Consider the following 72,089-nt stretch of genomic DNA (forward strand, 5'->3'; position numbering starts at 1 on the left):
TCCTTGGGCATAACCTAGGATGGCAAAGCTATGTCCCTAATGGATAGAGGACGTATGCTCATGATGTGCTCAAGATTCCAATGGGTGGGGTTTTTTATGAAGTGTGTAGGTGAGTGAGGGTTTCAACAATAGATGTGTGAATGCATTTCAACATGGTGATAGTGTAAAATGGTTGTGATGTAGTAGTCAATGGAGCATTATAAGTTTGCATAAAAGTGGATTAATGGATTGTGAGAGGGAAGGACTTTATTTATAGGCTAAGGGGTAGTGAAATGGAGGGTTAGGATGCAAGGATGGAAGAACGATGAGAGAGGGCTAAGATGCTTTTAAAGGGAAGCACACGGATTGTGATTGTTTAGAGCCAATAGGGGAGTGACACTTATCACAAGGATGATGAGTGTGAGGGGATGGGATAATGGTTGATCAAAGAGAGAAATGAGGGAGGATGAGTGTGTAAGAGGGATGTAAGAGACATTAAGAGGGATGTAAGAGGCATTAATGGCATGTAAGAGCCATTAATGCTCTTGGATAGGAATTGAAGAGGATAAAGGAGACTTGTTGACTTTGGCTTGGGTTAGCAAGTCTTAACCCTTTCTTAAAGTTTTTCACATGTTTAGGATGGGGATTAGACTTAGTTTAGAAAGGGGTTTAGGGGGAAAGTGGCTTAGTTTTGATGGGATGGGTTAGTTAGGTGGCTAAGTGAGGTTAATATGGGTGAATGGGTTGAATTAGGGGTAAAGGTAATTTATTAAATGATTTATTTAATAAATAAGGGATGTGATAATAAATTAAATAGATTTGAAGATTTATTTCATTTAATAGAAGAATAGGGATTTAATTGATAAATTGATTTTGGGTTATCCTTTGATTTTATCAATTGGACTATAGTTATTTAAATTAATTAATTAACTAGGGGATGATGATTAATTAATTAAATAATAAATATTTAATCAATAATGCCCCAGGACATGACTAAATATGATTACCTATTTGTGTAATTAAATTTAGGTGTCTACAAAGAAGGGTGTAAGAGTGATTGTTGTTGAGTGGATGCTCTAGACTACTTGGAAGATAGGGTGAGTTGAGGGTGTGAAGTTGGTGAGTGGGATCAGTGGACCATTTCACATTTACCCTAAGCTTGAGTAGGTCTTAGGAAGGCTATTTGGTTATTCTTGGGTTTTTGTACTACTCTTACTTGCATCACCTTGCCAAATACATTATGTGATAAGAAAAGTTGTATATTTCCACCAGTTAGCGATGAAAACTTGGAACCTTTCAATCATCTACAATGGCAACTCAAAACCTATCAAACATCTGTAATGGAAACTAAAACTTGTCAAACATCTACAATGAAAACATAAGCAATAGGATTTAAAAAGAAAAAAATTAATGAAGTTTCAATTTTTAAGGGCCATTGTATAATACCCTTTCCTTTATTAAACTTGTCACAAATTTATTTAAAATCATAATCGCTTGCAATATAAGATGACTCTTCAGTCCATTTTCATTTGCTCTTCCTATTCTCATGAATTTTTATGAAAGCACACACTTTAACACTTACATTAAGGCACACTAACAACATTTGTTGACAATGTTGGTATTTTCAATATTATTAATCTCTTGGCTACACATATTTCAAGATAGATGCTCTCAGATTTCGTTCCTTTTAAAATCAAAGTTGATATTTCTCTTTAGGGATATACTCTTTGTTTTTCCTAATGGACAACTTTCCAACTTGTTTTCTTCATGATTTGCCTCATTTTTTATTAAATAGACATAGCCTAATATAGAGCTCTTTAGTCTTTTTTTTGAAAAACAAAAGCAAGTAATTTAAGTAAGGTATAAGGAGAAAAGGTATGTTGCCTACTAGTAGTTTTTGCATTCAAAAAAATTGCTAAGTTTCCAAGACACAAAGATTTATAAAGGCTTTAGAATATGTTAAGTTGTTAATGTCATATAGATACATGTGTATTTAGGAAAAAAATATCTCCATACAATTGTGTCTATCTAGGTAATCTACATCTTGTATTATGAATACAATCTATCTAACTGAACACAACATAGTCCCATCCATTATTTGTACATATAAAAAATTGTGGAATTATTGATATACATGGTTCGAATCTAGATCAATATAGATTAGGGTGAAATTATTATCCTAATAACAAACTAATGACATATTATCTGACCACGAAGGATCTGGATAGTAACTTCTCTGGCAAAGGAATAGCGGAGGTTAGTTTTATGTTAAATTACCAACTTTTGTCTAGTGCATTTTTATATTGGTTTAGTTTACAGTGGGATTTGAGGTACTTTAGATCTAGCCTTACAAAGCCCAAGAGTTGGGTAACCTCTAGCATTCATTGCTAAGGAAATTTTTTAGCAATTATCAATCCTGTCATAGTGATTATTGGCCATTTATGAAACATAAATAATACACATAGGGTGATATGTGTCATAAGTAGATTTTTTAACTTTAGTTGCCAGTGATTCTAGCACTTAGGAAACTTTCAGCTTTTTTTTAAGAATCTAATTCCATTCTTAGATTCATGGGACTTAATTTCCCTAGTTTATTATGTTAGGGATAAGACTATAAGCTATAAAAAAAAAAATTAGCTATGAAAATGGTGCCATGTTTTAAGTTTATTATCAATTTTAGAAGTATTTTCTACTTGTCCAATAGGGAGAGTCCAGTGATTCACATTAGTGTATATGATGTGACCTAATGTTTCATTTCAATCTTTCTCACAACTATATAAATTTCAGACTGATTATGATCAACATTTCTAGTAGGAAACTATTTTATGTTTATTTTGTCCATCAAGATGAGAGTAAGATTTTTCATCTTTCCAATCATGCATATCATGAAATCATCATATCTAATTTAACAATTATAATGCCGACATATCATGGAATCATTGCATTGCAGTTTGGCATTTCTAGGCATTCTGTCAAACACTTTACGATAACCCAAATTCTCTTTCTATGCTTCAACATTTGTAGGCTACTATACTAGTGCTTAAACTCTATATGTTTGATGAATTTCTATTTTATGTGTATCTTTCTTATTCGCATCATTAGTGTTTGTATTAAACATTTTTTATATTTCATCTTGTTCTATGCATTAACATTTGCAGGCCGCTATATTAGTGCTTAAACTCCTTATGTTTGATGAATGTCCATTTTATGTGTATCTTGCTTATTTGCATGATTAGGCATTCTATCAAACAATTTTTGTAATCCATTCTCTTCTATGCATTAACATTTTTCATGCAAGTTCTTTAATATTTTCATTATAAGGCATTCAGCCAAATAGTATTCATACTATCTATCTTTGGTTGCTTCTCTATGTGGAAGTCTTTTCTTCACAGGGGAGATATTTTGAAATCATCAAAGGTGTTATATGATTTTCAGTATTTTTGGAAGTTATATAGATTGTTCCACGTCAATAACAAACTATTCTACTTGGGAATCTCTACAATAGGTTGTGAAGATCTCTGAGGGGGTCGTATAGAGTTTTGGTTTGAAGGGACATGAGACCCATCATCAACCAAAACAAAGTCTTATCAGAGTCCATCTCTACAACAAGAATGACCAGACTTAGATTTATGAACCAAGTATGAAGCTATTTAAAGTTGGCACCATGAGTTTATGGAGTGGCTCGACCAAGTGAGTGTGTATATAAATATGTGTGTCTCTGAGAAAGATTTCTATTGAAATTTTTAAGAGTTGAAAATAGCTCTATTGCATTGGGCTTGCTTCTCATGCTAGTTTTACATTTTCACATGTATGGTAATAACAATATATAACCACTTAAAGTAATACAAGATGCTGAAAATATACCATTAAATGCATACCTTGTTCCAAGAATGTTCAGATTTTCTTTGAAGAGTGATGAAGGAAACCAATCAAGGAGCTAATCTGCACTAGTTGGGATGAGAGACAGTGGTTCTAGAGATCAGCTCAGTGAATAAACATGCATGAACATGGTGCCAAAACATAGAATTGATTTTTTTTTTTACCCATCCTATATTATTAAACCTAATTTGGTAGATATTTTTACCAAATTGGGAAACCCTAATTTGGTCAAAATTTTGACCAAATCAGGCAAAAAAATAATTAAAAAGGCATTCATAAGCCAATATTTACATTGGCTAAAAATTTAGGTAGAAAAACAAGTGCAAATGTACTAGTGATGATTTTGAGGAATAAGAGGTTTGGAAGTATACAAAATAAGATTCCTGAAGACCTATACAATAGGTTGGTTAATAGGAAGAAAAGAGCATTAGAAAAAGATCTAAACATGAGGATCACATCAATAAATAAGTTATGTGATGTTGGATCAAAAGAAGAGTCAAAGTTTTGAAGGGTATTGAGCCCTTGATAAGGAACAAAAGAAGAGAAATTCTTCTAATGGGAGGAAATTATGAGGAAGCTAAGCAAGAGACAGAGGTGGCTATAGTAAAATATATGTCCTTGGTACCTTAGGTGAGTGTGTAATCTAAGAATGATATTCCAATGTATGCGCAAGCAAATGCACCTTCCAGTGATGAGGAAGAAGTAGAGAGGATACAGTAGGCACTTTCACCACCTCACATTGTTATGGGTACTGAATCCATGCAAGTGGATAGTACGCACATAAATATGGATGCAACGGAGAATCCTTTTATAAGATATGGAGAAAATATTGTTGGCAATATCAACAATATCACTTCTTATACTAGCTCATATGATGAGGAAGAAGATAAGAAGAAGAAGGAAGAACAAAAAAAGAGGAAACATGAAGCATAATAAAATAACATAAAATAAATGGAGGAAAATAAAAATAAAAGAAGATAAAAAAAGTAAAAGACAAAAGAAGATAAGAAGAAGAAAAAAGAAGAAGAGGAGAAGAAGAGGAAAAGAAGAGGAAAGAAGAAGAAGAGGAGGAAAAGAGAGTGGAAGAGAAGAAGAAGAAAGAAGAAGAAAAGAAGATAAACGATATTGTACCTTTAGTAGTATCAGCATCTAGAACATCAACAACAATACCTACTCCATTTAATGATGAAGATCAGAAGGAGCTAATGGGCACCTTGAGCAAATTGATTGAGAAAAAATAAATCTATAAAGTCTTTAGAGAAGACTCTTGATGAAGTCTAGGAGTGAATGCAGAAGAAATTTTCCACAACTATAGAAAATCTAGACTTGTAGGTTAAGGAAAAAGAGTTGGTGAAGACCTTTGATGAGGAGTTCACAACTTTAGCTAAAGTAGCAGTAGCACAAGCATAGACAAAGCATGATGCATCACGGTTTGACACAATATGCACAAATATTAGGAATGATATAAAAACCTTAGATGTATGTATAAAGAAGCTAAGGAAAATATTAGATAAAGGTAAGAAGTTGTATGGATAGTTCGCAGTGTCTTACAATTACTTATCAAACATTGATGCAAAGGTCAGAGGCCATATGAGTGAGCTTCAAATACTCACTAGTAGTTTGTAACAACCAAAGGCCAAAATTGAAGATTCTGAAACTGAAATTGAGAAGATTCATAATGCTATCAAATACATTGAGTTTGATAAGGAGAAAGTATCAAGGAGATTCTCTATTCTCAAAGAATATTTGACACCCAAAGTTGTCATTTTGTAGAGGCAGTTGGAGGAATGTCTTGTAGCAAAGACATCCTATGAAAAAATTTCCTATACTGACTAAAGTATAGTTGAAGTGGCATCTTATGCACTTTTCATACTCATTAGTATATCAAATATAGTCAAAGGCAACTAGAAGAAGGACATCAATAGGCTAAAGATTGATTTTGTAGATTGTATATGTAGAATGATGAGGTGATCATCAGCAAGTAGCAAGTTTTGTGATACGATTCTTGACATCTTTGTCATTGATGTCAAAGGGGGAGTATTATGTAGAGAAAATTGTATAGATGTAAATGTATATTTAAGGTAAAGCTTATGTATGTATCAATGTAAAGGAGTGATAAGGAATGTAATGGTCTGTCAAAACATGAATAAAATTGTAATGTTTTGAAGGCAATTTTTGTGTAGTTATTTTTATGTGTTTTTGTTATGTATGACATCATTTTGGGACTTAGCCAATTTTTCCAAATGTTTCCATCAATGTCATAGGGGGAGATTATTGGAAATATGGTTAGATAGATGTCTTGATGGTTTTCATTTATGGTAATATGTATTTAACATTTCATTTATACATTTAGAGATAGAAATTGTCTAAGTGTTAGACAGCTTGTAGCAGTACAGAGAACAAATCTTAAGAGTACGGATGACTCATTGAGAGTTAGCTTATGTGTAGTTGAGGAAGCTTCATGATACTATCATGATGATGTGGTTAAGTGCACAGATGTGTATGGATAGTATGACATAAGTTATGATTAGAATACTAGTGTGGGTATTTAATAGAGCAAAATAGAGCATATCAGTAAATAGAGTTGTACGACTTGAGGAATTATTTTGGTTATAAAATAATTAATAATTCATGATGAGATGACTATGTGGATAATAATCCATAAGTTATTTTATATTATGTTAAGCATGTGAAGACATGGAATTCGACTGTGTAATAATTTGTGAATGTGCAACGTATAAGTAAAGATCTTATATTGCGCAGTTATTATGAAGTTGTGAGATGTTGTAGACATGATGTGAACTATTATGTGAACCTTATTTGATGTGAGATCTGATGTATGATTACAGCAAGTGTGATTTATAGTAGTAAAGTAAGTATTGTATGTATATCTATCTTGTGAAGAACTGAGTTGTATAATTACATGTTAGGGCAATGGGCTCTTCTTGCATACACTGTAATTGTTGAAACAACTCCTAATAGGGTTGAGGCTTCTAACAAGCCCTACTCCTCTACCAATGACTCGAGACACTATATTTATTTCATAGACTCCTAATAGGGTCAATATCCTTAATAGGATCCTATTGTTTAGTGAATCATCTTGTGGGTATCATCCCCACTAGGGTTTTCCCTTGGCCAAGGTTTCCATAGTTAAAAAATAATTATGTTATGAGTTCTCTATGTGTATGGTTATATTTATTGTTTAGCATCATTGGTTAACTTTCATATGCATGTTATAAAGTAAGTAACAATATTGAGTTGTGGGAAAAAAATTGTAGAATACATAATCACCCTCCCCCCCACCCTGCCCCCTTAGTATTATTTGTTTCTAATACCCATAACCCTATTTACTCCTAAGCCCTAGTTTCTAGCCTTTATTTTAGGCCTCTAGTCTAGTTAGCAATTAAAAATCTCTCAATCTCTTAAATCCTCAAATAAGCCTTCCATTACACTTGCACAATCAAGGTGAGATCCTAAGGCTTCTAGGAACTCCATGGGATTGACCCAACATGATCATGGGTGTTCTCTGAAACAACTTTCCCAAAACTGTCCTCGCTCACATACTCCTAGCAATTAGCCTAGGGCATTAGTTCACGGCTTGGAAACCAATCATAAAAATTCAAAAAAAAACTAGAATACTTTAGCCTATCACCCCTCCAAGTTTCATGCATTTTCCACTATGGGTGATTAGGTTAGAGTCATTTTTGTTCAAGCAACCTTGTGAAGATAGTTCTCAGGCCAGTCAGCAAGAAAATGCTATAACTTGCAAACCTGATGACTTTAGCATAAATTTGAATATGAAAAAGAACTAGGAAATACTAATCTACAAAAATCATAAATTTTATCTCTTGTGTCAATCTGTACACAACCATACTACTCCATTAAACCAATGAAAAATTCAGGATGGTGTCTGTACAGTAGTCTCACACGTACATAAACTGATGGTAAAAATTCCTATCTTCAAAATATGATCCTCCATGCTCATATACCCAAGAATGGGTAGTTACAACCCCCAAAACCACTATTTGCAATTTCTTGCAAAAGTTGCTCAAGCAACATTTTGAGCAACTTTGCAACTTTTGAGCATTTTTTGCTCCTTAGCCCTTTTGGTCAAATGGGTTCACCTAGAACCTTTCTAGGACCCTAGATAAAATACCTAGGACCTATTATACAATCAAACACCTTGTTTTCCCACTCCTAATCATATTTAACCTATTGAGAAACTTTTGAGCAACCTAGGACCTAATGAGCAATTTGGCACTTACATTTGGACTAGTTGCACTCCGAGGAATCTTGGAACTTATTTATCACACACACACACACACACACACACCTAACTAGCCTCTAATCACTCCAAAAGAAAAAATTAGGTAGGTGGCTTGCACCATTACTCATCTTGACAAAACGCATTTTGAGGGTTTTTGATAGTCACATTCATGTAGTCCAAGATGAAAGTTATATTGTCCTTCCTAGGAGGTGGAACAATCACACTTCACAATTCTTGTTGTAATACTTCATGATATTTAGGTGATGTTTGAAGAATCTCCCAAAGAAATATCTTGATAAGGGTAGCATAAAGTTATTCTACTATATCATACTCCTTTTTAAGGTTCTTAGGAAGGTTTGGTAGGGGATGAAACATTGGTTGAGGAGGAGAAAGAGGAGGAACAATTGAACTTGTATGTTGTCTTTTGTTTCTCATGATATGAGTGTGAGAAATCACATGATAATCAATTATTTTTGCATGTCTCCATATCTATAGTTATGTTTTCCATAAGAGGTGAATATGTAGTAAATTGTGTTATATCATAGAGTTAAATTCTCTTTTAAGTAAATAAAAATGTAACCTTCGTTATGATACACAAAATATTTGACATGGATTAGTTTAGCAGATAGACCTAGGGAATCTTGCAAGTGTTGCAAGGGAGTTAAAGACAAGCCCACCAACATCTTTAAAAAGGGAGAACAAGAAAATTTATTGTTGTATTAGGTGTGTAGATGGACCACATATGGTGCAGGAAGTGTATGTAAATATTTAGAAATTACACATCAAATGGGTTGATGGTACCTTTTAATCCCCTAGATTAACTTCCTATCAAACTATGCTTGAAGAAAAGGCACAATAATTTTGAAGGGTGGAAAGTATAGCTATGTGGATGCCCTCCCTCTATATAGAAACTCATTTGATAGAGTCATTTCTACTTAAAATTGTGTATTTAAGAAATATAATTATTTTAATTTATTGTGAGTTAAAAGCATATTAGGAAGGCATGCATGGGTCATGTGTTGGATTTAAATTTTAACTAGCATTTGCATTGAAAGGAGGTGTAATGGTTATGAAAATAGTATAATGTACTTTAAATATTATTTTGGAGGGTTAAAAATCTACATGAGATGTTAATGTATTGAATTATTAAAAATTAACATCATTAAGAGGCTACTACTTTATAAATAGATACAACTATCAAATTTGATATTATTTAACCATCTCAAGTGTTGGAAGAATTTGGGCTTAGTTGAAACCCTCTCCTGAGAAAGCCCAACCATAGGGTACCTTTTATTTTGTGGGGACTTCTCAAAATTGTCATTATCCTCAGTATGGTCACCTTCCTCAACAAAATCAACCTCGGCTTTCATAGAGGGTATATTCTCATAAGGAAGAGAAGTCACCCCAATGTCCTTTGTGTGGTTACACTCTTCTCCAAAAAGTATCATTTTTGGGGGTGACTTAGTCTTCTTGGAAACAAAGGACTTCTTTTTTTAATTTTTGGACCCTCCCTCCTTAATCACAAGCTCAGAATTTGCATCACTATCATACAGATTATCTAAAGAAGTAGGAACCTTGGTCTTTTCTTGAAAAAAATATTTGGGATTCTCTATGTTCTTCACCCTCAAATATTTCTATAGAATTAATATTAGACCTTGGTGGAGCGCCACTTTGGAGGGATTTTTCTTGTGATCCTAAATGCTACCATTAAACGATGATAAAAAGTAGAAAGGAAAGGACACACCATCTTTGTATCTTAAATGATTAAAAAAATTAATGGAACACTTCAAAAAAAAAAAAAAAAAACTCTCTAGTGATCATATATACCTTTTCATCCAAACATTTTATATATTTATTTTTTTAAATAATTAAATAAAATACAATGTATTTTAATTTATGTGGAAAACATACAAGCTAGATAACCACTAGTTTGGAATGATCCAAGGATTTTTAAAGGTTTCAATTGAAGAGTCTAAGATTATCTAAATTTGTTTGAGCACTGTGAACTTTTGATCTCTTAATTGGTGTTTGTGGCCTTATAAAGCATAAGGACCTTGTAAACAGAAACTTGAGAGTTTATAGAGAATGGTAAGAAAGTATTGTTTGGAAACCATTATTTGGTCAATCCTTGTTCATTTGGAGTTTTCATATTTCAAATATTCTAATTTAAGAGAAAACTTTTTATTATGATTATTTATGTTGAGTTTGTGAGAAAGGTATGAGCCCATCGTTGTTGTTAATACTAGAGAGACAAAATTAACAATTACATACAAATATAATGAATAGATCACAAAGAAATAAAGTACACATCAATGGACACAAAAGATTTAATGTGGTCCACCAAACAATGAGTCCAATATTATTATCCAGTGATTTCAACTTGATTACAATCTATAATCCCATGTAACTCAATACCACCGCAAAAAGATACTAAATCAACATACATCATAAAAATCCTAACCCAGATCCATTTTATACAAGACCTATGGGGGTTACAAAATTAGGGCTATAATAAGTCATCTAATAGAAAAAATAACTCTCAATGCTTTTTATAATAATAAAATCATCTTTGGCCTTAGGGGTGTTCCCCCTCAACACCACCCTTAATATTTTGACAAGGAGGAAACTTGGGTCGCTACCCCTGAACCCCACAAGGGGCACTGCCCCTTGAACCCACAAGGAGTGTTTCCCCTTGACCACTCATGGGGAAACAACCCTTGAACCCCCATAGAAAAATCTAGGGAGAAACTGCACCGAAGAAAGTGGGAAAAATAAACCTCCAAGTTTTATTAGGCTCCACATAACAACATTTATGGAATAAAATTACAAGTTTGGGAAATTGAACCCAAGCCTCTACATCAAGTTCCAATACACTAAAGTAAAATCAAAACATTCCCAAAATGATAAAAATTAAGTGCTGACTATTTAGGATGATACAACTTTAAATACCACAATAATTATAATGAATATCTATGTTTATGTCACATATTTATCTTCTCCTATCACTTGTTATTCTACTCTTGTCATGTATTGTTTTATTCCAATCAACTTGATGATAGGATCAAAAACTTACATTTTTAGAAGCTCTTGATTAAAACTTCAATCATACTGCATGCACTATGACTTCAGGAAAATATAATGTTGAAGTAAGTAGTGTATCTTGGCAAGTGTCCATTATAGACACATTTCTCAACATTAATAAATATGGGATGCCTTATGCACTCAATCACCAAACACTTCACACACTCACACCCAAATCTTTTCCATAAATTAAATGCAAGAATAAATAAATAGAATAATTATCTAACAACATCAATTAATAAGTTATACTAACAACTGTCACAAAACTTACAACTAGACCTATATTTGACAATTGTTTCGAAATGACCATGTATATGAGCATATCTTTTGATATCTATTATGCAAGAGTGATTCATTAAACTTTTTTTAGTAAAATATTAACTAATCCAATAATCTAATTCTAATTTTGACATCAGTGCATCTGTGTGTGTGTGTGTGTGTGTGTGTGTGTGTGTGTGTGTGTGTGTGTGTGTGTGTGTTGATTCTATTGCAAAAATAAGTTGTCTAAATTATTTCTCTATCTATGCATGCACAAGAGAATTTTCCATTAGGAATAAGATAGAGCATGTTTTTCATAAGAGGTGAATAGGTATTAATTGTAATATATGATAGAGTTCAATTTCTCTTGTAAATAAATGATGTGGTCAAATAATATCAAAATGTAGTACTCTCTTAAGGATTTTAATTTCTAATAATTCAATACATAAACATTTCATGTAAGGTTTGTACTTTCCAATATATTATTTAAAGAACATTTTACTATTGTCATAAAAATGCAAATACTAGTTAAAATTTAAATCCAACACATACCACATGTCTTCCTAATATGTTTTTAACTTGCAAGAAATCTAAATAACTCTATTTCTTAATACAAAAGTTCAAGTAGAAATGACTCTACCAAATGAGTTTTATATTGAAGTATCCACACAACCCTAATTTCCATCCTGCAAAAGTCTTGTGTCTTTTCATCGAGCATAGTTTCATAGGAAAACAATCTAAGGAATTAAAAGGTACCATCAACCCATTTGACGTGCAATTCTAGTTGACCAGACTCTACTTTTTGGAGATTTAAGCACTCTTCCTGCACCATATGTGGTCCATCTACACACCTAATACACCAAGAACTTTTCTTATTCTCCCTTTTTAAAGATGGTGGTGGGATTGTCTTTAACTTCCTTGCAGCTTTAGCATCCTTGCAGCACTTGCAAGATTAGCAAGATCCACTTCACCATTTCCTATTGGGTCATCTCTACTAAACCAATCCTTGTCAAACATTGCCTGTATCATAACCAAAACTATATAAGCACTAACGGGTAGAAATTAACCAAGTGTAATTAATTATCACAGAATTAAGAGAGAGAAAATTGCAATTGCCACTTCAAGTACAAGAGGTTGGGATTTAGGTACAAACAAGGTCAAATCCTCGTTCCAAACTGGATTTAGGTTCTTTCTTATAACACCAGTCTTCACTTTCTGCAAAGAATAGATTTCATATTATGAATGTGTGTTTATATTATATAAAATTAAGTTCAATTCTTGGTGAAAAAGGATAATGTACAAAAGCAACTCAATTCCATCATGAACCAAAAAGTGATAGCTTTAGAAGATAGCAAATTCTAAGAGATCACAAATACACTTTTTACTTTTTTTATATTTAGTAATTAAAATAAAATAAGAATAAAATTGTTTGGTTTTTCATCAATCCTTCATCAATTTGGTTTTTCTTCTAGGTGGTGTAAATGGATTAAAGCTTGCATTTCGGGTGCACATTTTTCTATTCTCATTACTGGTGCACAAGTAGGTTTCTTTGCCTCTTCCCAAGGAGTTCGTCAAGGTGACACTATTTCTCCATTCTTTTTTATCATTATGACAGAGGCCTTCAGTAGACTTATTAACTCTTTTAATCAAAAGGGTTGTGGAAAGCTATCAATATTATAAGCACATCTTTGTCCATAACCCATTCTCTTTTTGTTGACGATACTTTTCTCTTTGGATCATCTACATATCAAGAAGCACAAAGTATGAAGAAAGCCATTGACCTATATACACAAGTTTTTGGTCAATGTATCAATGCAACTAAATCTAAAATTTATGTTTTTAATACATCCCAGTTGGTTACCCAAAGAATAATTCGTCTTCTTGGTTTTCTCCATGATCATTTACCTTCTACTTATCTTGGTGTTCCCTTTTTTATGGGATTAAACAAGACTTCTTATTGGAAATATTTGATTGATCATATCAATAGTAGAATTAGTGCCTGGAAGGTTCGCTAGTTATCCCTCTTGGGTAGAATTTTGCTTATCAAAACTGTTCTTTCTGCCATTCCTAATTATTACTTCTCCATTCTACAAGTCCCCAAAGGTATCATCTCTCAAATTGAAACTTTATTTTGCACCTTTCTATAGTCAAATAATATGAATGGTCAGGGGAAAATACTGCTAATTTCTCTTCATGCCATGTCAACCTCTTATAGAACAGGAGGTGTCATACTTCCCAACATTACCAATAGGAATAGGGCTTTTGGTGCGAAACTTGTTTGGCAAATGTATGAAAAATTCTCTACCAAATGGTATCATCTTTTACAAGATAAATATTTAGATAACTTGGAACCTTCCAGATGTCTTACTGTGCTAGACCCACCAAAGGGGTCTATCATTTGGGATTTCATGATTGCTTCTCAAGAAGTTATTACTTCATTCATATCTTGGCAAGTGAACAACAGGGATAGTGTCAATCTTTGGTTTGATTCATGGAATGGGTCGCCTCCCCCCCCCACCTTGCCATTATTGATTTTTTAAAGGATTTCTCAAACATAGTGATTCAAGCTTCAGGGACATCTTTTTATACTTATATCTCAGCTATTCATAGATTCATAGGGCTAGTCATTTGGCAAGACCCCTCAGTTCTTCCTATATCCCACAATCAGGTTGCTTCTTTCAAACAAGTACTAGTTGAAAAGAATTTTTTTAATGTCTAATCAACCAGATTGCCTCTTTTGGATTCTAGCTATAGATGATAAATAATCTATTAAACTAGGATACTTAGCTATCCAATTCAACCAATTTAATTAGACCACATATTGTGCTTTTGAATTGTGTTAGAATAACTTAGTTCTACCAAAAGTGGGATGGTTAGCATGGCTTGCATTAAAGAGCCAAATTTTAACTAGCGATCATCTTCATAGATTAAAAAATTTTGATCCCTTTAACTATGTGTTCTTCCTACAAGTTATAGAAACAATAGATCACCTTCTCTTAAATTTCCCTTTTGCCCAAGATTGTTGACATTTTGTCCTTAATAAGCTTAATTTCCATATGCCATTACCTAATACTCTATGGGATTTATTCCAATCATGGCCAATCTTATACTTTGAATCAATATTTTCATGTCTTTGGAAGTGCATCCCTGCATTTGTAGTATGGGCAATTTGGTGGGAAAAAAACAAGAGAATTTTTAGATAGACATCATCTCTAATCCCTCAATTTTTGGAAGGATTAGAGAGATCAATTGTTGAGCTTGTTAATGCTTCAGTAAGTAAATATAAGGGTAATCACATTTTTTCTCCTCGAGATGGCTATGTTATTCATCGGTGGAAAGGTTTACTTTTTCCTCATCTTCATGTTCCATTGTGTCCATCCAAGATTCCTCTTATCCAAGCACAAACCAAGTGGATTCCTCCAAGTGAGGGTTATTTCAAACTCAATCTTGATGGGGCCTCTAGAGGAAATCCAAGCAAATATGGCTATGGTATAGTCATTAGAGATTTTATAGGTCATGTGATTGCAACAAAATCATCTTCTCTCCTCAATATACTAATAACAAAGTTGAGGCCTTGGCCTTACTTTTTGGTTTGAAACTTGCAAAATCACTTTCTATATCTAAGTTACATGTTGAAGGGGATTGATCCATTGTTATTAATGTGTGTATTAAACAACATGTATATAATTGGTTCATTCAGTAAATATTACATCAAGTATGGCCTCTTCTTGATTCAATCTTTGAATGTTACATCATGCATACTTATAAAGAAGACAATCTTTTAGTTGATTGTCTAGTTAATTTGGGTACTGACGTGGTTTATATTAACTCTTTACTTTCCCAACTTAACCTCCTTGATCTCCCCAACTTAGCGAATATTATGATGCAGAATATATTTAGAATAAGGTTGAGTCCTTCTCATAATTTATTTGATAGTAAATGACGGCTTCTCTATGATTTCACATGTTTTTTCTTTTATGGATCTGACTTGTTCTTTTGAGATATTGCATGCAAGTCAGGGTCTTGGATTGCACTTGCATCAGATGGCTTTCTAATATCATGGTCTCAATTGGAGTTTTGGATGAAGATCAGTGATGGTAATTTTTATGACAGTTTTTGGTTGGGCTCTTGGTTTTGTCTCTGGCACCAAATAATGAATTCTATTCATATGAGTTTTGGGCTCTTTGTAATCATTATATTCTTGATTTGGGAATCTCTAAGACAAAATTTATTAGTGTTGATAGTTACTCTCTCTTGATGCAGTATTTCTTCTTCTGCATCTTTTTTATATCAGAGAATGACCGGAGTTTTTCTTGTCTGATTCTTTTCTCAAAGAAATATTTTGATCTAACTATTATTAATATAAATATAATATTTTGCCAAGAAAAAAAAATGCAATTTTTTTCTATTTTTTATTTAATCGATACATTCCATAGATAGATAATGATTCATAAATAAAACAATCTTACGTTCCTTCCATAGATAGACAATGGTTCATAAATAAAACAGTCGTACCTTCCATAATAGTTTTCTTTAAATACTCTTTTAACTCTCTTCTCATATATATATATAAAACAAGGGAATGAGAATAATACCTGATGGCCGAGTCGGACAACAACGTAAGGATCACTGGTACCTCGCCAATCACGAACTGCCAAATTAGTTCCTTTTATAATACGCAGCTTTAGAATAGCATCTTCCTCCATTTTTGAATTTGACTGCTTCTTGCGTAGATTCATGAAAACAATTAAAGATGCATAGAAAATATAACAGATAAATATTAGAAAAAGATTTAAAACAGTAAAAGTTGTAATTTGAAATTAGACTAATTATTATTTATATAGAAATAAAAATAATAGTAATATAAAATTTTAATTTTTTGAATGTTGATTATATTATAATTATATAGATCAATTTTGAAGTATAAAATATTAAAAATTAGAGTGAAGAAAATATATTTGTATAATTCATAAATAATTTACTTTTGTTTCTGGATTCAACTTTGTAGAAATATTTATATCTCTGTTTTTAATCATTCTATGTTTCATCTTCAATTTTATTCTTTAGCGTGCTCATCATTGTGATAGATTAAGGATTGAGTTGAAACATTGACCGAAAAAATCCTATATAGTTGAATTCATAAATAAAAGTACAAAAATTAGAATAAGCAAAAAAAACTTGTACTAATATTAAAAATCTAATGCTAAAGGACAAACAAGATCAATCATAAGATTTTATAATATCCAAATCTTCCTTACTATTGTTTTTCCCTTTTCATATTTATTGTTTACATTCATTCACAATATAAATCATATTAATATAAAATATTTAAATTTAAAGAATGAAAAAGAAGTTTAAAATCAAATAAGAAACAGAAAAATTTTCTTAGACAAATAAGAATAAGAATTTTGCACGCACTTTACTCATAATTTTATGAACCAGAACTTAATTTAACTTTGATCCCAAAATAATTAATTTAAAAAAGAACAAGTTCAAAAATTGTGAAAAAAATAAATCTAAAATCGATCTCACAAATTCAGTATCTAGCTCAGTTTAACAGTAAAATTCATATTAACAAATATATTAAATTGAGAGAAATTTACTAAACAAAAGAGAGAAGAATTCATCTAAACCTGAAATATAAATGTTGAATAAAAAGCTCTGAAAATCTGTTATTCAGAATTCTCTCAAACCCTTGTCGACGATCTCCTGTTCATGCGAATGCGAACCAAAACACAGACCAACGTTTTAATATGCGAAAAATTGCCGAATCAACGTAAAAATTGCAAATGTATGTGAAACCGCAGGCAAAAGATTCAACTCGAATGGAAAAACTGTGATCTTGCAAGGCCAAAAATGGCCCTAGCAAAAAATTCTCATTTATGTTGGTGAGAAAGAAAACACTTTTATTTGTTCATTCCTTGCTACTGAAGTGTGTTCAGTCCTTTCCACTTTCTAGATTCGTGTCCCTCCTCGTCTTCCTCTAACAAAGCCATTTTATTTCATTGATTTTTGTTTCAACATTATAATATTCAATTTTAATTTTTGACTATTTGCTTGGAATGATTATAAGTTTGGATCAGAAAATGAATTAATCAAGAAAGGAAAAAATTGGAAAAAAAAATCATATATGTTTATACCAAAGTGTTTTTTATATTTATAATGACAAGAAACTTTATTCTTTGACTTACTCTACACTAGCTTATATATACTTATATATATATATATATAAAATGCCGAGAGTCATCCTTCTCGAGGCACCTATTTTAATTTAAATCGTAATGGTTTTTTTGTGTTAGATACGATTTGAATTAAAATAGGTGCCTCGAGAAGGATGACTCTCGGCATTTTATATATATATATATATAAGTATATATAAGCTAGTAGCAGTCGCCGCGAATATGAAACATATAATAATAATTTTAATATTATATATATATATATATATATACACATACATATATATATATTCTATTTTTTTATTTTTGATAAAATTAGTATCGATTTATTTGTTTATATATATATATATATATATATACACACACACACACACACACACACTTGTATATATAAGTATATATATATCTAAGTTTAACCCTAACCCTAACTCTAACTCTAACTCTATCTCTAACTTTAATTCTCCCCCTAACCCTAACCTTAACCCTTTATAATCCTAAATCTAATGCTAATTCTAACCGTAACCCTAATTCTATCCCTAACCCTAAGCCTTACTATAACTCTAATCCTAACTCTAATTCTAACTCTAATGCTAATTCTAACCCTAAATCTAACCCTAAAGCTAACGCTAACTCCAGCCCTAAACCTAAATCTAACCCTAACCCCAACTCTATATCCAACTTTAACTCTAACTTGATCCCTAACTCTAACTCTAATTCTAACCCTAAACCTAACCCTAACCCTAACCCTAGCCTTAATTCTAGCCCCAATTATAACCCTAACACTAACATTAATTATAACCCTAACCCTAATGCTAACCCTAACTTTATTTGTAACCCTAATTATTACCCTTACCCTAACTCTAGCTCTAACTCAATCTATAACCCTAATTATATTTGTAACCCTAAGTCTAACCCTAACCCTAATTCTAACTCTAACTCTAATTGTAACTCTAATTATACCCCTAATCTTAACCCGAACCTATATAACCCTAACTCTAACCCTAATTCTAACCCTAACCCCAATTCTAGCTCTAACCCTAACCTAATTCTAACCCTAACTATAACTCTATTCCTAACTCTAACCCTAACTATGAATCTAACTCTAATTCTTACCCTAACCCTAACCCTAACCCTAATTCTAACCATAACGCTAACTCTAATGCTAATTCTAATCGTAACCCTGATTCTTACCCTAAATCTAACTCTAACTCTAACTCTAAACCTAACCCTACCCCTACCCCTAATTCTAACCCTAACTCTAACTCTAACTCTAACCCTCACTATAATTATAACTCTAACTCTAATTGCATCCCTAACACTAACCCTAACTGGAACCCTAATCCTACTCATAATCCTAATCCTAACACTATATATAATGCTAATACTAACCCTAACACTATATGTAACTCTGACTCTAATCGTAAACCCAATCCTAATTACAACCCTAACTCTAACTCTAAACCTAAATCTAACCGTAAATCTAACCCTAACTCCAGCCCTAACCCTAACCCTAACACTATATATAACTCTAAGTCTAACACTAACCCTAATTCTAATCCTAATCTGAGCCCTAACTCTTACCCTAACCCTAATCTAACCCTGATCACAATTCTATCTCTAATTTTAACTCTTACTGTAATTGTAACCCTAATCCTAATGCTAACCCTAACCCTAACCCTAATGCAAACCCTAACCATAACCCTAACACTAACCATAACCCTATCTCTAACACTAATTGTAATCCTAACCTTAATTTAAATCTTAATGGTTTTTTTTGTGTTGGATATGATTTGAATTAAAATAGGTGCCTCGAGAAGGATGACTCTCGGCATGTTATATATATATATATAAGTATATATAAGCTAGTAGCAGTCGTCGCACATATGGAGGATATGATAATATTTTTTATTTAAGAAATATATATATATATTCTAATTTTTGATTTTTGATAAAATTAGTATCGATTTATTTGTTTAGTTTTATGGTCAGGGTTAGGATTAGGGTTAGAGTAAGAGTTAGGGTTAGGGTTAGGGTTACGATTATAGTTGCAATCAGGATCAATGTTAAGGTTATGGTTAGAAGTAGAGATACAATTAGGATTAGGGTCATGATTATGATTAGAGTTAGAGTTAAGATATTAATTTATTAAATTAAAAAATTAATTTACATATATATATATATATAAGTATTTTTCTAAATATATATGTATATTTTTAAGTTAGTATCGATGTATTTGTTTATTTTATGGTTAGGGTTAGGATTAGGTTTAGAGTAGAGTTGGAGTTAGTGTGAATGTTATGGTTAGGGTTAGAATTAGAGATAGAGTTAGGATTATGATTAGCATTAGATTTAAAAACAGGGTTAGATTTGGGGTTATTATCAAGGTTAGGGTTATTAATAGGGTTAGAGTTGGGGTTAGAGTTAGAGTTAGAGTTAGAATTAGTGCTAGAGTTAGGGTTAAAATTAGGGTTAGGGTTAGAGTTAGAATTAGAGTTAGGGTCAGAGTTAGAATTACAATCAAGGTTAGGGTTAGAGGCATTATTCTCATTGTACAAATATATAGATAAAGTAAAATGACAAAATTATATCTCATAGTAAAATTATATAGATTAAATAAAATGAGAGTTATATCTCAAGGTACAATTATTTAGATAAAGTAAAATGACAAAATTGGAAGATCTGAATTCACTACATGGAGAACATTTCTCCATAATGATGTAAGTACATGACATATTCTTCAGAGATATAATTTTTATTGCGGCCTTCATTTGTTAATTTATCATAGTACACTTCTTTCATCATGGATGGAAACGCATCTACTTTTGCAGATGCATTACGAACAAATCTCACAATATCTTCCATGCCAATAATGTCAACTTCTTGTACATCATCAATTGCCAGAGCTGCATTCTCAAGAGCTATGAGCATAGTTATACAGGACTCTTTAATTATCTGCTTGCAGCTATCAAACTCTGTCTCAATAAAATGGTTCGAGCCTGTGGAAGCTGTTGGGCTCATGTCAGCTATCCTTGACTCTCTGTTAGAAGGTGTCATTGCTAAAAGAAAATATGATATATATTTAAAATTAGAATCATGTGAATAATAGTTAATTTGAGGGATATAAATTTGAAATCAAAATATTTTGCATAACATAATAAGTTAAGTAACATTATGAAGTGTAGAGTATATCAATGTAAAAATCATATTGCATTGAAAAATGCAATGAATTTTAGTGTATGAAAACATAACATTATAATGACCATTCGTATACATTAAAGAATAAGAAAACATAATTTTGTAGCATCTAGTACCAATGTATTGTTTGAAAGTAATAAAGCAAAAATTTGACATTAAAAAGAAGAACAATTAATTACAAACTATTACATCATTGATGTTCAAGGTTTCTCAATCTGATTTCCTCTGCCTTCCTAATTGAAAGTTGCTTCCCGCTTTTCATTTTTTCATAGCGGTCATATGTAAATGGTGGCATTATTCTCAATCCTTCAATAAATTTTACACGAGAAATAGCCACAAATGTTAATCCAGCTCTTTCCTTTGGACCTATATCAATTATTGCTTTTTGAAGAGTTAGTCCCTGTGATTTGTGAATTGTCAATGCCCATGCCAATCTTAATGGTAGTTGGAAGGAACTTCCCCTCTATAATGGAGATATAGGAACTACTTTTGGATGGTGGTCATCAAATGGTATTCCAGAGTAATTATCAAATTCAACAGTGACATAGGCTGGTGGTTCAGTAGGACTGGTTCCAGGTCTATACACAATTTCTTGAATATATCCTAAAGCTCCATTGACAAGGCAAGCTTCTATCCAAAGATTTGCAGTCAACATGACCCTAGAATCTTTACTAATTAATAACTCTAGATCAAGTTCATCAGTTGAACCATCTTGAACTATGTTACCATTCCGTGTCTTAGTTGCAAGACTACATGCAATAGGATACCCCAAAGAGTGAAACATTCTCCTATTGTGATTGTGGACATTACCATTGGTTGAGAACAAATGTACTTCTTTGTTAAAGTCATCATTTGTTGGAGCATCAAGCTGTAGAGGGATCCTCATCATAAGAAGATTCCAATCATCTATCTTAGGATTGGCATCTCTCAAATTTGTTAGGAGCTCACGAAATCTTTCTTGATCTTTGTCCTGACCTTCTTGCCTAAATATTTTATCTAATGTAACTATTGTTTTGAATTCTTGCCACAATAATTTAGCTCTCCTTTCACTAGCATATGCTGGTTTATCACTGACTGGAGGTAATTGACCAAGATCACCAACCAAAATAATAGATAGACCTGAAAGAAAGAAAATAAAGGTTGAAAAATGTATTAGGAATACTTCATATGGGTTGTAATATGTACAAATATTAGTTCACAAAAATAGAGTTAACTACAACAAAAGCTTTACCTGCATAACTTCTGTCAGCATTTTCCGGGAATGCTTGTCTAAGACGGGTATCAATATTTTCCAGCAAGTTTTGCCCAATGAAACTCATTTCATCAATCAAAATATATCTAATGTGAGCCATTTCTTCTTGAAAACTTGTAAGTCGTGTCCCCTCCAATTGAGTAAAATCTTTTATTGGTATTCGCAAGTTTGAATGAATTGTTGAAGCTCCTATATTGAAAGCTGCTACTCCAGTCGGTGCAAGTAATAGAAGTGGAGAAGGATTTGGCATTGCAGCCATATGAAGAGATTGACTGATGGCACCGATTAGATAAGATTTTCCTGTTCCTGCAGTTCCTTGAATTATCATACATAGAGGGTTCCCCGCCTGATTGCTATGGTAATGTGTCATAATAATGTCAATGGCCTTTTGTTGCTTTCCACTAAGAGTTGAAAAGTTGATGCATTGTGGAATGTCATCATACATGAGACATCCATGCTTCTTCATTTCATCAATGAAGTTGATAGCTGCAACAGTATTGTCTTCACATTGATATCCAATAGACCAGTTTGTATTCCTATCAATATCCCTTCTTCCCAACATGTCTATTTCAAAAACTTGCATATGTTGACCATGATGCAACCTGGATATGATTTCCCATTCATGCTCTGTAGTATTCTCTTGAGCACGTACAATATCTTCTACATCTGAGTCGCTTGCAACTTCATTATTTTCTGTTGGTTCTACTCGGTGAATATGCCAAGGAGTATAATGGAGTGACTCCCAATTGGCCACTATAGTAGCATCACTATCACCAATGTCCCTTTCAATGTCACGAAAAGGTTTGTAGAGCAACAATTCCGATGAACAAAATTCAACCTATTTGTTGGAGTCTCGCAGAGGAATCGATATAAACCTTGGGAAAACTCTAACTATAGCTGCTATTTCTCTTGGCCCCCATTTGTTATCTCCTCTTTTTTTAGGATTGTAAATCCAAGATCTTTCTGCATCAATTAATGTTATACCTTCCATACAAAGGGGTCTTGATTTATAACCTTGTATGAAAGATTTTGTATGATCTTCCTCATTATTCTCTATATTAATTGTTACAGGCTTGAAAACTTCACGTGAAACATTTAGATTAACAAACTTTCTGCTACACTCAACCAATGGAAGCTCTAACAACATATGACATGTTTCCTGAGCGCCAATGTCTCTTTCTATAACTGTTTCTGTGAGAAGCTTTCTATATGCCCTTGTTGCAAGATCATCTGGATTTTCCAAGTTTGATAAAAACATCAACATTTGATGATATGTTTCAGAACTTCTTTCAGCTTTTGAAGTATACTTTGCAATATAGTTGATAACTGCATGTCTAGAAAGTACGGGTTGCCAATCAACATTAGCTCTCCAGAGCTGCAAGATGTGTCGATTATGTGTGTTAACTCTGTCATCATTTCTTGCTGGCTCAAATTTTTTTTCACCAGTTTCTACATCCTCATATAATCTAGACCCATCCAAATTGACTGGCCAAGGAGCATTATACCTGGGAGGGATAAAGTTATAAGTTTGTAATGATGCACCTAAATAGTTTATGTATTATATGGAAAAAAAAAATTAAATTCACACAACAATTACCTACAAACCATTCTTCCTCTCTTTTTACGTAAGCATGCACCCTCCTTGCAGACAGTGTGTCTTTCGGCACAATTCAATATCTCTTCATAGTCTTGATCAATATCCATCTGTGCTAGTTGTGAAGTATCTTTGAGAGATGGATGTAGACCAAAATGTTGAAAAGCCTAAAAATAGTTGTAGACATTATCGTTAGTTATTAATAAAATTTGTGCTTAAATAAAGTTTTAAGAATCATAACATAGTGAGATATGGCATCATATAATTGAAAATATACCTGTATATTTCTTTGGTGCACATCATGTCTAGGATTCCATGCATGAATAATAGAATGAAAATATCTTTCAGCACTTTTTCTCTCTTCCTCATTTGCCCAATCAATAGTGTCCATGTTCGGTGCTCCTTCCAACCATAGGAATCCATGCACATGAGGTGAACCTCGATGTTGCCACTCATATCTACACCAAAATTCTTTTACTTTCATACCCTTTTGAAGAATTTCTTTTCTAAACATTGTATGTCTGAGATGCATGTAATGTGCAACAATGTGAGGATAGTCAATGATATTTTGTCTTCTCCATTTTTGAGCCTCCCATGGATCACTCGATGGTGTCCCAGGCATTAATGCATGTAAGTCAGGCCACTGCATGTCTGCTGCACTTAATGTGAAAAAAATTGTTGGAGTTCCTACTTGGTCAAGCAAGTCTATTAATTCACCTTTGCATTTAGCCCAATACGACCTTGTGCCTCGTAGACTTTTTCCAAACCTCATCACCCTATCAGCCAAATTACTACGTGGCATAGTCTCCATATGTTCACGTAACTCATTGATTGTAATTGGCAAATCTTGTAAATTCCTTTTTACAAATACACGTGATGAACTTTGCGCACGATGTCGCATTATCATGTTTGTCATAAAATACCTGAAACATGGATGTTTACCAAAACGATGATCCCTATACCGAATCAAATGCTTAGCAAATTCATGAAGATAAACTCACTTTATTCTTGGTTCTAACCAATCACATCTTCCATCAGGAAACAATGTTGGAAAAGCCATATCTAGCAATCCCGACGTAACATATTCATTGATAGGAGATGCACCTATAGCTGGCCATTCAATTAATTGAGATGGAATTGAATCAGGATTGTTCACCCATGCATGAATTAATTCCATTTCTCTTTGAGCATTGGGTGGTCGAGAGGCCATAGATGTAGTATGCTGAAGTATATTACCTTCATCTACCTCCATGAGTGGACCAACAAAAATTACCTCATTTGCATCAGAATCAAACTCCATCTGCACTGTCTTCAACCTATTAAAAATATTATCATCAGAATTTTGGGTCAACTCATTGAGAGAACCTTCATCGATTGTAACATCTACATAAAAGGGGTCATTTTCTATTTTGTACATTAATGCTCTATACACACGGTCCTTATTTACAGTAAAGTTATAACTGGTGCCACGTTGATCCTGTCTACGAACAATAATTATGGGCAACTTGTCAATTGAATGTGGTAAAATTTTGGATACTTCTTCTACATGTTGGGGAAACCATATAGTGTGTCCCTTGTACTTGTATTGACCACCAGTTGCATGTGTAACTTGAAGTATAGGACTAACACGTGCAATCAACATCTCTTCAACTTGGGTCAAATTTGCAAACACTTGTGGCTGAGACCCAGGATCCATATGATTTAGAGAAGAAAATCTATGAATACCTATCTCTTGTCGACACCTGTTACATATAGGACCTTCAGAAGTACGATAAACTTTCATAAAAAGATATGATTCTTGACAAACATGACACATATTCGGAGTCTTCAAACTATCTAGTTGATGTCTAAACTGCATCTGAAATCTTCTAAATTCACTATCAAGAAGACCATTTGGGTTTGCAACATTTTCCATAGTTCCTTCAACACCATCATTCATTCTCAAACAATTTCCATGCTGTGGGGTTGCAGGAACTCTTTCTACTGAGCTAGAATTTCCATGTTCAACGTCTAACTGAATATTTCCATGACATTTTTGGTTGTAACTTTTAGTTCCTTGGGCATCATTTACTTGATGGTCATGTTCTGGTTCATTTTGAAGGAGGATTTGTGGACTATTTCGACGCCGTCTATTTTTTTCTACATTTCTTCCATCTCTATGTTGGATTTCCAATTCTTCCATTGTTTCTTGAGCCCTTCTCCTAGCATGTCTCTCTCTATCAACTTGGTTACGCATTGTCCTTTGTTCGTCTATCTGAGCTTCTGTCATTTGTTCTCTTTGACGTCTACGATAGTCTCTTTGGTATCGTCTATTATATTCTCTTTGGTATTCTATTCTCTCTTCCTCTGATTGAAAGTTCAACCTCGGTCTCACCATAGCTAATTATATTTAAAAAATGAGTTAAGTTAGAAAAATAAATGAAAAATACAATAAAAAATCTATCATTATATTAAGAAAGAATTTATTAACATTAATATAATATAAATATGGCGGCATTGCCATCCATATGTAAAATTCGAAAATGTAAGCTAACATTTTAATTAAAAATAATAATATATTAACATTAAAATATTATGTTTGATATGGCGGCATTTCCTTCCATATATAAAAATTTAAAAACTTAAACTAACTTTAATTTATACACATTATATTCTAAGCAAGTTGGAAAGTTGTGAACTTTTAAAACTTCGTCACCAAAGTAGTCATATTGTGGAATCTAAATTTTAAGTCACCTTAGATAATGGAACAAATATTAAATATTAAATATTTTAGATACAGAAGAAACATTAATATAATATAAATATGGTGGCATTGTGATCCATATTTAAAATTAGAAAATGTAAACTAACATTTTAATAAAAATAACAAAAGTTAGTATAACATTAATATGGCGGCATTGCCATCCATATGAAAAATTAGAAAATGTAAGCTAACATTTTAATTAAAATATAATAATATATCAACATTAATATATTATATTTGATATGGCGGCATTGCCTTCCATATATAAAATTTAAAAAATGGTAAACTTATTATTAACACCTACATAAAAACAAACATGGAAATATAACAACTCCATTAAAATATCACTAACAAAGTATTTGAATACCTCTCTAAATATATTATTAAAAATATTTGTATAATTTAATTTTTTTAAACAATAAATTAAAGCTTTATAAACAATTATTCTCGCTAGACAAATATTTACACCTTCTTCAAAAACAAAGAGAAGTCAAAATTTAAAATAAATTTAAATTAAAAACAAGTACAATACCAACAGAAAGGAAACTTTTATAAATAGGAATTTTCATCATAAATAAACCCGTTATAGCAACTATGAGTCCCTATTATATATTGAATATGGACATGCAAGATCATTCTCTGGGCAGGCAAAATGGCATAAATCGGCAGATTATTATTCTCTGTGCAGGCAAAATGGCATAAATCGGCAGATTTAAAATGAAGCATGTGCCGATTTATACGGGAAATGCAACAATATTTTGTAGTTTTATTTTTGTTTTCAATCATTTTAGCAACAAAAAATTCAGTACAAAGAACACCTGGTAAATAGCGGCCATTGAAATTTTAAGATCCGAGTATCAATTGCATGCTAATTGACAAAACCTTCCAAGCAGCTAATTAGATACTCATTGAGTATAAATTCTTAAATTTGATTTAGGCTAACAACTTCAGGCAAACAACATATACTCATCAACTATATATCCTCCAATTTGTTTCACCTAATCCCAAGAACGATAAAAATTTAGACGAGAAATCCAAGGAAATTTTATTATTTTATTTTGTTTTCAATGGTTTTAGCAGTACAAAATTTAGTAGAAAGAACACCTGTTAAGGACGGATTTCCTGCACTTACGTACATACCTTGATCGAATCCACTCCACACAAATTCAAGTGCTTCTAACAGCAAATACTCTACTCGCCCAGAAAATACTCTACAAATACTCTGCTCACCTAGCAAATACTCCGCTCCGCTCGATCACATGTTCAGTAAAAAGGAGGTCTGGGCACGTATAAATAAAAGAATTTGCTATCGTTCCACTTCCGAAAACTGAAACGTATGACAGCCTGGTCTTTAACTTTTGCATGGCATGATATTTGAAACGATTCTAATACCATTTTGATTGCCAGTTACAAATTTCAAACGATTTTGACAGGTGGTGATGAATATTTAATTTAAATCATCTGTAACTCCCGTGAAATCTTTTTTCCTTACACAGGAATATTTGTCGGCATATTATTGTGCTGGGAGGTGTTGTTGCCATTGTATATGCCTCTCGGCATAACAAAATGATGTAATTTTAAATTTAACAAGGTTTTATAATATAAACACTTATGAGCACTTAAAGAGATTCTTCAAGCACGAGAATGCTGTTTCGAAATGAACTAATGATAAATGTTTATTAATTCATTAATATTGTCTAGAATCTTAAATAATGTTTGATTCAATTTCCCTTTTTAAATCTTTATCTTAAATCTAATTTAATTGTCAATATGTGTTAACATCCATCTAACATCACATTCACTAGGCATGCTCATTTAATTCTTATTATCCAAACCATCATAAAAAAGAAATTAACACAATCACAACCAGAAATAACAACTACTCATTTCATAAATTTAGAAATGTGTTGGACTTAGTCCCAACCATGATCAAGTTATACTTATAAATAATTCTTAAATCAATCAAGTGGCAATATCTCATTGGAAAAATAATTGTATCATAATCTACAAATATAGGAAAAATAATTGCATCAATATCTAGTGCCACATAGTGGCATGTACTTATAATAAAAAAATGTAATTTAATATTGAATATTTCAAGTATAATCAATCATTTTATTTTTGAAATATGAAGTTGTGATAGTACTACTATATAGTATATAATAATATTTTTTAAGTATTTTAAAATTGTGATAGTTTATTATTTTTATATAGAAAGAGTTAATATAATATTATATATAATATATATTAATATTTTAAAGTATTATTGTAAAGTATTTTAAATTGTCACTTTTTATTATTTTGTATATTATAAGTTTAGTATAAGAAATAGCTTAGAATGTATAATAGTTGTATATTATATTATTGTTCAATAGTAATATATTATTTAATTATAACCATTTATTATAAATTTATAGAATTAATTATTATATGTAAATTGTTAATAAAGATATATATAATTATATAGTTTTATGAAATATAGGTATATATTGTAATTAACAAAATTATCATATAAATTGTGCGCCAAAATTTTAATTATATATTATTGTTCAAATATAACTATAGTACATTATTGAACTCTTAACATATATCACAAATCACAGATTGTGTATCAAAATTTTAGTTGGAAAATATGAAATATGGAGAGCCTTTCAAAACAAGGGCTCCTATAACACAAAATGAATTCAACAAATCAAATTTAAGATATTTAATTATCTTTTCACCCTTTAATCTATATTTATTTTCGTCTTTTTCATTAAGATAGCATGTACAGGTCATAAACATCAAGAGACATACATATTCACTGACTTCATCAAGCAAGTGTTAATTTATACTAAATTTCAACTCATATATATTAGAACTTAAACATAGTTGTCTTATTGATAGTTTCATTAGTTTGCATTGTATACATGCGGTGGATCCATTGATGGTTGAAATCTATTATGGCTGACTTTTACTTGATGATTGGTTAAATTTTTTGAATCTAATTGATTGTAGATTCACCCCCCTCTAAATAATCTTAGACCTTAAGTATATTAACAATTAGTATCTTTCTAGTGGCTAAAGGCTTTTTCATAGTAAAGTTCAGTTATGTTAAAGATAGGAAAACTATTTTGTGCAATCACAGTTTTTCATGGGAGGACAGATTTCCTCTTATGGCCAAACTGTGGCATATGGATTTTGATTCGCTTACTGAATCCTTTAACAAGGTTCCTATCTAGGTCTGGTTACTAAATCTCCTTATGCATCTCTAGCTAGATTCAATTTATGAAGCTATTGGAGCTGCCATTGGTGATTTTTTATATGTGGACCCAGACACTTCGAATATCCTTCATTCAACATATGCTAGATTTCTTATAGAGATGGATATTTCTAAGGGCCTTCTTGAGTTGGTTTTTTTGGATTCTTCGAGGGCTCTTGGACCCAAACATTGGATTATGAAGGTATCCCTTTTCACTGTAGAAAATGTCATATGACTAGTCACATTGCTACTCGTTGTGTTGTTGTCAAGACTAAATCTAGGCGACCACCCTCCTGGTGGTCAGGGGCCTCTTTTGAACACTATTCGGTGGTTAAGTCTTGTGATGTGCCTCTAGATTTAGTGGTTGTATCTGCGGATGTATCTTTAGTTGTTGATCTTTCGGTGCTAGTGTTAGAGGAGGTTCCTATTCCTTCTCCTGCCCCAGTACTAGATGTTCCTCCTAGTCCTGTTGGGTGCTAGGACACTTTACCCACTCCTACTCCTGCCCTTGTCCTTCCTCCTGGTTCTGGGGGGGGCCAATTGGCTTTGGCCTATTGTAGGAAGAATGTTGGTTTTTCATATTCCCCTGTGCTTCATTGTTCAGTTTCTTTTGGGGATTAGATTGCTAAGGCAGCTAACGTGGAGGATGGTTGGACTGTGGTAAAAAGAAACATCACTAGACCATCTACTCCTTTAGAAATGAACCTCCAATTGTGCAAGGGTGGCTCTAAATCAAAGGGTAAATCGTGATTTATCTGGCTCTGCCCCCTTGCTGGATCTTTACTTTTGGTTGGTGATAGGCTTTTTGTCACCTTGGTTACCTTATGTTCAAGGGGTGACCAGTTCTGCTTTTGCTAGTAGTATCTTTGTTTTTGAACTTATTGAAAATTTTAAGACTTGTACAGGGTTTCAGGATCCCTTCAAAATCTATTTATCTTATCAAAAATAATTTGTTTATAGGTAAACCCTGGAAGTTTGATTGCCATGGAGTACATAGTGGGCATACATAAAATATATATTGTTTGAAAAAGGGTAGAGTCTAACACAAGTAGAATCCATTAAAGGAAGCATAAGAATATGTTTAGTTGATGGATGCAAGTTTCCAAAAGGTATGAAGCATGATTGTATGTGCCTTTTATTTTACAAGTTGAATAAAGGAAGTAGAAGATGTACCTACAGAAGTCACAAATTTGTTGGATGAGTTTTAGAATATTGTAATTGATGGATTGCCACCTGTAAGAAAGATTAGTCATCAAATAGACTTGATTCCTAGAGTTAATTTGTCAAATATGGGAGCTCATAGAATGAATCTAGTAGAAAGTGAGGAGTTGAATAAACAAGTGCAAGAGTTGTTGCAAAAGGGGTTGATTCAAGAAAGTTTGACCCCATGTGTTGTACCAAAAGTATTAGTGACAAATGGAAATGGAAAATGGAGGATGTACATAGATTCTCAATCTATCAATGAAATTACTATCAAGTATACATTTCCCTTGTCAAAGATGGATGGCATCATGAATTGTTTCAATGGAGCTTTGTACTTTATACAGATATATCTGAAGAGTAGATATCACAAAATATATATAAGAGAAGAAGATGAATGGAAAACAACTTTCAAGAAAAGGTAGGGTTTGTATGAGTGGTTAGTCATGCCCTTTGGTCTAACCAATACACGGAGCACATTCTTGTAACTCGTGAATGAGGTACTAGAAGAATTTATGAGTAAGTTAGTCATTTTTATTTGGATATATTTTGATTTTGAGATACATATTAGAGGAGAAATAATACATATCCATAAGGTATTTGAGAAGTTAAGGGAAGAGAAGTTATTGATTAATCTAAAGAAGTGTAATTTTGTGAAGAAGGAACTAGTGTACATAGGATTTTTTCTCTCAATGGATGGTCTTAAAATGGACCAAGCAAAAGTGAAGGCTATTCTTGAATGGCCTACTGTAAGGAGTACTTCTAAAGTAAGATATTTTCATGATTTGGTTAGCTTTTACATAACTTGTTTATCAAAATATTAAACAGTACCAATGGACCCTTGATTGAAACAATGAGTAGGGATGATAAAGAATTTAAAACAGAGTACATGTGTGGCAAAAACCTTTGAATTTTTGAAAATAAAATTTATAAACTAACATGCTTTGGTGTTGGGTAAAAGTACAAATCTATATCACAATAGAGGACATCTAAACATATTTTGGCCAAAGCTCATTTCTCCATCAAAATTCAATTTTCTTCAAAAAAATAAAAACATAACCTATAATAGAACTTGGAATCAAGGTCACCATCATATAATTTCCTACTATTTTGATTAGTTATAATATGTTATAATTTCAAAATACTGCAATTAGGTATTTTTAATTTTTTGATGAATAGACTTTTTCCATTAATTTAAAACTTTAAAGATACATATTCACAAAAAAGGGGCCAAGGTATATAGGATCACCCCACGAGTTCAAATGGCCCAAGGCTGAAGATCAACTATTCATCGAGAAAAGAAATATAAACAAAAATTAAAAAAATTAGGCTACAAGAGTAGTGCCAATTGAAGGAGGGTCTTTGTCATCAAAACCCCAAAAATATTTGGGGTTATTGGTTGGCTCAGGGGGAGCCCAACCATCAACAAAAGCAACATCTTTATCCTTGTCTTTATCTTCCTCGACCCTGGGAGGAGAAATGGCTAAATCAAGCTGAGGGAAAGCCCACTTGGGGTTATGATGAGTAGGTAGTCAACTTGCATTAGCGACAGCAAGGAGAGCCACCGGAAACCAACTTGAGCCTAACCTCTGAGGAGGTGTAGCCGAGCGGAGAATAGAACTGCTCTGACCTCTCTTGCAACTGTGAGGAGTACGATCATCGAAAAAAGAATCTGAAGGCACTCGGGCAACCATTCAAGGGGCATTTCTCTAGTGAGAAAGTAGCTCCTATAGGTGAGCCACTTCCAGCATAACTTTGTTAATTTGTACTTGAATCTACATAATGACATTATTACATATACGAGATATAGAGTACATTGCAATATAAATATCAAGAAAGTTGTGAGAGAATAAAATAGCATTATGATCTTTCCATATCGCAAACAATATCTCCATTCTGAAAGCATGCCAAATCTAGGCATATCTAAAGGGTAGTCTAGGAGCATCACCCAGAACCACAACATGTCAAGTGAAGGCCTCTAGATGAAAAGGCCCAAAGAAATCAAAAATCTAGAGCTAGTGATTTTGAGCTCTTCTACAAAACCAAAAAATATACAGAAAGCTTTCAAGTTGGCCACAAAAAGGGCATCTAAGATCATGAACTCCTAGATGTTGGAGTCAAGGACCCAAAGGCAATCTCTAGAAGAGGAGACACCAACCGAAGTGAGCTATCTTTTTCTTAGTGGTAGTATGCCAGACAATGGAAAATCTAAGACTCCAAGTCTTATGCAAAGAATGAAAATGTTAACACTAATTGAGGGTATCAATCATTGAAAGAGGGGGTACTAGTGACTGATACCCCAGTTTGGGATTATAACTAGCCATTGGAGTGGTAGGGTACCACTTCCAATCTTTCCACCAAAGGCAAGATGAGTGAATTCCAAGATTGTCTAACAAATTGGGAGGAACCACAGAAATTAGAAGATCAATTGTCTATCGATCTGGACAAATAAGCCTAAACTGCACCTGCAAATTCTCCCATGAGTGAAGACTCATTGTAACCCTGGAGTATAAATCTTTGGGTGTTTTGATACCCTTGCAAAATAAACACAAAGCACTGGCTCCTTGAAGCTTCGCTAAAGGCACCCCTTGAGTGGCAAACAAGGGCAACCACCAAAGGTTTTAATGATTCATAGAGAGCCTATCTCTAAATCCATTACCGACCCAATGAAGCCAAGGTTTAATGGCTTCCTAGGATTTCCAAATGCTCTTAGCAACAAAAGTGCCCTGAATCTAAATAGGTTAAGAAGTCACAATAAGGGTTTGAAAACCAATCCCCTTTTAGGCTAGGTGGTTGATCGAAAAGCCTGAAGAAATGCAATGACATAATAAAAAAAATTAGGCCTCATCTCTAGTGAGATCTCGTATGATCCATTTGGCATAGAGGATTATCCCCTACTTGTGGGTGGAAAGCAAGCCAAGACCACCTTAATCCTTGGGTAAGGAATAGAAGTCTTGGGCCACTCTTTGAAAGCCATGATGCACAACATCAGAGGCCCAGAGGAAGTCTCTGAGAAGATGTTCAAGCTTGAGGTATGAGGCTTCGGAAGGAGCCCAACAAGATGAATAATAAACATGAGTAAAAGCAAGCACTTTAGAGTATATTTAAAACTTTCCTGCAAGAAAAAGGGCCTTAGTGATCCAATATTCCAGCTTCTTCTCAATTCAAGCAAGCATAGCATTCCACAACTCTACAAGAGATGCTTGAAAAGCAAAGGGAATGCCCAAAAATTTAAAAATTTACCCATGTTGGACCCATTACCATCCATATTGCTGCAAACAGTGAGGGCATGGCAAAAAATATTGTCGATAGCAAAGGGTTTTGTGCCATTGGATAGCCGACCCTGAAGCAAGACAAAAGGTATCTAAACACTACAAAGCAATTCTAATTATTTTCCTCATCCTCAATCGATGTGAGGAAGGAATCATCTGCAAAATGGCCATTAACCATCTAAGTGGTCAATTTTGGTAAAGAATTACTATGCACCAAACCATATGAGATAGCATTGGCCAGCAAATAGCCAAAACCCTTGGCTACCAAAACATAGAGAGAAGGTGCTAGAGGACAACCTTGATGGATAGATCTGAAGAGCCCAAAAGCTTCAAGCTGACGACCATTAATGGTGATGCAAGTAGAAGCATGCCCAAATAGCATCTACACTAATCAACAAAAAACTAGGCCAAAGCCTAGAGCTTTAAGCATAGCAAGAATAAAGGGCCATTCAATACGGTCATATGCTTTGGAAAAATCAATCTTTAGGAAAAGGGCATGTCGTTTGGATTGCCTAGCCCATTCCATTCCTTCTCATACAACAATGATGTTGTCCAAGATATAGTAGGACTTAATGAATCCAATTTTTTCAAGTCAAACAATCTGAGGGAGCAAATGCTAAATTTTAAGACAGAGGGCTTTGGCAATGATTTTGTAGGAGACATTCAACAAAGTGATGGGCCTCTAATTGTAGATTTCTTTAGGATCTCCAGCTTTAAGTATGAATTTAATATTCCCTTTTTTGATGAAGCTGCCCAATGAATTAGAATTGTAAGCTTCAAAATAAACTTGAAGCAAATCGAGGCCAATGTTATCCCAAAGCATCTTGTAAAATTCAAAAGGGAAGCCATCACATCTAGGGACTTTGTCATCAACCATGGATAATATAGCTTCCTTTAAGTCTAAAAGAGTAAGCTTTTGTTCAGAAAAGGCATATTGCTCAAGCACAAGCCTATTGGGAGTAACATCAAGGAAAGCTTGCAATCCATGATCACACACAATAGAGGTCCCTTAAGCCGTAAAAACCTACTTATGATGATGCACAAAAGCCTAGATAATATTTGGCATGTCAGTGAGAACCTGTTGATCCTTTTGGATGTGTTTGATACCCACAAGAATATGATGAGCCCTCAAAGCATCAAAAAAATCCTTGGAAGCCCAATCGTCAACCTCCAACCAATGGAGATGGGCTTTGATCTGAGCTCCCCTACCAGTATAACTATCTGCAACTTATCTCTGGTGCTAAAGGTTGGCAAGCCAAACCTAGAGATCTATATCAAACAAATTCATGGCAAGAGCTCATACACAGATTGAGAGCAGTGGATTCATAAGATTTCCTATTGTACATAGCTAGTTGTCTATCATAAATGCAAAGAAACCTCATAGTACAAAGGATAGTGGCATTCCACCATTTAATCCAGCCATGGTGATAGAAGGGTCAAGGCTCAAGATTGCAGACATGTAGGATGTGAGCAACAATTAGTGGATGGGACAACAAAGAGGTGTTGAGGTAAAATTGGGTTTTATTCGAGTGAGGCTGAGATGATTGCCAAGTGATGGAAAAGAGGATGAGGGAGTTATCTAACAAAATCACATCAAGTAGAGGAATGACAAGCAAGGTATGCTTTTAAGAAAAGGAAAACAAAGACTATGCAAAAATCATAGCATTGTCAAGTCTTTTAAAAACTTTATCAAGTCTAGCTCAAAAATTGGACCAAGTGTGCCAAATCCCGTGAGGGTGGTAGCGAGTAACATTAGGATCAAAAAGCCCTAATTTGTTTCACATGTAAAACCAGACCTCTCATTCACTAGCTGCCCATCTAAAGGGTAGAAGGCCTTCCTTGTTAGAGATCATCTCAACCATATTGAAGTCCCCACAAAAAACCCATGTCGTAGGTGGAAAATGATCGGCCAACCAATGCCACAAGTTTGAATGTTCAACAGCATCATTGGGATCATAAATGTTAACAATAGCAAAAGAATTATCCTAAAAAGATAGAAAAATCCAAACCACCCTATGCAAAGAGTTAGAACCATGTGAAACAATAAAGGAAACTAACTGAGGGGAGAGAAGAGTAACATCACCACCTCAACTAGCTTCATGCTGAGAAGCAAAAATGGAACTATGTGGCCAAATAACATGATAGGCTAAGGTAAGAAGAAACCGAGCAACTTTAACTTCCTAGAGACAAAGCATATCAGGATCAAACTGACACTTGGTATCATGCACAAAATATTTTCTAGGGAGGTCTATCAGCCCTCAAACATTCCATGACATGCAATTCATGGTAACCCAGCTTGCATGTCATCCCCATCCCTAAGAGAGGAGAAGTTGTTTTACAAAAAAGAAGGAGGCCCAAAAGAGGGGTCATCAATAGCAATGACCCTTCAAAACTTCTCCCCATTATCAGAAAAACTCATCACAGCCATCTAGGCTGTGAGACTGATGTAGCTTTCACTGGGCAATCATTGACATTGCTTGCGGCACTTAAGTGCACAAAGGGCATGGATCCGAGGTGTGAACACCCATTGTCCCCTGGCCTCTAGGGTTTGGAACAAGAGGCAAAGAGAGCAATGGAATGGGGGATTCTATAGGTATCTAGCTTGAGCCAAATGTACCATTATCCATAGGCATAGAGCTCACCTTAGCTACAACTGAACCTTTTCCCTTTTTTCACCATCATAGTCCATTCATCTTTCTTGGTGGCCAGAGTGGGCTTGGTTCCCAAGGTAGAAGGATGGTTATGATCCAACAAGGGATAATCCCTAATCTTGTGCTTAGCTAACTAGCACCGGTAGCAAATATTCAGAAGGTTAAAGTAAAGAACCTTCTGAGTAAAGGTGGTACCACCTATCTGTATATTCACTATATCTTAGAGGTCCCTAGAGAGGTCAACCTCAACACAAACCCTATGTTGGGGATGAGCGTTGAAAAACTTTTCTAGTTCAAGGAAAACAACCTTGCCAATAGTTTGCACAAAAGCAGGTAAAAATGACCAACAAGGAATGGGAAGCCCTGGGAACTCCACCCAAATGGGTACCTTAAGTTTTTGATCATCAAAGATAGCAAAATATCATGACCAGTGCTAAAAAAATAGGAGGGAGGACCTTACAGTCTAGTGGCCTCACACAAAAGCATGTTCAGCTTGGCCTGCATTGCCAAAGTTAAAAAAGAAAAAAGTCTTTGGTAAGGCTTTCAATGCCTTCAAGGTGAATACCCTGAGGTTTCTCAATCTCAAACTTTTTTTTTTGAATGATTATAAGTTTGGATTAGATCTAAAAATTGGAAGGAAAAAAAAATCATATACATTTATATCAAAGTTTTGTTTACATTTATAATGAAAAGAAACTTTATTCTTTTACTTACTGTACATAAAATGATGTAATTTTAAATTTATCAAGGTTTTATAATATAAACATTTATGAGTACTTACCAAATGCTTAAACAACTTGGTAAGTTAGCTCTGTAGCTTTGCTGCCCATTTTCTTTTTGAATTTTGAATTTTGAATGATGGAGGGGCCTAAACCTCTGGATCTGCCATCATGCTCGGACCTAAAACTGGTGCTTGTAGTGTGTAGAGATGTAAACTAGTTGATTGGCAATGGTTCCATTGATGTAGATGGGTCGGGTAATTCCAAGTCAGCTTTGGAGGAAGGACGGTTGAGAGTGGACATCCCTGAGCTGGGGGGAGGAAGTTCTGCTTGCTGTTAGTAGGGAGGTGCCCAAATGTTGGATGTGGGTTCTCTATCAGCATGGAAGAATGCACTCATAGGTACCAAGATGTCCAGCCCCAACATAGAGAATCTCATGGTAACTCATGGACAAGATGGTCTTGTGATTGCACTCCCTGATAGTATGATGGATAATGTGACTTATGGCCTCAAACTTTGTGTTGTAGGCAGATTTTTTGCTTTTCGCCCTTCTATCAAGACGATAAGGAAATGGGTGGACCATAAGTAGAAGGTAAAAGGAACTGTAAGTATTTATGCCATGCCAAGTGGTCTTTTTTGTTTCAAATTTACCATGGAAGAAGATCTCATTACGGTTCTTTCTGGGACTTCGTATTTTGGGGAACACTGTCTGGCCCTAACTAGATGGCATCAAGGCTTTGATGCTAGTTTAGAGTTAAAAAAAACTTGCCCTAGTATGGGTAGGATTACCTGGCCTCCCTCTGGAATTTTGGGATGAAAGGATATTAAGATGGGTGGGGAACTTTATTGGTCATTTTGTTACTACTGACAAAGTGACAATGCAAAAATCGAGACTTGTCTATGCTAGATTCTGTGTGAATGTAGTGCTAAATAGAATACTACCTACTATGATTACTTTTAAAACTAAATGGGGTGAGAGAGTTCAGCCCATAGAATATGAGAATGTAGGCTTGTTTTGCCAAAGATGTGGGCAATTTGGTCACCTTATCGTGGATTGCAAAGCTAAAATGCAAAAAGATAAATAGAAGGAGAGCTCTCCAAGGATAGTTATGGAGACCATTTGAGAACCTTTAGTACAAACTAAGAAGACAATAATAAAACCTTCTATGATCTTGCCCAACTCCACGCAAGATAACTGTTTGATTCCAAGGGGAAAGGATACTAAGGAAGATGAGAAGGCACTGGAGGAATACCCTTTCAAAAGAGATTTGGAGGATCTTTTGGGCTCATCTTTTGCAAGGACTTTGCCAAAGGAGTGTCTAGAAGATGGAGAAATAGAAGGAACCAACACTATACAAGATTTGACAACAATCCAGATTGGGGGAAGCAGGCTTGAAATCCCTTCTAAGGAGAAAGGGGTAACCCCCTCTATTATGGGCTCCTCAACAACACAGGGGGGTAGACCATAAGCATAAGGAAGGAGATTTAAGGGAGTTATTTTGTACCCCTATGAGGATGGTCAAGGCCTCACAAGCTGAGATAGCGGCAAGAGTAATGGCAAGCATTGATAATATGGATAAGGAGATGAGCCCCTCTTCGCCTCAGGAGGAGGATAATGGTGAATGGTAAGTGCAAAAGCAGAAGAGAAAGGGGGGGGGGGAGAAAACTAGATCTTGGAGTATCATGAACAGCAAGAAGACCATCAAGTAGAGTTACCAGGACAAAGCAAACTGCTAGAGATGTAGCCAGTGGTAAACAACTTACACTGGAGACAGTAACAAAAGGTAAGAAATGAAACTCCTTTCATGGAATATAAAGGGATTGAATAATCCCCAAAAGCAATATGCTCTTAAGAAATTAATATCTCAGGAAAAAATAGACTGTGTGTTAATTCAAGAGACAAAAATGTCTAGTTCAAATTTTGATAAAATTGCTAGCTATATCTAGCCAGGGGCGGGGTATTTACATAGGGATTCAGATGGAGCTTCAAGGGGAATTTTTACCATGTGGAGCCTAAACTCATTGAAGGGCTATGAGATTTGGAGGGAAGAAAAATTTTTAATTGCTCATTTCCAATCAAATAGCCACAATTGGAAATTGATTAATATCTATTCACCTAATAGCATATTAGGGAGGAAGGAAATGTATGACAATTTGATAAGGATATTTGAAACCATGTTGGAGGAGCAATGGATGTGTATGGGTGATTTCAATACTCCTCTTTACCATTCGGAGAAGAGGGGAGGCAACAGAGAATGTCAGGAGAGCTTGCAAGACCTAAGTGAATTTACGAGGAAGTTGGACTTCATGGATGTGGAGCTGAGGGATAACCCATACACTTTGACTAATAATAGGAAAGGAGAGGATCTCGTTTAGGTTAGGCTAGATAGATTATTATTGTTAGGGAATTGGAATAGTATAAGTAACTCCTACTTGGAGAATCTCAATAGAATGGTGTCTGACCACTCACTCATTTTATTCCATTGAGAGGATGGCTTCAAAGGGGGAAAGAAACCTTTTAGATATGAAATAATGTGGGAATCACATTTTGAATTCAAAGATAAGATTTAGGAGTGGTGGAATATAAGAATAGAAGGTACTGGAATGTATAGACTTACCCAAAAACTTGATAACATTCGAAGAAATATCAGAGCATGGGCTAAAAGTTCATTTGGAGACCTTTTTAAAAGTAAAAGAGAAGTAGAGGAAAAGCTTAAGAAACTCCAAGGGGTTATTGCATAAGGCAATAACTCAGAGGAGAATATTCAGGAAGATGAGAAACTTAGAAGGAGGTAGAAATAGAGCCTCCAAAAGGAGGAAATTTTCTAGAAACAAAGATCTAGAATTCAATGGCTGAAGGAAGGGGACAAAAATAATACTTTCTTTAACAGATCTGCTTCTAACCACAAAAGAAGAAACACTATCTCAAAACTAAATGAATAAGGGGGAAGGGTGTTGAAAGAGTAGGAGGAAATGGGGAAACTTGTGGTAGACCACTTCAATAAGGCGCTTAAGAAAGATAACTTTGCTAAGAACCAGGTGGTCAGGAGAAGTCTGATTAATTCAATACCAAGGAGTATAAGAGAAGAGGAAAATGATTTGATCCTTGGTAAGATCATAGAAGAGGAAGTGAAAAAGGTAGTGTTCTTAATGAAAGCTTTCAAGGCCCCAAGCCCTGATGTGTTCCCACCTGCTTTCTTTTAGCATTTTTGGGAGGTGATCAAATCAGAGGTAATTTGGGCGGAGGGGAATTTTTCAGAACTGGTAAACTTCTATGGAGCATAAATAAGACCTTTATTGCCCTAGTTCCAAAAAATTCTAATCCTCTGAATTTGAATGATTTTAGACCTATAAGTCTATGTAATACTATCTACAAGGTCTTTGCCAAGGTTTTAGAGAACAGATTAAAGCCTTTCTTGGAAAAAATGGTTGGTAGTCCTCAGAAGGGGTTTGTGCCAAGAAGGTAGATCCTTGATGCGGCTATTACAACCCATGAGGTTATCCATTCAATGGAAAAGAATAGGCAACCAATAATGGCATTCAAGTTGGACATTTCCAAAGCTTATGATAAGGTCAATTAGGACTTCCTTCAAGATGTACTAGAAAGAATTGGATTTAACAATAGGATTATAAACCTGATCATGTTGATGATGCACTCAGTGCAGTTCTCTGTCCTACTAAATGGGTCCCCATGGGGTAACATAATGGTAGGAAAAGGCTTAAGATAGGGTGACCCACTCTCACCTTACCTTTTTATCATGGTAGAAGAAGTCTTGGGAAGGTCATTCTGTAAATTAGTAGATTCGGGCTACATTAAAGGTGTTAAACCAGCCACTAATGCTGAAGCTGAGGTTATACAGCAATTTTTGGATGATAGCTTCCTATTTGGGGAATCTTCAATCATGGAGGTTGAAGCCTGGAAAATGATTTTACATAATTATGAAGAAATTTTAGGGCAACGGGTGAACCACCATAAAAGAAAAATTTATTTCTTTAACACTTATTCTTCACTTCAAAGAAGGATTAGGAGAATCTTGGATTGCCAATCTGTGTGCCTCCTAGATACTTATTTAGGCCTCCCCCTCACTACTAAGGAGGTTTCTAATGAATTTCAAAATACAATAGTGGAGAGAACTGAAAAGAAGCTTGCAGGGTGGAAAGGGAAGATATTAAGAAATGTTGAAAAACTACAATTGATTGTTGTTGCTCTTCAGGGAATCCCTATTTATTTCTTGTCCATATTCAAGATTAATCTAAATATGGCTGAGAAAATTGAAAGAATTCAAAGGAACTTCCTGTGATCAGGGATTGAAGAGAAAAATAAATTGAATCTGGTCAATTGGGAGGAGGTGTGTAAACCAAAAGCTAAGGGGGAGCTTGGGATTAGAAGAATGAAAGACCTTAATAAAGCTCTTCTCACAAAAATTGGATGGAGACTGGTAGAAGGAAACATGGGATAGGGAAATATAATGAAAGCTAAATATCTTTCTAATACCTCCTTTTGGTGGAACCTATATAATAATGACCTCCTGGGAGGTTCAAAGATCTGGTAGAACATTGTTAGAAATAGAGGGCTGCAAAGAGAAGGATTGAGGTGGATTGTGGGTAATGGCTTCAATATAAGGTTTTGGGAAGATAGGTGGATGGATGGGAAACTGTTGGCCTTAAGTAAATATAGTGGCATAGTGGAACTCCTTAAGGAGGACATAGGGGTTAAAATGCGAGACTACATTGATCAGGGGAGGAGATGGAAGAAGCTATATAAGGAGGACTATCCATGAGAGATAGTTATTCTCATAGAGAAACTGGAAGAACTAATAAAGGAATAGAGACTCCCATTATTGCCACAGGAGGATATCATGGCTTGGGATTTAACTCCGAATGGGAACTTCGCTATCAAATCTACTTATACCTTAATGTTCAATAAGGAACTATGCCCAACTGCGTGGTGCAAGGTATGGATCAGTAACCTTATACCTAAGATTAATTTCTTCTAGTGGATGCTTCAACATGGAAAAAATTTAACAATTGATAATTTGAAAAAAAGGGGATTCTACATAACAAACCATTTCTACCTTTGTGAACAAAAGGAAGAAAGTATTTACCACCTTTTCATTGAATGTTAGTTTGTGGTTGACATCTGGACTAAGTTTTGGGAAAGATTGGGGGTGGCTTGGGTCATGAAAGATAACTTGGGACAGTTTGTGGATAATTGGGATTGCCCATTCCATCATCCAAGACTAATCCTTTTATGGAAGATTATCCCACCATATGTATGCTGGCACATATGGAAAGAAAGGAATAACAAGATATTTAGGGAGGAAAAAAGGATGGTTGAAGTGGTTTTTGGAGTGTTGAACAAACTATTAAAGGAAAATCTAAGGGTAGCTAAATACAAGATGCCAAAGGAGGAACCTAGAAGACTTGAAGGCATTGTGGCTGAGAATTGGGGTTGTCAAGAGAATTTCTTCCTATTTGATAACTTCGCTAGGAGGAGGAGACAACAGACAATATGGAGACCACCCACCATCACAAAGTATAAATTGAATTTTGATGGAGCTGCCAAAGGAGGATAGGGAGAGGCTGGAGGTGTGCTGAGAGATAGGAATGGTGATGTGCTATTGGTTTATGCAGGCTAGGTGGGGATTGGTAGCAATAATATGGCAAAAGCTATGGCATTATTATGGGGTCTTCAACTCACTAGGGAAAGAAACATTTTAGAGTTAATGATAGAAGGGGACTCTATACTAGTGATCAATTAGGTTAAGGGGGAGGCAAAATTGGGATGGAAGATTACAAATATCATCCTGGATATTAAAAATATACTGGAAGAAATGAGAACGGTCCACCTAAAGCATATCTACTAGGAGGGTAATCAAGTGGCAGATATTGTGACTGCCATGGGGTTTAATGTTAGGACAATCATGTGCTGGGAAAATTTAGTGGATATCAATGAAAATCTAAGGATGTTGATATCCAAGAAAAAAAGTGGCAAAATTCAAAATGGTGATCACTAAATTTAAAAGTAAGGCCAAATTTGGCAAGATGGAAAACTTTGTTGCTAAATTAAACTTTATCATTTTGAAAATAAGAGACAGACGTGGCCGTACTAATGACAAGTGGAGTAATTACGAATTAAGGAAATTGTCTTTTTGTAATTATGGAAACTTGTTGCAAGCTTCGTATCACTCTCCAAAAGGAAGTAAGATAGATATTATGAATTGCGATGTTAGAAATCGACAAGGAGAGAAAAGTAGGTTGTTTAATACCCATGAATCTCAGAATAAGATGTTATGGGATTCTAGAGCACATCATACACAGATCTGTAATTTCGATCCTTATTCTCTCAAAGGATTTAAGCAAGAGAGTAGCCACAGAGAATTTGAAAGTGATAAAGTTTTGATGCATATTTTGGAGGAAGAGAGGCCAGATAGTGGAGAAATTGAAATGGGGGGTGATCTGAATCGGTTGGAACCAACGAGATTAGATAACTTCAAGGACAGGATGGCAACCTGGTATATTCTAAAAGAAGGGCATTTTTTTCCCTATATGATGTCTATGGCTGGTTACGATGAAAATTGTGTGTTACAATTTGTGAATAATTGGAACTATAGAAAGGTTACAATCAATGGCATTACATTTCAGGTCACAGAGAAGGTAATTTCCATGGCAAATAGACTCACAGTGAAGGGCAAAAAATGGAAGAAAGTCACTAAAGTCTCGGATGAGGCTAGCATGAATAACTTCTTTGTGGAGAATGAGGAGCTGATTCGCTATAGAGGAGGGTTTAAAAGGGATAAGTTACCTGAGCCCTGGGATGATGTGTGTCTGGTCCTAATGAAGTATCTCACACTGGAAGGAAGGTTTGGAGTGTGCTATTATTATCATTTTCCATTGTTGAATCACTTTAGAAATTGGGATTTCATTTCAATTCCATTTTTCCTTCTGCATTTGCTCGATGATATGGTTAATGATATTAGGGGAAAAAAGAATAAAGGTTTAAACTTCACCATTATTCATCAGGGGTTAATTTTCTATCTATACCAATTCCACTTAGCTTTGTGTCCCCCCAAAGAGGTTGTAGTGGAAAACCCCCGCCATAGTTTGGGTTCCCCCCGAGCTCCAATATGGGGACAAAAATCCATACTCCTAGGCCATCTCCTAGCAAGGATACTAAGAAACAGAAAAAAACTTGGCATAGCCCTAGAACAAAAGGGAAACAAGAAATTAAAGTAGAAAAGGTGGTTGAGGTTGTTGGAGAGGATTCTGGTGAGGATATTGGGGAAAAAGAAAGAAGAAGGTCTGGTAGGTTAGCTTAGTCCCAGGCTAGGGTTAAGTAGAAGTCCATCAGATACCAAGTTGAGGAAGTTGAAGAAGATAGCTCAGGCAATAATAGTGACAGAAGGGAGGAGGAAAATATTTCCAACTCCAAAAAGGATGAAGGCAATGAGGACGGAGAAAAAAGTTTCAATTCTGGGAACATTTTAATAGATGATACTCAATCTCAAGTGTCGAACGTTAAAGAAAGGAATACTGAGACAACCCATGTTTCTGCCAGCTTCTCACTTAAACCTATTACTTTTTGTGATGAGATGAACAAAAAGGATAATTCCCCAATCACCATTTCTTCTCCTGTTAAGGAAAATTTGAAGATTTCCTCTAACCCACGAGTGCTACAGGATAAACCATAGGGATAGAAAATGAAGGAGGTTTCTGCAAAGAAGGGCGAGGAGCATAAAGAGGAGACTAAGGTGGTGGAGGAGCATTACATGAACCTGGAGGAAAGGGTCAAAGCTTTGGAGGAGGGGTTTTTCACCTTCTCTAAGTTTGGACTTAAAGTTACTCATGCTGCTGCAACTACCCTCCAATTGCTGGAACAAGAGGAGGAAGCTGGTTTGGACATGGAGGACAACAAATTACTCTTCAAGTTTCTTACCGATGGCTGAGCCTAGATTCTTCTTCATGCAAGGGGAAAAGGGAAAAAATAAATCTAAGTCTTTTTTAGTTATGTTCAGTTATGGGGATCTAAGGATCTAAAGACTTTACATACTTTTTTGGTAGTTATGGTTTTGCTGGTTTTCAGCTATATGTAAGTTTTTACTAGGCTTGGGTGCCTTTATGGACTATGTGGTTAGTAGCTAGGTTTTTTCCTTTTTGGTTCTAGCTTTCTAGTCTATGGTTTAAGTCCCTACCTACTGGTACTCCTGTTCTTTTTGTTTGGTTTTGTAACTGGCTGGTAATGTGCTGGTTATCAGCCTTTTGACTGTTAAGGGCCGACCCCCTTTTTTTTGGTCATTTTTAATTTCAAAAATATTTATGAGTACTTAAAGAGATTCTTCAAGCACAAGAATGTTGTTTTGAAATGAACTAATGATAAATGACTATTAATTTACTAATATTGTCTAGAATCTTAAATAATGTTTGATTCAATTTTCCTTTTTAAATCTTTATCTAAAATTTAATTCGATTGTCAATATGTGTTAACGTTCATCTAACATCACATTCACTAGGCATCTTCATTTAATTCTTATTATCCAAACCATCATAAAAAAATTTAACACAATGACAATCAGAAATAACAAGTAGACATTTCATAAATTTAGAAATTTGTTTGATTTAATCCAAACCATGATCAAGTTATAAATAATTAAGCCGAAAGGCTTTCTACAGTGGAAGCATTCATCAATGTAAACTTTTGTTACTTTTAAAAAAAATTGACGTTCATTTAAGTGTCATATATTTTATAATTATTTTTACATATGTTCATTGCAAATGTAACTAATAATAATGCATGAAATCAAAATGTAATAGCAAAGATTAAAGAGTCACTTGCTTCAAACAATAACCCACGTGCTTTAAGAAATTTTATTAATATTTAATGAGAATGGAGGAGAAAGGATGGAGTAGTAGATTAAGTTTATTTATAACCAGTGCAGAGTATTATTCAACTCAGCAATAGATTTCATTTCATATTTTGGGCAAAGATATCCTTCTCAAGGCACCTAAGGATATCTCTCAACTTTATATATATATATATATATATATATATATAAGCTAGTTCTTAAATCAATCATGTGTCAATATCTAATAATATCTCATTGAAAAATAATTGCATCAAAATCTATAAATATAGGAAAATAAATTACATCAGTAATAAGTGCCATAGTGGCATGTATTTGTAATAAAAAAATGTAATTAAATATTAAATATTTCAAGTATAACCAATCATTTTATTTTAGAAATATAAAGTTGTGATAGTACTAATATATAGTATATAATAATATTTTCTAAGTATTTTAAATTGTGATAGTTTGCTATTTTTATATATAGAAAGAGTTAATATAATATTATATATAGTATATATTAATATTTTAAAGTATTTTAAATTGTCACTTTTTCTCATTTTGTATATTATAAGTTTTGTATAAGAAATAGTTTAGAATGTATAATAGTTGCAATATATCAACTTCAGGAGTCATAACTTTTGACTCAGATATGGGTTTTGGATGGAATTTTACTGGCAGTCATGTGAGGAGGGGTTATTTGGATTGTTGATGGAGCTCAGCTCAATAGGTAGTCGTTTCAACATTTTTTCGAGAGCCTAAAATTTCATCTTGACCTTCGAAATTTAGTTCTTGTGTTTTTTTTTTCTAGTTTTTTAGAAAGTTGTTTTTTTAATAAATCTAAAATCATACTCTTGATTTCATAGACCAGTTTGCAATTCATCTTGACTTAGTTGGGGACTTTTCTTGGAAAAAATCAAGATTCGTAGGATGGATTTTGGAAATTACCAAAAATGAAAAAATTTGTTGTTTCTAAAAATCTACCAAATATGGTAATTTTCATAATTATAATAAGTAGGCATTTTCTTTCATTGTAAGATAGAATAGAGTTGGAGAAGTTGAATGAAGAATCTAGTGTTTTGAAAATCGGTGTTGTATTATTATTTTCTAAGTATTATTTTGAAAGGGTTTTGGGCTACATCAAGTTGTATATTATATTAGTGTTTAATAGTAATATATTATTGAATTATAATCATATATTATAAATTCATAGAATTAATTATTATATGTAAATTGTTAATAAAGATATATAGTTATATAGTTTTATGAAATATAGTTATATATTTTAATTTTAAAAATTATCATATAAATTGTGTACCAAAATTTTAATTATATATTATTGTTTGAATATAACTATAGTACATTATTTAACTCTTAACATATGTTGTAGTTCACAAATTGTGTATCAAAATTTTAGTGGGAAAATATGAAATATGGAGAACCTTCCAAAACAAGGGCAACTATAACACAAAATGAATTGAGCCAATCAAATTTGAGATATTTAATTATCTTTTTTCCCTTATATATATATATATATATATATATATATATATATATATATATATATATATATATATATATATATATATATATATATATATATATATATATATATATATATATATATATATATATATATATATATTTGTCTTTTCATAAAGATAGCATGTACAGGTCATAAACATCAAGAGACATGCATATTTGACTTCATCAAGCAAGTGTTAATTTATACTAAATTTCAACTCATATTTATTAGAACTTAGCATAGGGTGTGTGCACCAACTTGTGGTGCCAAAAACATGACACCCCTTTTTCTAGTTTTTAAAAGCATGTGCCCAAGCCATAGCACATGTGTGCTATAGCACATATGGGCTTTTGAAAACTAAAAAAAATTATAAATGGGCTGCAAACCCATAACCCATTTCATTTTGCAAGGATTTCTTGCTCACTACATGTATTTGAGTTGAAAGAATTGAAGACTTTCGCCACCCACCTCCTTGTCATCAAAGTTTGAGATCGAGATCACATCATATGTTTTCTACTCTTGTTTTTACATTTTTTTTTAATGTTTTTGCATTGTTTTGTAGGTTTGTTTTATTTTGCTTTAAATTTGTTTATTTATTTAGATTGCAATTAGTTTCTTATCAAGAAATGTAGATAATGAATTGCCAAATCCCCAACAAGATCAAAACCAAAACCCTCCACAAGATGAGAATCAAAACCCTCCAAAACAAGAGCAAGAAATTCTGCAACCTACACCGATTGAAAGACCTCCTCCTGGCACACAAGAAAACATAATAAATGAAATAAAAAGAGGGAAAAATGAATTAGAAGCACTCATTGGTAGGTTGAAAGCTTGAGGACAAACCATCCAATGAGAGCATAATTGGCATCCTCCCTCGAGTCCCAAGTGGATATTCGATGTGTTAAGAGGGATGAACAAAGAAGATATTATGCAAACAAATTATCATATCAAGATGTAAAAATAATAATAATAATAGCAAAAGGTAGCATTTGTGCATTGTTTCAAAACCCTGGTGAACAAAATATTGTTAGAGGGACAACTAAAAGGTTTTCCATCCATTCGTGCATACATGATGGTATTAGAAATAATTTTTGGGATAGATGGTGGATGGTCTTTGATGCCCCTCCCTACAATAATCATGAGGTTCCAATGTATTTCTTAAAGAAATTGTATTGTGAATTTGTCCTTGGGGAGATCCCCAATTATTTTGATATATTAGAATCTCAGGGTAGAGGTGGGGGGTCATCATTTGAGAGGTTGGGGGCATGTCGTAACCCTAATGTAGTTAAGGAACCTATTGTCAAGCCATAGGATAAGCATGTGATTATTCCTTCAGTTGTGAAGGAACATGTAGAGGCCACCACTATAGGTACTATTAATTCTTTGACATAAACCCTCATTCATTGTACGAGTCCAGTTGAGGAGGACCCTTCTATGCATCATGGTCACATGTGCACATCATGTGGATCCTTATGCACATTTGGCAGTCATGCTAGAGGTAGTATGGATGATGAGCTAGTCACTGATCAATTCTTGAATGAGACATTTGGCATTGACACACAAGTAAATTACAATTATAATAAATTAATTTTATCACATTTCATATGTATAGTGCATGACTAATTAATTAGCATGTATTGACATTGTTCAAAATTTAGGGTAAGAGTGTTGGCGGCCCTAGTAGAGATCCCCTAGCCTAATTTTTTGTCATGTCAATGAATCCAAAGGTATGTATCAATTTAATCATTTAAATTAATACATATATTTATTAAGTAATCATATGGAGTATTGAAAAAAAAAAGAATGCATGTGCATCAGTTCTCTACTAGACCATCAACATTCACTAGGGACTCTAAGCCTAGGCATGATACGACCTTCATAGAGGTACATTTGTTTCATGTTAATTTAATTCATTTGATTATATTTGTTTCATGTTTCATGTTTCATGTTTCATGTTACTTGTAACTTGTATTGTATGGCATGCAGCTCTTGACATCTGAGACTCCTCCTCATCTTTGGTAGTCTATCGATCGTGGAGTTGCTCCAACGATGACTAGTTCAGAGCCATTGACTGAGGTATGAAAGAATTCTCTTGGTTTTAGTATTTTTTAATAATAGTTAGTATCAAAATTTCTAATTTTATTTATAAGTGATTATATTAATTGAATTTTTGTAGGGCCTTGTTACACCCAATCATCTATGAGCCTTTGAGGTGGACATACAGAGTCACTATTTTAGTGGCGGTAAGAAAATGATTAATTTTGTGTGCATATATATTTGATTTTAATGTATAATAATTATTGATTCATATCTACTTTTTTTGTATCAGCTTGAGTTAGAGAAGAGCATAAACAAGAGGATGAGTGAGTGTGTGAGGAAGACCCCATCTTCTCCCTCCACATGACGACCAAAGACCTCTAGGGATTTGTTTCCTTCCCGTCATGGGAAGGAGAAGATATACTTGATAGACACACATGTATAGGCATCAATGGACATATATGTTGGATTTTATGTTAGTGGACATATTCAATATACATTTGATGTATATATGACATTTTATATTTGATGTATGAGATATATTTGATGCATGACATTATTAGACTTATGACATTATTGGTTAATATATGATATGTTTCTTCATGTATGACATTATTGGTTATCATAATATATTATGTGTTTGTTAATGTATGACATTATTGGTTATCATTTTATATTATATGTGTGTTCATGTATGACATTATTGGTTATCATAATATATTATATGTTCATTCATGTATGACATTATTGGTTATCATAACATATTATCAAGGTTGCATGGGTACTTGTACCCACACCCTTGGTACTCATACCCATGTACCCAAGTACCAAGTACTCGATGGAGAGCATCATAGCTAAGGACCTTGATTTAGATTTTTGATTTTTTTTTTTTTTTGGTTTTTAATTTCTGTATCATCTTGTTGTTTATCAAGCTTAATTCAATACCTAATTAGTTCGAAAGTTTGATAGAATATTGATTAACAATAAACTTTATCACTATTAAAGCATAAGTTTATCATTTCCAATGTGTCATCATCATATGATTTCTAATCTTGTTCATGTTTAAAGTTTTCCTTCTCTGTTATTTGTTTATCAAGCTTAATTCAATGCCTAATCAGTTTGAAACTTTGATACAATATTGATCAACAATAAACTTTATCATTGTTAAAGTCAAAAATTTATCATTTGCAATATGTCATTGTCATATGGTTTATGATCTTCTTGTTCATGTTTAAATTCTACCTTCTATGTTATGCATATAAAAATTTATCATAAATTATTATTACAAACATATAACAAATCTGAAACTGAAAACAATACATTACATTTGCAAACTTTATCACTGTTCTTGATTTGAAAAATCATTTTCATGACTCATAAATTCAAGTTTTCTATAAATATAAAATTATAATTAAAAATAAATTTTGACATACCCAAGTACCCCCATCCCCTATTATAAAAAATAGTTGTACCTATACCTGTACCCCAAGTACCCACATCTCCATGCAACCTTGTATATTATATGTTTGTTCATGTATGAAATTATTGGTTATCATAATATATATCTTGTTTTTATTGTTTATGTTTTAAGTAAATTTCATGTATTTCATTTTAATGTAAATTGCATCCAAAATGATGCAGAGTGCTCACACCAAAAGCTAGTGGATTCCTAGCAAGAACACTTTTAAGGAAAACTAAATTTCCCACCTTTGTAAGTGTCTTCAAAGAAGCTTTCCAACCTGGTTACAATATTGAACAAACTTCTACCCAACATCGTGAAACTACTTGATCACTTTCCCTACTCAAGACTTGGGAAGCAATAAGGGAAGAATGAGAAAATTTGAGAAATGGATCATAATCAACTTTTTGCTTCAAACTAACATCTTAGCCACTTCAAAGAACACCTAGTAACTATCTCACAAACTTCATTCTATCATCTATTCCATCCATCCAAGAGATTCTTCAACATCCTATGTATGTATTTTTTTTGCAACAACATGTAATTTGTTGATTTTTAGACAACTCTTCACAAAGGGAAGTGGTTATGTTTCAAACCCATGAAATGACTATTAAGACAAACAAGAAGGTCATTAACATCTTCCACTAACTTCATTTAGTGATAACATGTAGTTATATAAGGTGTAATGACTCTCAAAACACTTATTGAGTCAACTTATTAACAAAAATAACAAAAAAAGGAAAACTGTTAGGACTAAGGCAATTTGGGTTTATAGGTGACCTCAAGTTCCTTGACCTTACAAACAAGGATTACCTTATTACCATAAAAAAGTAAAATGTTCAAAATAATGTGTATGATCACCCCTTTACCTTCTATCACGAGTCTCCATCATTGGATGAGATGACATATCCAATTGCCACAGTCAAAGATCACTGCCCTATGGCATTTAGTGACTCTTAGGGATGATTTGGTTCGGTGTGCCCAAGAATGTTTGAGTGTTCAAAAATATGGGAGGAGCTTGGGGCTAGTGTTTACCTAGCCACCTAGAGCTAACAGAATAGACAATTCGATCCCACAATGAAAGATGAGAGAGATTTGGTAGTTGGCAACTTTGTACTGGCCAACACTACAAGTTTTAGCATCACTCGAGATGGCATTGCAAAAATAAAAAAAAGTAAGATCACCAAAAAGTGAGAGAGGTTATTGTAGGTCTCTAGAACATGGTCCTATATCACTTGGAATAACATCCATACCTCACACAAGCTCCAAGATATGCCCCATCAAAGATCATTGGCCTATGGTGTTTAGTGACTCTTAGGGATGATTCAGTTCAACATGCCCAAGAATGTTTGAGTGCTCAGTGGGATGGGAGGAGCTTGGAACTAGTATTTACCTAGCCACTCAAAGCTAATGAAATAGACAATTTGATCTCATGATGAATGGTGAGGGAGATTTGGCAGTTGGCAACTTTGTACTGGCCAACACTACAAGTTTCAACATCACCTGAGATGGCATTGCAAAACCAAAATAGATTAAGATCTCCAAAAAGTGAGTGAGATTATTGTAGATCTCTACAGCATAGTCCTATAGCACCCAAAATTGCATCCATACCTCACACGAGCTCCGAGATATATCTCGTTAAAGATTGTTGCCCTATGGCATTTAGTGACTCTTAGGGACGATTTGGTTCGGCATGCTTGAGAATGTTCGAGTGCTTAACAAGATATGATGAGCTTGGGGCTAAGGTATACCTAGCCACCTAGAGCTAATGAAACAAATAATTTGATCTCACGATGAACGGTGAGGGAGATTTGGTAGTTGGCAACTTTGTACTGGCCAACACTACAAGTTGCATCACTCGAGATGGCATCGCAAAATCAAAATAGGGTAAGATCTCTAAAAAGTGAGAGAGATTATTGTAGGTATTCGCAACATGGTCCTATAGCACCCAGAATTGCATCCATAGCTCACATGAGCTCTAAGATATGCCCCATCAAAGATCACTACCCTATGGTATTTAGTGACTCTTAGGGACATTTTGGTTTGGCGTGCTTGAGAACATTCAAGCACTCAACGGGATAAGACAAGCTTGGGGCTAGGATTTACCCAACCACCCAAAGCTAATAGAATAGACAATTCAATCCCTCAATGAACGGTGAGGGGGATTTGGCAGTTGGCAACTTTGTACTGGCCAACACTACAAGTTTCAGCATCACCCAAAATGGCATCACAAAATCAAAATAGAGTAAGATCTCCAAAAAGTGAGAGAGGTAATTGTAGGTCTCCAAAATTTGGTCCTATAGCACCAAGAATCACATCCATACCTCACACAAGCTCAAAAATATGCCCCGTCAAAGATCATTTCCCTATGACATTGAGTGATTCTTAGGGACATTTTGGTTTGGCATGCTCGAGAATGTTCAAGCACTCAACAGGATGGGACAAGCTTGGGGCTAGGGTTTACCTAGGCACCTAGAGCTAGTAGAAGAGATAGTTTGATCCCACAACGGATGATGAGGGAGATTTGGCAGTTGGGAACATTGTACCGGCCAATACTATGAGTTTTAGCATCACCCAAGATGGTGTCACAAAATCAAAACAAAGTAAGATCTCCAAAAAGTGAGAGAGGTTATTGTAGTTCTCTACAACATGGTCCTATAGCACCCAGAATCACATCCATATCTAGCATGAGCTCTAAGATATGACCCATCAAATATTGCTACCCTATGGCATTTAGTGATTCTTAGGGATGATTTAGTTCAGCCCACCCAAGAATGTTGGAGCACTCCACGGGATAGGACAAGCTTGGGGCTAAGGTTTACCCAACCACCTAGAGCTAACAAAAAAGAAAATTTGATCCCACGATGAATGGTGAGGAAGATTTGGTAGTTGGCAGCTTTGTACTAGCCAACACTATAAGTTTCAACATCACCTAAGATGGTGTCAAAAAATCAAAATGGAGTAAGATCTCCAACATGTGAGAGAGGTTATTGTAGGTCCCTGCAACATGGTCCTATAGCACCTAGAATCACATCCATAGCTCACACGAGCTCTAAGATATGCCCCATCAAAGATTGCTACCCTTGGTTGTTAGAATAGTGGTTGTATCCCTAGAGAATGAGAGATCCTCAATAGAGTGGGAATCCAAATTAAGGTAGCTAAGAGCAGTTATATCTTATGGTGAGGACCCAACCATGCAGATTCTAAAGTTGAGTTATGATTCTCTCCCTACTCATCTAAAACCATGTTTGGCATATCTTTCCTTCTTTTCAGAAGATGAGGAAATAGATTACCAATATCTCATAAACCTTTGGGTAGCTGAAGGATTTGTCCCTCAAGGGGAGGACAAGATAGATGTAGGATGGAGGTATAATAAGAATAGCTTATTCTTATTCCAATTTTTGATAATCCCAATAGGTTGTCAGGTCTGTGACTTTGCTGCTCGATTGTATTTTTTTGCTCAAATGTATTTTTGGACTATTTCCTTCATTCATCATAAGATATAAACTAGGTCAACATTATTTATAGTTTATTATGTGTTTTATTTTTTAAATGAAAAAAATTGACTAATATCATATTTGATTTCTTTTATAAGTTTTCATAAAATTATCTTTACAAATAAATCTTGTGTTTAGTCTTATAATTAAAACTATGTTGAAAGATCATTTAAATATCATATTAATGACCTTGACTTATTTGTATTTTTTATTTCCATTAATATATTTAAAAATAAAATGATTTTAGTTTTGATCTTATTAAAATAATTTGATTTAATTTAAAATTAAAATTAAAATTTATAATATAATATGTCCTTTGAATTTTAAAAGTTGTGGTATACCTTTGACTAATAAAGTCAATTTAAAAAATAAAATTTACTTAAAATATTTTTTCTTTTAAAATTTAATTTAAAAACTAGTTTCTATAAATAAAAAAAGTTATTTATTTAAAATATTACCAAACAAAAAAATTAATTATTAATTTTTTTAGAAAATTATTCTGATTCCTATTTCAATTATTGCAACCAAACATAGAATATGCATCTTTCAACTCCTCTTCCAAGTCAGCCAAACAAGTCCTAATGATATTCCAGAACTTATTTTAAGAATGCACAAATACTAGAAGAGAGCTTATTCGAGCATAGATGAATGCTGCATCTAGCAATTCTTGCAACCAAATAGGCCCTTAGAGATGCAAATTGCACTAGTATTATCACGAAAATGGAGATGGGTACCACAACAAAATTCTCAACCTTAGAAACTAATAATGTTACATGTTTTTGTCTCTCGCTTAAAATGAAGAAACTAAATATCCCCTGAAAAAGAAATATATAGAAACACTAGTATTGCATTTATCACCAATACAACTTTCTTAATCTACATTTGTAGAAGCTATCAGAGTGAAATTATTAGTATATGGATGCCATAAACCATAATTTATTGTGCCCATTATATATCTAGAAAGGTTCTTTTAACTACATTTACTTGAGAAACTTTAAGAGAAGACTAAAATCATGCAATTATACTCACTACACACATAATATCAATTCTTGATGTGCATAAATTAACAAGTTGTCTATCATATATCTATATTTTGTTTGATTTGTATTAGGTGATTCATTATGTCAATGTACAACCAATGGCCATTGTACTATTGATAGGTTTATAATACTCCATTTCAAATTTCTTAAGCATTTCTTTCACATATTTTATTTGAGATAAAAATATGTATGTCCAACTAACTAACTTGTAACCCAAGGAAAAATGTGAGCTCTCCAATCATTGACATCTCAACATTTGTTTGTATTTAGTTAGATTTTTTTATAAACTATCCCCATTGCACCAAATACGATATCATCAACATAAAAGGACCACAACAAAAACATGCTTATCAGTAAAAATTGAAAACTAGATGCTTGTTGCATCACCTCTACTAAACCCTTGCTAAAAAATATATAGACCAATTATAGAATACCAAGACTTATAAATCTATTTTAAGTCATACAAAGTCCTTTTTACCCTAGAACATACCCTTCTTTTTATGAACCCTCAACCCCTTATGATTGCTCTATATACCTCTTCCTCTATGTCCCCACTCAAAACCATTAATTTGACATCTATGCACCATACTTTTATTTTTTTATAAACTAAAAAAGATAAAAAGATATCAATGGATTCCAATTAGGCTATGGGCACAAAGGTTTCTTCAAAATCAATACCCTCGACTTGTACAAACCCTTTACATAAAAACATAACTTTATTTCTAGCAATTTTCCATCTTCATTGAGTTTATTCCTAATACCCACTTATGCAATTACATTTTTATCGAAAGGTTTAGGAACTAACTCTCATGTTATGTTTTTCTCTAGCTAAATTATCTTTCATTTCCTTAAATAAATTTTCATCTTTACTATCATTGCTAAAGTATTTAGATTCAATTCAAAATAATAAAGAAAGATATGTCTCTTAGTTATGTTATTTGGGAAGTCTTCTTTGTATCTAAGTTGCATCATCCTTGTCACCCATAATTTTATCCTCAAGATGCTTCTTTTTTCACAAATTTTAATGGAAATTTATAATTAATAGTTTCAAATTTTATTTCGCTGCCATTTTTGGAACTTGTTCAACGTCACGTTTAGGGGCATTTAACAATTTTTATATTCCTTTTTTTAACAATAGTGACTTTAAAATGATCTCCCCTCATTGCTTCTAGCATCAAGATTGATCATTATTTTCACATCTTTTGATAAAACATGTAATGACTTTAAAATAATTAATAGAAGAAGGTATTCAATAACTTAGCTAGTAAGGTGTTTTCTTATTGTTAGACATCAATTTTACTCTATTAAAAGTGCACAACATTTGTGAACTTCTACACCCCAAAGTTTTTAGATATCTTGGCTTCATTTAGAAAACTTCTTTTCATTTCATTAATTGCTCAATTCTATTGTGGTGTCCTTATTCTATAAAAGTGTCTTTTGATGCCATTTTTCTCACAATACTCATCAAATTTGTTAGGAAAAAACCACCACCTTCATCTATGTATAATATAAAATAGTTATAAATATTAGGATGTAGATCACTCACCAAATCATATTATGTATTAGAATACAAACCTATCTTTAAACCAATTTGATCAACACAACCAAAAGACGAAGGGTTCTAATGTAAGATCTATGTTTAATAGGGAATTTGGATTCCTATAGAAAATGTTGTGATATGTAAATGATAGTAGATCTTATCTAAAAGAAAATTTAAAGAGGGAAATAGGGGTAATGAACTCACCTTGAAGTTAGAAGAGGAAAAATGACCTTAAGATCAGAGTTTGAGTGTTGTAAGAATATTAGAATTAGGTAAAACTCCAAATCTAGGACTTTGATGACTGTAACTTTTTTCCCTATAATTTTTATTAAAAATGTTGAAGACAAGGTTGACTAGGTTTGCATAGTCTTGCACAGTATTGCAAAAGTCAGCCTAGTCCCTATATCTTCAAATTCTATGAAATTTTCTAAGGACTTGCAACTATATTTGATATTCCTAAATCCATATCCACAATTCCTAAAATTATTCCCACACACAAAAAGGAAGGGGAAATGGTCTTGTTCAATGTATTTACCTTGGTCAACCCCCTATTTGAGAATTAATCTTGAAATTGAATTGAAAATTAATAAGGAAAGATGAAGATGAAAGCTAGATGTAAATCACAAATCACCTTATACTTTGATAATGGAATTCCTCCTTGGATGTGAACACAATTATTGACATAATAGCCTAGATGCCACAAAAATATAATATGTAATTATGAAACCAAATAGGCTGAAGGGAAAAAGGAAGAATGGGTTACTATTGGGTGCAAGGGAAGGGTTCCCTTGAATCCCTTGTCCCCCAATAAATCTTATGCAATGGTCACCGCGGTTCCTCCTATTCCCATAGGAGCGTTCACACTGGCTAGCCTGGGGACACAAGAAAATTCCACAACACCTATTTTGGGGGTTTTGTAGGTTCCAAACCCTGCTAGTATGCAAGAGATTAAGGCGATCGCCAAGGTTTTTACCTTGGCTGGGGTTCATGCTCCTCTTGCTGTTTCTTCCATCGTGCCATCAGCAACAATGCATTTTTGTAGTTCTCCTAGATGTGTAGAGATACCAGTAGTGAAACGGTAGGCTGTAAAGTCAGAGGATTTCCCATCTAACTTCCACTCAGTTTCTACCTTCTTGAAAAATAGCTACTCCTCTCTTGAGGATGAGGATGATATGGAAGAGTTCTCATGAACTTCCTCTCCTGGAATGTTTGAGGTCTTACAGACCTCCCAAGAAAATTCTATGTCCAGGACACTCGTCATAGACATGGTAATTTAGATTTTCTCTGCCTACAAGAAGTTAAGATTTATGGTTTCATGCTTTCTATTGCATGCTGCATCATTTGGCAGGATGGTGTTATGTTTTCCTCTCAGCATGAAGCTAGCCAAGGTGGTGTAGTTACTCTCATGTCATCTCGCCTTCATTCTGCTATTATTTCTCATGGTTCTGACCTCATGCATAGAATTATCTAGCTTTTGCTTTCCATTCACAATCATTCTTTTGGATTCATTAATGTTTATGCCTCCAATGATGCTATGGAAAGGTCCCAAATGTGGGTTTGGCTAGCCAACGACTTGCCTCCTACTACTTGGGTCATGTGTGGGGACTTCAATATGGTTGAAGTGGCATTTGACAAAGATGCCATTATGCCCCTTTGGTGGATAGCTAAGGAAAGAGAAGCTTGGTGCTACATGCGAAATAAATTGGGCCTTTTTGATCCCAATACAAACTGTCATCAAGGTAGTGGGGTCTGGCACACTTGGTCCAACTTTCAAGATGGCTCTGACGACATTTTAAAACATCTCGATCGTTCTATGATCTCTATGCAATCTTTTTTCTCTTTTTCTAAAGATTGAGATTTGCCTATCATTACCCTGATAGATGTGAAGTTATCTGACCACAATCCCATTTATTTTGTCATTTCTTGGCAAACAGTTGTCCCTGAGGTGGCCAAGTCTCAATTCTTCCTCAACACGTCTATGCTGCTACATGCTTCCACCATCTCACATATCCAACATGTCTAGAATTTGGAGCCACATCTGCCATTCTAGAGGGGATGGATTCAATGGTGGAATGATGCCATTACCAGAATTGCTTGGTTTCTGTGCATCTATGGGTGCCAGTTGGCAATTTTCAAGAAATGCTCTTATGAAGCCAAAACTCTTATCCTCAAAAATGTCTCTGAGGCTCTCACCTTCAATCCCTTTGATGTGGATTTGCAAATTCACCTTGCCAAGCTTCACCATGACAAGAAAATTGCTGACAACTATGCCGCCCATGGAGCTCAATTCAAGGCCCATCTCCACTAGTTGGAGGTTGGTCATAAAGCCTCAAAGGAGTTCTTTTAGGCTCTCTAAGCCTGTCATACCAATGTTGGGATTAAAAAGATCAAACAGGGAATGGTTTTTTTTTCTGGTCTCCCTTACATCTTGCAAGCATTCGTTTATCATTATGAGAATGTCTTTGCTTTGTAGGGAAATTCAATTGCTCAGGAGGAAGCTCTCAGAAAGTGTATCTCTATTACTCCAAACCACCTTGTGGTTGAGAAACGTGCTTTCTATGAGCAACTTCTTTCCCTTAGAGACCTTAAAGAGGTAGTTTACTCCATGGTGGATGACAAGTCTCCTAGGTGTGATGGCTTTCCCTATGAATTTTACAAACACCTCTGGGAACAAATAGGTCCTGACCTACACAAAGTCTATCTTGAAGCATATCATACTAAAAGCTTAGAAGTGATAATAAATAAAGGGAATATCAAATTCATACCTAAAGCTGGTGATCCTGAGGACATATGTAATTGGAGGCCCATTACCCTTCTAAATGTGTCTTATAAGATCATTTCCAAGGTGCCCTCTCTCAAAATCAGGCACATGTTGCCTTTAATTGTGCAGCCTGAGCAAACTGGCTTCATCAAGTCCAAATATATTCTTGACAACATCATTGCTATCTGGTAAGGTATGGAATGGGCTTGCAAGTCCAAGCAGTAGGCTATCTTTTTAAAGATAGATTTTGCTAAAGCCTATGATCGCATTGAATGGCCCTTCATCTTGGCTATGCTTCAGGCTCTGGGTTTTGGTCCCAATTTTTTTTAGTCTGTGGAGATGCTCTTTGGTGATGTTAATGCTTTCATTACCATCAATAATCACAATTTGAGGCTTTTGGACTTTTTTGTTCAATTAGGCAAGGTTTCCCTCGAGCTCCAGTGCTTTATGTCCTTGTTGATGAAGGTTTTGGCTATTCGCTAGCTCATTTTGTGTCTTCAAGGCTAGTTCATGGCATTTCCTTGCCTGATTCTTCCTCCCAGTTAGTCAATGGTCATTTTTTTGATGATTCCTTTCTTATGCTTCTTGAGGATGAAGAAAACATCAAAAATGCTTTAAATTTTCTGGACACCTTTTGTCAAGCCTCTGGCTCTGCCATCCAATGGCATAAAATGCTCTACTAACTGCTAGTCTTTTTTACCAACTCCACCTTGGCTCAACTAGTTCCAGTGGAAATGGGTTACTCATGGGGAAATCTTCCACTTTCTTGGCATTCCCTTTGCCTTCTAGGCCTCTCCTATGGAGCTTTGGAATGTTGTGCTTGCTAAGATTAGCAAAAAGATTGACTATTGGATCACCAAGCCACTTTCTCTTGCTGGTAAATTATAGATTTGTTCTAAGATTTTGGCTGCCAGTCATGTGTACTATTCTTCCTATTGGGTGCCCTCCAAAGGTTCGTATCTCAAGCTGGAACATTTTCTTAGAGATTTTCTTTGGGCTTCTAGTTCTAACCACCATGGTTTTCATAGAGTTCCTTGGGATTTTTGTTGTCTCCCAAGGAAGTTTGGTGGTCTTGGTCTGCTTTCCACTCAGAAATAGGGCCTTGCTCTCTGTGCAAAATGGATTATCTGAGCTATTTCTAGGGATGAAGCTTGGAAGAGTCTGGTAAGACATTGCATCACGTCCAGCTTCCCTATTAATAGGCCTCTGTGGAAGGGGATTGGTTTTCAAACCCTTCTCATCATGCGTGAACTAGTGACCATTCAGGGCTCCTTTGTTATTAAGAGTATCTAGAAAGCCTGGGAAGCTCTTAACCTATGGCTTTTTTGGGCTAGAGATGAGTTTCAAAATGGGTTCTCCTTGAATCAAGAAAACATTTGGTGGTCTCCCCTATTTTCAATTCAGGGTACTCCTCTCACCAAGATTCAAGGTGCTAGTGCTCTGCATTTTTTCAAATGTGGCATCCAAACTCCTAAGGATCTCTTTTCAAGAGTCACCATGAGTTTTAGGTCATGGGAAGATATGCAATTTCAGTACCACCTTGTCAGTATGGATCAATAGACTTTTGACCTTCTTTTGTCTTCCATCCCTATGCACCTAGTTCATAAGGTGGGGATTCAGTTTGTTCAGCCTTGGTGGCATGATTGGAAGTGGTATCCTACCACTCCATTTGCCAATTATAAGCCCAATATAGGGTATAGATGGCTCTCACCCCATCTTTTGATGGTTGACACACTTAACCAGCAGTAGCATTTGCAATCTTCACTTTCTCAATGGAGAAAATGTTTTGACACCATTTGGAGTGCTATTATAGAACCCAAGATTGCCCACTTTTCTTGGTGCCTTGCCTTCCAAGGTCTTCCCTTGGGGCCTTAGTTGAAGCACATTAGGGTTCCTAATCCTAGATGCCCCTTCTATGGTCAACCTAAGTCCTTTTTGCATATTTTCTAGTTTTGTAAGCGTGCTCAAAATGATTGGTACTAGATTCATGATTTTTTCAAGCCTTTTAGGCTCAAACCATTTTCATGACACATGATCCTGTTGGGTGATTCCCCCAGAATTCCTTAGAAATTCACTCAGATTTGGCATATCTTTAGGATGAAAATTTTGTTTTCTCTATGGAAAGATGGGAATGTTGTTATGTTCACTCACAGTTTTTTGGATGTTAACATTGCTATGCACACTAAGGCATGCATTTGTAACAATGTGATTATGTAGATATAGGTGCAACCTAATAAAGTTTCCCTAGAAGTTTCTCACTTACAGGAATTGTTAAATCATTGGGGCAATGCTCCTTGCACCATTGCTAGAGTTTCTTTGGATGTCTTGGCTGATGCCTCTATGCCTTGTGGCCACTGTTCTCACCGCCAGTCCTCAGGCCGCCACTAGCGCATGCCACGCTCCCAAGCTTCCCACCACCACTCTCCTAATGGTGGTGATGGTAGATGGAGGTTCCACTCTACTTCCCCACCCCATGGTGGTTTTGGTTGGTCCCTGGCTCCTCCCCCTAGGCCTCGGCAAGTGCATTCTAGGAAATTTCCTCACCTAGCTTTGGCGATTTCTCCTCTGTAGCCAGAGGTTAAGGATGTAGAGGCTACCCCTGATCCTGCTACTGCTGATGATGGCTGGACTGTTCCCAATCTACCCCACAATCCCACTGATACATGGGGGTTTCTTGATAAAGATGATCATCCTCCCTCAGCTGGCACTGCCTTGGCAGCCTGAGGTTGTTTATTCTTTTTTTTTTTATGAATAGTTGCTATTTTTGACTGAGGCCATATTTTTAGGTCCGGCTTCGGCCATGTGAACTCTTTCACAGGGTGATCTTGTATCCCTCGGCCCCTTTTTGTGAATTGTATTCTTAGTATATTTTATTAATAGAAAAGGACTATTCATCAAAAAGAAATTATTTTATTGATAATATATTATACATTTAATTATTATTTCTTATTTTTATATTAATTTTAATATAATTATTTATTTAATAATATTAGATTGTCTAATTATTATTAATTATATCTTAACATTGGGAGGATGACATGACCTATTATTATGCTCACAAAGTATGATCACACCATGCATGAAAATGAGTCCCCAAAGAAAAGGATAACAATGTTACATAGTGTGAAGAAACATAATATGGGACTTAAATGTTATTCAAAGAAATCAAGATTGAAAAATAACTCATTGTGATATGATATGTGAATAATTTCATTATTAATTTTGTATTGTAATGCTCAATATTCATTAGTAAGGTGGTCATGACAACAATGATACATGCAAAAAGAAAGATTTATAAAATTATGATTCTTTTTTCACTCAGGCCAAGGAATCACATTAGCATGAAGAAGAGTAAGTAAAATGACTTTTGATTAAAGGTAGGTATAGAAGAAGTGTTATATGTTAAAGGAGAGGGTGTTAAAAAATTGCTTCAAGAGGTGTCATTATTAACAATGCTCTATTACACACATCCTAAACCATGCTTTACATTACGAGTTGAATTGTCTTGAGATTAGGTTGAATTATTGACGCACTAGATCTTTTTTCATTCACACACTAAAGATGGTTTAAATTCAAATGGCCCCCAAACATTGTCTTAAAGGAAACTTGTAGTAGAAGACATATCTTTTAGATATGATGTGTTTTTTTTAAATGTTGTAGGGATAGAAGGAGAACTAAATTTAACTTATAAGAAAGGATTGGGTGTATCATAAGAAAGAAGTGTGCACACAATGTTGTTTTATATGAACTTACTTTATAATGAAGATGTGAAGGAACACCATGCATGACATGTAACCATGGACACCCTAAGAGAATATTGTGATTAAGAGGAATGAGCATGACAATAATAGATGTGGGTAAAATAAAATCACCCACCTTAATAGGAAAAGTAAAAACACCCAATGTTTTATCAACAATATTATCAAAGCTAGACTAGGGTCAAGATTAGGTTTGATACTAAAACTATTAATCTAGACCCATTATTAATTAAGGTCTTGAGTATGATATTAGCATCGATAAGGAAATCCACCATAAGAGAATGAAGTTTATATTAGGTTTTTGTAGAAGGTTACTCATCTTGAAAAAACACAATTTAAGGTTTTTTGATAGTCGCATTCATGCATTCCAAGATGAAAGTGATATTGTCCTTCCCAGGAGGTGGAACAATCACACTTCACAATGCTTGTTGTAATACTTCATGATAATAAGGTGATATTTGAAGAAGCTCCCAAATAAATATCTTGATAGGGGTAGCATAAAGTTTTTCTAATATATCATACTCCTTTTCAAGATTTTCAAGAAGATGAGGTGGAAGATGAAACACTGGTTGAGGAGGATAAAAATGAGGAATAACTAAACTTGTATGTTGTCTATTATTTCTCATGTTATGAGTGTGAGAAACCATGTGATAATCTTTTTTTTTCACACGCCTCCATATTGTTAGTCATGTTTTCCATAAGAGGAGAATATGTATTAAATTTTCTTATATCATAGAGTTAAATTCTCTTTTAAATAAATAAAAATGCAACCTTGGTTATGATACACAAAGAATTTGACATGGATTGGTTTAGTAGGTTGACCTAGGGAATGTTGCAAGTGTTGCACGGAAGTTAAGGAAAAGCCCATCACCATCTTTAAAAATGGAGAACAAGAAACATTCTTGGTGTATTAGGTGTGTAGATAGACCAAATATGGTGCAAGAAGTGTATTTAAATATTTAGAAAATGGAGTCTAGTCAACTAAAAGTGCACATCAAATAGGTTTATGGTACCTTTTAATCCCCTAGATTATTTTCCTATGAAACTATGCTTGAAGAAAAGGCACAAGACTTTTAAAGGGTGGAAATTATAGCTATGCAGTGGCCTTCCCTCTATATAAAAACTCATTTGGTAGAGTCATTTCTACTTAAAATTGTATATTTAAGAAATGGAGTTATTTTAATTTATTGCAAGTTAAAAACAAATTAGGAAGACATGGGTCGTGTGTTGGATTTGAGTTTTAAGTAGCATTTGCATTTAAATGAGGTGTACTAGTTATGGAAATAGTATAATATTCTTTTAATATTATATTGGAGGGTAAAAAATCTACATGAAATGTTTATGTATTGAATTATTAAAAATTAACATCCTTAAGAGGCTACTACATTTTTAAATCGATTCAACTATCACATTTGATATTATTTAACAATCTCAAGTGTTGGAAGAATTTGGGCTTAGTCGAAACCCTCTCATGAGAAAGCCCAGCCATAGGGTACCCTTTATTTTGTGGGGACTCCTCAAAATTGTCACTATCCTCAGTATGCTCAGGTCTTCCTCAACAAAATCAACCTAGGCTTTCATAGAGGGTATATTCTCCTAAGGAAGAGAAGTCACCTCAGTTTCCTTTGTGTGGCTACACTCTTCTCCAAAAAGTATCAATTTTGGGGGTGACTTAGTCTTCTTGGAAACAAATGTTTTATTTTTTATTTTTGGACCCTCCCTCCTTAATCACAAGCTCAAAATTTGCATCACTATCATACACATTATCTGAAGAAGTAGGAACCTTAGTCTTTTCTTGAATAAAATATTTGGGATTCTCTACATTCTTCACCCTCAAATATTTCTATAGAATTAATATTAAACCTTGGTGGAGTGTCACTTTGGAGGGATTTTTCTTGTGATCATAAATGCTAACATTAAATGATGATAAATAGTAGAAAGGAAAGGACACACCATCTTTGTATCTTAAATGATTCAAAAAGATTTTTAAAAAATTTGAGCACTTCAAAAAAGTAAGATTTAACTCTCAAGTGATCATATATACCTTTTCATCCAAACATAAAAATATATATCTAATTATGTTTATTAAATAATTAAATAAAATACAATATATTTTAATTTATGTGGAAAACATACAAGTCAAATAACCACTAGTTTGGAATGATCCAAGGGTTTTTAAAGGTTTCATTTGAAGATTCTAAGATGATCCTAAATTTGTTTGAGCACTTTGAACTTTTGATCTCTTAATTGGTGTGTGTGGCCTTATAAAGAATAAGGACCTTGTAAATGGAAGCTTGAGAATTTCTAGAGAATGGTATGAAAGTATTATTTGGAAACCATTGTTTAACCAATCCTTGCTCATTTGGAGTTTTTATATTCTAATTTTAGAGTGAACTCTATATTATGATTATTTATGTTGAATTTGTGAGAAAGGTATGAGCCCACCATTGTTTTTAATATTAGAGAGACAAGAATACCAATTACATGCAAATATAACCAATATCACAAAGAAATAAAGCACACATCAATGAATATAAAAGATTTAATGTGGTTCATCCAAATCCTAGGCTATGTCCACCAAATAAAAAGTTCAATATTATTACCCAATGATTTCAACCTAATTACATAGATGCAATCCCTTGCAACTCAATACCATTGCAAAAAGATACTAAATCATTATACATCATAAAAATTCTAACCCTAATCCATTTTATACAAGACCTATGGGGGTTATAAAATTAGGGCTATAATAAGTCATCCAATGGAAAAAATAACTATCAATGCCTTTTATAATAATAAAATCATCTTTGGCCTTAGGGGTGTTGCCCCTTGACTCCACCCAATACTTTTATAGGGAGAACACTTGGGTCACTACCTCTAAACCCCACAAGGAGAATTGCCCCTTGAACCCACAAGTAGTTTTGCCCCTTGACCCCTGTCACAAAGAAACAACCCCCGAACCCTCATAAAAAAAAATCTAGGAAGAAACTACACTGAAGAAAGTGGAAAATATAAACCTCTAAGTCTGATTATCCTTCACATAACAACAATTATAAAATAAAATTACAAATTGGGGGAAATTTAACCCAAGCCTCTGCATCAAATTCCTATACACTAAAATAAAATCAAAACATTCCCAAAATGAGAAAAATCAATTGCTTGCTGTTTAGGATGATACAAATTTAAAAATACCACAATAATTATAATGAATATCCATGTTTATGTCATGTATTTATCTTCTCCTATCACTTATTATTCTACTCTTGTCACATATTGTTTTATTCCAATTAGCTTGATGATAGGATCAAAAATTACATTTGAAGCTCTTGATTACAACTTCAATCATAATGCATGCACTATGACTTTAGAAAAATGTAATGTTGAAGTAAGTAGTGCATCTTGGCAAGCGTCCATTATAGACACATTTCCCAACATTAATAAACATGGGATGCCTTATGCACTCAATCACCAAACACTTCACACACCCACACCCACATCTTTGCCATAAATCAAATGCAAGAATAAATAAATAGAATAATTACCCAAGAACATCATTTAATAAGTTATACTAGCAACTATCACAAAACATACAACTAGACCTATATTTAACAATTTTTTCCAAGTAATCATGTATATGAACATATATTCTACTATCTATTATGCAAGAGTGTTTCATTAAACTTTTTTTAATATAATATTAATTAATACTACAATCTAATTCTATTGTTGACATCAATGCAAATCTCTCTCTCTCTCTCTCTCTCTCTCTCTCTCTCTCTCACACACACACACACACACACACACACATAGAAATAAGGTGGCTTTATTTCCCTCTCTATTCACCCACAAGAGAATTTTTCATTAAGAATGAAATAGGACATGTTTTCCATAAGAGGCAAATAGGTATCAAATTGCATTATATGATAGAGTTCAATTTCTCTTGTAAATAAATGACATGGTCAGTTAATATCAAATGTGGATGTGGTAGTCATATCTATTTATAAATGTAGTAATTTATTAAGGATGTTAATTTTTAATAATTCAATACATAAACATTTTATGTAAGGTTTGTAACCTCCAATATATTATTTTAAAAATATTTTACTATTGCCATAACCATTGTACCTCTTTCAATGCAAATGCTAGTTAAAATTTAAATCCAACACATGCCCCATGTCTTCCTAATATATTTTTTAAACTTGCAACAAATTTAAATAACTTTATTTCTTAATACAAAAGTTCAAGTAGAAATGACTCTACCAAATGAGTTTTTATATTGAAGTATCCACACAACCCTAATTTTAATCCTTCAAAAATCTTGTGTCTTTTCATCAAGCATAGTTTCGTAAGAAAATAATCTAGGGAATTAAAAGGTACCATCAACCCATTTGACGTGCAATTCTAGTTGACTAGACTCCACTTTTTGAAGATTTAAACACACTTCCTACACTAGGAGCATCAACACACCTAATACACCAATAAATTTTCTTATTCTCCTTTTTAAAGATCATGGTGGGCTTTTCTTTAACTTCCTTGCAACCTTTAGCATCCTTTAAGAACTTTCAAGATTTGTGAGATCCACTTCACCGTTTCCTATTGGGTCACCTCTTCTAAACCAATTCTTGTCAAATGTTGCCTGTATCATAACCAAAACTATAAGAACTAATGGGTAGTGATTAATCCTCTTATTAACTAACACAAAATTAAGAGAAAAAAGAAGATACTTGCCACTTCAAGTAGAAGAGGTTGGGATTTTGCCACAAACAAGGTCAAATCCTCATTCCAAACTAGATTTAGGCTATTTCTTATAACACAAGTCTTCACTTTCTGCATAGAATAGATTTCATTTTATGAATGTGTGTTTGTAGTATATAGAATTAATTTCAATTCTTGGTGAGAAAGGATAATGTAGATAGTAGTTTTCCACAATCCGTTAGAATTGTTTGTTGTATTTTCTAGGCAGATTGTGTTACAATTTTTTGCATCAATGTTTCATATTACACTTTGTGATCCATCATCAGGATGAGAGAGGTAAAGGAAAAAAGATAATGTATAAAAGCAACTAAATTCCATCATGAACCCAAAAAAAAGTGATAGCTTTAAAAGATAGCAGCATCTATCTAAGAGATCAGAAATACATTTTTTACTTTATTTATATCTAGTAATTAAATTAAATTAAAAATACAATTGTTTTCTATTTTTTATTTATTCGATATGTTCCAAAGATAGACAATGATTCATAAATAAAACAATCATACATTCCTTAATAGTTTTCTTTAACTATTCTATAACTCTCTCTCTTCTCATATATATATATATGGGAATCTTAGAGAAAATGCACTAAAAACAAAATAAAGTCAAACTTTTTTTTCCAAACTCACCAAAACACACTTATTGTTTTCCAATTTTTTTGTTGTTTTCGAATACAATCTATGTAGATCATGAAGATCAAATGCTGAAATTTTCACAAAAATCCATGATGTTTTCTTTCCAAATTTTTTGTTGTTCTCAACTACAAACTATGCAGATCATAAAGATCAAATACTATTTTTTTTTTGAAAAATCCATGATGTTTTGGTTCTTTTGAAAATTGTTTAGTTGTACAGTTTGTAAGGAAGATAGTTGCATGTCTCATATATATATATATATATATATATATATATACTTACTGGATTGAGAATAATACCTGATGGCCGAGTCTGACAACAATGTAAGGATCATTGGTACCTCGCCAATCACGAACTGTCAAATTGGTTTCTTTTATAATATGTAGCTTAAGAATAGCATCTTCCTACATTTTTTAATTTGACTGCTTCTTGCGTAGATTCATGAAAACAATTAAAGATTATAGCTTTTTAGTATTAATTAAAGTTGGAAAATATAATAGATAAATATTAGTAAAAGGTTTAAAACGGTAAAAGTTGTAATTTGAAATTAGACTAATTAGTAATTATATAGAAATAAAAATAATAGTAATATAAAGTTTTAATTTTTTGAATGTTTATTATATTATAAGTATATAGATCAATTTTGAAGTATAAAATATTAAAAATTAGATTGAAGAAAATTTATTTCTTTAATTCATAAATAATTTACTTTTGTTTCTAGATTCAACTATGTAGAAATATTTCTATCTATGTTTCTAGTCATTCCATGCTTCATTATCAATTTTATTCTTTAGTATGCTCATCCTTGTGATAGATTAAGGATTGAGATAAGCATTCTTGTGAAAGATTAAGGATTGAGTTGAAACATTGATCGAAAAATTCACATATAGTTGAATTCATAAATAAAAGTACAAAAATTAAAATGAGCATAAAAACCTTGTACTAATATTAAAAGTCTAATGCTGAAGGACAAACAAAATCAATCATAAGATTTTCTAATATCCAAATCTTCCTTACTAATTTGTTTCCTTTTCATATCTATTATTTACATTCATTCACAATATAAATCATATTAACATAAAATATTTAAATTTAAAAAATAAAACAAGAAGTTTAAAATCAAATAAGAAACAAAAAGTTATTCTTAAACAAATAGGAATAAGAATTTTGCATTTACTTTACTTATAATTTTATGAAATAGAACTTAATTTAACTTTGATCCTAAAATAATTAATTTAAAAAAACAAGTTCGAAAATTGTGAAAAAAAATCTAAAATCAATCTCGCAAATTCAATATTTAGCTCAGAGCTAATTTAAGATGCATCATTATATAGTAAAATGTGTTTCTAATTTTAAATAAGTTTAACAATAAAATTCATGGGCAGTACTGGGATGGGTGACCTCCCAGGAAGTCCCCGTGCTTCACCCTTGTCACCATCACTTAGATCCAATGAGTGCTAAGTGTTCCATTTATTCTCATGAGAGATGGATTCATGTTGAGTCACTACTCTTGATAAAAATATCACAATTTGACTTTTTGTGGAAATTATCTCCTACTTATTAGTAAAATTCATATTAACAAATATGTTAAATTGAGAGAAGTTTACTAAACAAAAGAAAGAATTCATCTAAACCTGAAATATAAATGTTGAATAAAAAGCTCTGAGATTCTGAGTATCACAATTCTCTCAAATCCTTCTTGACAATCTCCTTTTCATGCGAATGTGAACAAAAACACAAATAAACATTTTATTATGCAAAAAATTGTAGAATCAATGTGAGATTGTAGGTAAAAGATTCAACTCACAATTAAAAAATGAATGGGAAAACTATGATCTTGCAAGGCCAAAAATGACCCTAAGTTCTCATTTATGTTTAGTGAGAAAAAAATACTTTTAACTATTCATTCCTTGTTATTTAAGTTTGTTCAGTCCTTTTTACTTTCCAGATTCGTATGCATGGTATGATTTGTGTCCATTCTGAGGTTCTCCTTGTCCTTCTAAGAAAGTCATTTCATTTCATTGATTTTTGTTTCAACATTAAATTATAGGTAGTTAGGATTTTTTATTTTTTTATGAATGGTGTCTTTTTCTATTAAAAAAGTATACTCAGATTACAATTCACAAAAAAAGGGTCAAAGGATACAAGATCACCCCATGAGTGAGTTCACATGGTCGAAGTTGGACTACAAACATAGCCACAGCCAAAAACAGAAACTATTCATAAAAAAAAACAATATAAGGAAACCTTAGGCTGCCAAAGCAGTGCCAGCCAAGGGTGGTGGATCATCTTTTTCTTAAAAACCCCAATCATCTTTAGGATTGGCAGGTGGGCTAAGAATAGTCCAACCATCATCAGCAGTAGCAATAATAGTGGCAGCTTCCTCATCTTTAACCTCTGGCCGTGGAGGAGAGATCACCAAGTCCAGGAGAGGCCAGTTCCTAGAATGTGCATGATGAGAACCAGGAGGAGTCAGGGACCAACCAAAACCACCACAAGGTGGGGAAGCTGAGCAGCACCTCCATCTACCATAACCACCATTGGGAGAGTAGCGGCGAGAAGCTTCAGAGCATGGGGGGTGCGAATGGCAACCGAAGGAGTGACGCCAAGGACGATGGCCATGAGGCATCGAGGTCTCCGCTGAGGCATCGAGAGGAACTCTGGTAATAGTGCATGGAGCATTGTCCCAGTGATTCAGCAGCTCTTGTAGATGAGCTACCTTGAGTGCAACT

The 72,089-nt window shown here is 33.8% G+C and overlaps 1 protein-coding gene and 1 pseudogene across 1 annotated transcript; both read right to left on the reverse strand.

Moving 5' to 3' along the window:
• Positions 1–12,209: 12,209 nt before the first annotated feature.
• On the reverse strand, positions 12,210–20,505 carry LOC149570868 (protein C2-DOMAIN ABA-RELATED 4-like; annotated as a pseudogene).
• A 523-nt stretch (positions 20,506–21,028) lies between these two features.
• Positions 21,029–26,061, reverse strand: LOC149570869 (uncharacterized). The gene is made up of 7 exons (XM_089815649.1): positions 24,704–26,061; positions 23,962–24,607; positions 23,688–23,851; positions 22,966–23,595; positions 22,205–22,872; positions 21,326–21,957; positions 21,029–21,238 (listed from the first exon to the last, which is right to left on the reverse strand). Exons 1-7 carry the CDS (start codon positions 26,059–26,061, stop codon positions 21,029–21,031), a joined length of 4,308 nt encoding a protein of 1,435 aa, XP_089671775.1.
• Between the last annotated feature and the right edge of the window lie 46,028 nt (positions 26,062–72,089).

This window comes from Cupressus sempervirens, chromosome 2, assembly GCF_028749045.1.
Source record: "Cupressus sempervirens isolate cs-2001-9-10 chromosome 2, ASM2874904v1, whole genome shotgun sequence".
NCBI lineage: Eukaryota > Viridiplantae > Streptophyta > Pinopsida > Cupressales > Cupressaceae > Cupressus > Cupressus sempervirens.

What these genes read in the sequence shown, in the direction of transcription:
- LOC149570869 (XM_089815649.1), bottom strand. Translation starts at nt 26,061, where the DNA reads ATGGTGAGACCGAGGTTGAACTTTCAATCAGAGGAAGAGAGAATAGAA. An exon ending in CCTGATGGAAGATGTGATTG is followed by an intron (nt 24,608 to 24,703) that starts GTTAGAACCAAG and finishes TCCATGTTTCAG; the next exon opens with GTATTTTATGACAAACATGA. An exon ending in ATAGTTAGAGTTTTCCCAAG is followed by an intron (nt 22,873 to 22,965) that starts GTTTATATCGAT and finishes TGACATTGAAAG; the next exon opens with GGACATTGGTGATAGTGATG.